Source organism: Urocitellus parryii, assembly GCF_045843805.1.
Source record: "Urocitellus parryii isolate mUroPar1 chromosome 13 unlocalized genomic scaffold, mUroPar1.hap1 SUPER_13_unloc_12, whole genome shotgun sequence".
NCBI lineage: Eukaryota > Metazoa > Chordata > Mammalia > Rodentia > Sciuridae > Urocitellus > Urocitellus parryii.
In genome coordinates this window covers 999,209-1,071,297 of record NW_027551764.1, presented here as the reverse complement: position 1 = coordinate 1,071,297, position 72,089 = coordinate 999,209, and the positions used below count along the sequence as shown (strand labels likewise).

At 39.0% G+C, this 72,089-nt stretch overlaps 2 pseudogenes; both read left to right on the top strand.

Moving 5' to 3' along the window:
* The first annotated feature begins 37,288 nt into the window (after window positions 1-37,288).
* Window positions 37,289-38,283, top strand: LOC144251363 (sorting nexin-21 pseudogene; annotated as a pseudogene).
* A 13,429-nt stretch (window positions 38,284-51,712) lies between these two features.
* Window positions 51,713-69,397, top strand: LOC144251356 (uncharacterized protein CXorf38 pseudogene; annotated as a pseudogene).
* Window positions 69,398-72,089: the final 2,692 nt, after the last annotated feature.

Below are 72,089 nucleotides of genomic sequence, written 5' to 3'. Positions count from 1 at the left end.
ATTGAGAAGTGAGTTTAATCAAATTGTTTGCATAGATACCTAATTAAACTCATCATTTTGTAAAATACATGCCAATGGGGGGGGCTCTCTCCAAGAGTTAAAAAAAATTTTCTCCAGAAAACACAAAAAGTAAAAAAAAAATAGTGCAAATAAAATTGAGGTAATTAAAGAGTTCCTGCTCCCCACTGTGGCTCCCTTAAATTAGGTGACCTTGAACCTGGTTGAGAAGCAGGACAAATCAGTTTGGGAAGAATGCTAGAGATTATGAAATGGAGGGCTGGACACATGCACTGAGGCATTTAGAAGGGCTCTGGTAGATGGTGTGGGGCATTGCAGTGTGAACCTGGGAAATAAGCTGATCAAACCATACATTATGCAAAAGTTTGTCTGCTTTAGCAATGCTTAGGATGTACTGGGATGAATTGATTACTGCAGAAGTCTAATTGAAAGGTAGAGGTGGGACACACAGTAGGAGTGCAAAGGAAGAAAGGGACTTGAAAATGAAGAATTTGAAGAAAAAAAAAGAAATAAAACAGGGAATCACAGGGAAATAAAAGGGAGACCAACAGAGTAAAGGAAAAGGATAGAGAAGGAGGAGAAGAGGGCATGAGAAAGTATTTGGTAACAAAGTCTACCAAATTATGATATATCCATGTATGAATATACCATGATGAATCTAGTTTATATATTTATTATAATGTACTACTACTGCTACTACTACTTCCACCACTACTAATGATGATGATAGAAAGAAAATCAGGGCAGTAGAGCAAGCAGATCAGGGGAAGAAGAAGGAGAGGGAAAGGGAAGGTATTGAGGAATGAGACTGATCAAATTATGTGCATATATGAATATTGCATAATAAATCCCATTATTATGTATAGTTATCATGTACCTATAAAAAGAATGTTTTTTTTTTTAAAAAAAGGATTTACAGGGAAGTGGATAAAGGAAAAACTAAATGGATGCAATCATTGAAAATCACCCGAAGAAGTCCCAAAATTGTAGAGACTAAGAAAAATACCAAAAATAAGCAAGGTGCATCAGTTGATTGCAGAGAAAAAAGATGAGCTCCAGGGCAAAACACATCTGCAGTGTTCTGTGGGTTTGCCACCACCAGAAAGCAAGGCCCCAGTAAGACCTATCATAGAGGTGACCTACCTTGGGTTTTCCTTCCCTGCTGGGGACAAAGTGTTCTCTTGTCATTCACACTTGAACAGTTGCAAGAGCCTTGGCACCAAGGCCCTCTTGGAGGGTGAGGGTGGGTATGGTGCAGAGAGGGTAACAGTTTGAGAGAATATTGTCTCTCCTGCAACTGTCACCCATGAAATCAGCACCTGGCAAGCACCCTTGCTCTGCTCTCCCTTGTCTTTAGAACCGTGTGGGCTCAGGCTGAGGCTCCTACAACACTTAGTCCTCAAATGGTCTATTTGATGTGCTGTTATTGCCCCCTGCTTTAGTCAGCTCAGGCTGCTGCAACAAATACCATATCCTGGGTAGCTGAAGCAACAGATATTTCAACATTTCTCACCTTTCTAGAGGATGGAAGTGTAGGATCACAGCACCAGCATGACTGGGTTCTGGTGAAGACTGTCATCTGGATTGTAGACCCAAGCTTTTCTCAAATAGTAGAGAGAAAGAGAGGGGAAGCAGATTCTTTCCTTCATGAGGACTAAGCTCATTCATGAGAGTTCTACCTCTGTGGCCAGATTACCTACACAGAGTCTCAAATTCCTAACGCTATGACTTTGGGAATTAGGCCTTCAACATATAAATGTTGGAGGGGAGATACAAGCATTTAATCCATGGCACCCCACCTACTGGAAATGGAAGTAGATTATCTCATAAACAAGGGGCTGATGAATGGATAACACTCAAAATTATGAAGGTTCATGTTTCAATTTGTACTTGGCTCAGTTTCTCCTGACCAGTGTCTTGGAAGCAAGAACACAAGTCAAGACTTGGACAATGACTGGAGTGACTGATGTACACTGCACACACCCAGCACCTAGCAGCAGGCTTTGGAGGGAAACTGTTTCACGCTCATAGAAAGCACCTTTCTCTCTAAAGGTGTGTCTGGGATGTGTTTCCAGGATCTTTCTGTGTGTTGCATTAGATGACTCCCAGTTTGTTCTTATAGCTATTGATTTTAATTCTAATATATTTAGCTACATTTTATTGAAATATTATTATTTAGTTAAATTTATCAGTTTTGAAAATGCCCTCAATATGTTGGAGTATTGGGGCTACTTTTTCATCTAGTATATGCAGGTTTTGTGGAGTAATCCAAGATCCATGATCCACTTTGAGTTGAGTTTTGACATAGGGGTTGTAATGATAATGGTTACCTAGGTTACTTTTCAGGCTTATGAAGGCTATTTTTGTTGAAAACAAGGATTGTTTCTCTGGGCCTGTGCAGATGTGCAATGGGGAGTGGGGTGGGGGCTATTGATGTCAGGAGGCCAAACCTCCATCCTCAGATCATGCTAATGCGGACATTTTCTGAACATGCATCTCAGGAAGAGCCATGACGATTGATTACACCAATGAAATCCAAGCATTACTTGGCCTTCACCCATGCCTTAAATACTCTGCTTCTTTATCCCATAAATATCTCCAAGCCTTATATCCTCCAGGAGGCAGATGTGAGACTTAGATTTCCCATCTTCATACTTGGCTACCTCATGGATAAACTCTTGCTCTTTTACAAAACTTGTTTCAGTGACTGGCACAATGCATGGGGGACAAAAAGACCCTGGCTTGGGAACACATGATGAGAGGTTACCACTAGCTGTCTAAAGTTTTGTGTGCAGCATCCCCAGGGACAATTTTCAGTGCCCTTTGGCATTTAACATTCACTTCTGTAGCTCTTCCTACATAAACAAAAATCCATTACTACAGTGTGTCGCTCTGTTTTGTTTTGTTTTGTTTTTTCATGTACACTCCTGAACAAGTTGTAAAAAAGAGAAGCCAGAGAGGCACAATGACATCTTGAAGATCTGTGTTGACCTGGTGTTTTCAGTTCTTAGTTATTGGAAGTTCCACATTCACAAATTGTAAGACCATTCTGCTAATTTCTCACATTAGAAATAAAATTAGAATTGCACAGCAAGCCTATGGACAATCCAAACTTACAGTAGTTCATTTATGAGTAAATAAGATGTGCCAAGGAGCTTTCTGATTTTGTCGTGTGAAGTCCTCACATTTATGATATGTTGTTCAGAGATATGATCACACTTAATGAAAGCATCATTGTGCATCTTCCAGAGTTCCCCTGAGTTACTTCAATAGATAAGGTTTCAGGTTGCCACCCAGGAGGTCAGAACAGCAGCTTCTCACTATGTATCTCTATGGCAATTAGGAATCTGCCCAGAAAGGCAGGAGGTACCTGATACCCACTTCTGAGAGATTTCTGTCACTGTTCCTAAGGAAGTTAGTAAATCACTATTTTTTCAGAAATTAAATGTAGTGTAGGATGATGGCAGGAAATTCAAGGGTGAGACCTTTGGAAATAATGCCAATAGAACTGAATTATCCAACTATTGGCTCAGTCAGCCAGTGATTCTGGGAAAGAAATTCCATTGATGAAAAAACATTTTCCTTACAGATACTATGACAGGTTACTTCATTGCAATTTGTAAGTGTGCTGTGAGAGCCTTGGGAGAGAAGAGACACATGTGGATTCCTGCCTTCAGGTTAAGTCCAGACAAACTCCCTCAGCACACAGCCAAGAGCCAAGGACCAACATGAGGAGCTGACACACCAGGACGTCTCCTCTTATCATACAGTTCCACCAAGGCAGGAGACTGTCCTGTGCATCCAAATACCATCTTGCAACGAAGAAGGAATAGCACTAAGAAATCTGAGCATTCCTAAAGTACAGCCATCCAAAAGAGGCAGCTGAGTCCAGCAGAGCCCAGATTCTGAGGGTAATTCTATAATTTGGCATAATTGGCGGGCAAAAATCACACCTAGGACTGCCACTCTGAAGGATGCTGACAACACTGAAAACAAACATGGCAGGTTCATTCTGTTTGTCTCATCTGGTAACTTAGGCTTTATGGAGAATATGGAGGCTCTGAAGCTAGAGAAGGAGATGGGAAGATCCTGAGCAGATAAGTATTTACCTTCTGTGTGCTGCTCCAGGACAGGTTCTGTCCAAATTTGTGGTTTCAGAGCTTTTCCTCCCAGGTACTGCTATCTAGCATTTCATAAAAACTGACTAAATAAAGCTATGTAGTTGCCAAGAAGGGCTCTGTGCACTAGCACATGGACATATTTAACACACATGCTTTTAGCTTTGGCCTGTCCATAGTACTTCACACCAACAGTGTATCTGCAGAGTTTAAAAAAAAAAATTTTTTTTTCCTCAGGAAAAAAAAATGGTAGCTTAAAAAGAGAACATCTCTTGCCCTCATAGGTCTAAAACTTTTAGGGAGAACTAATAAACAGAATTAAGAATCTGATGTGCAAAGGCAAAAATGTCCCTGTATTTCATTCACCTTTATAGAAAATTGGTTTGCCAGTAAGTTCGTTTATTAGGTGGGTCTCTTTACTGTGATTTGAATTGACCTACTCTATGGAACACAGGCCAATCCCATCAGGCTTCTGCCTATGCATAACAATGGGAATACAAAAAAAACCCCCTAAGTCTATGAAAAAAAATGTGAGGGACAGATTTGCATCAAATATTTATGATGTTATATGCTGATTTATAGAAGTTTAGATATTTTAAATTATTTATTTCAAGTTTTTAAAAACACTTCATGATTAAAAGTCGGTGAATTTAGCCAGGCATTGTGGAGCAGCTTGGGAAACTATGGCAGGAGGATCATGAGTTCAAAGTCAGCTTCAGCAAAAGTGAGGCACTAAGCAACTCAGTGAGACCCTGTCTATAAATAAAATACAAAATAGGGCTGGGGATGGGGCTCTGTGGTTGAGTGCAATTCTAGTGACAAAAAAAAAAAAGACAGTAAATGTTATATAATATACTATTTGGGAAATTTCAGAGTTCAAAAAGCCAGAGTCCCATGTTGTAAGAAGCCATGTGATAATTTAAGGACAAATTTAAACATTTTTCCCAATCTAATCACTTTTATTTATTTATCTTGATGATACCCATAATAAATTTTAAAAAAAATGAGTTGTAGATGGACAGAATGCCTTTATTTAATTAATTTATTTATTTTTATGTGGTGCTGAGGATCGAACCCAGTGCCTCATGCACACTAGGCAAGTGCTGTGCCACTGAGTTATAGCCCCAACCCCCATAATATAAATTTATACTACTAACTATGAAAGTGAGAAATAAGTATTTAAAAATATTTTTAGTTATAGATGGATGCAATGTATTTTGTTTATTTATTTTTATGTGGTGCTGAGGATTGAACCCAGTGCCTCACTTGTGCGAAGCAGGTGCTCTGCCACTGAGCCACAGTCCCAGCCCCAAGAAATAAGTATCTTTTTTAAAAATAATATTTATTTTTTAGTTGTAGTTGGACACAATACCTTTATTTTATTCATATATTACTATGTGGCACTGAGGACCGAACCCAGGGTCTCACAGGCTGGGAGGTGAGCACTCTACCGCTGAGCCACAACCCCAGCCTGAGAAATAAATATCTTAATGCTAAAAATAATTATGGTATTAGAAGTATTAGGCAAATTATTTCCTGGTTCCACCAACAGATGAGCACAGTCCATGATCTGAGGAACTGTGCTCAATATCTCAGTACTAGATAGGCTGAGAATTTTGAGGAAAGATTAAAAAAAAAACAATCCAATCAATTCCATTCATCTCTGTCTATATTATGTAATAAATGATACTGTATTCTAAATGCTGCTATTGATAACATTTGCAGTCAAAAGAGTTGACAGAGCTGGGTGCAGTGGCACTTGTCTGTAATCCCAGTGGCTCCGGAGGTTGAAGCAGGAGGATCCTGAGTTCAAAGCCAGCCCAGTGAGAACCTGTCTCTAAATAAAGTACAAAATAGGGTTGGGGATGTGGCCCAGTGGTCAAGTGCCCCTGAGTTCAATCACTGGTACCTACCCTTTACCCACCAAAAGTTAACAATTTCCACTGTCTCCAATGGTATTTCTCACACAGGTGAGCACTTTTGGCTTTAGAGCCCATGATTTTGGCATCTGAGTTAAGAAGAAAGCAGTCCCTGTCTGGAAATGTGTATTTATGCAATCATTTGGGGGGAGTCTGAAAGAAAAAACCTCAGTATGATTCTTCTAGTAAATTTCATCACCTCTGCCAAGCCCATGACTCTCTTCGCCAAGCCTGCACTCTTAGGCACCATGACTGATGGGATGAGAAGGTGGCACTGAGGGCTGGAAGGCAGCAGCACCAGGAATGCTTGAGCCAGCTTGATCCAGGGTCCCTAGAGCAACAATAACTGCAGAACAAAGTGCTCCCTGCACAAGCAAAATGTGGAATGAAAGGCTCACATGGTTACTTTTTGAAGATAGTTTTCTGGGTATTGGTTTTTTGACTTTTGTCTGGATAAATGTGGAGTACAAAGTTTCTTAAGGAGGGTTTTTTTTTCCTTTTTTTTTTTTTGTACCAGAGATTGAATGCAGAAGCACTTAACCAATCTGTCACATCCCCAGTCCATTACTGAATTTTTATTTTGAGACAGGGTCTTGTTAAATGGCTTAAGTCCTCACTAAGTTGCTGAGGCTGGCTTTGCACTCTTGATCCTTCTGCCTTGGCCTTCAGAGCCACAGGATCAGAGACAAGTGCCACCATGCCTAGCTTAAGGAGATTATTAAGAAGAAAATAATTGAAGACTAATATTATAGCATTTTCTTATTTAGAATGCACAGATTTTTAACAGTCTTCTTTTGTATAAGATTTATTTTTTAATTTTAGGAAATATCAATTTAATTTTGATGGAACCAAAGTGAACAGTCAAATCCAAGTTTTTAGAAAGTTACATTCATATATAATGACATCAATTTTCTTAAGTAGTGTAAGTTTTACTTCTTAAAAAATCTATCATTTTAAAAATTTTTAAAATTTTTCAAAGCCAGCCTCAGCAATGGTGAGGAGCTAAGCAACTCAATGAGACCCTGTCTCTAAATACAAAAATAGGACTGGGGATTTGGCTTAATGGTTGAGTGCCCCTGTGTTCAATCCCTGGTACCCCTCTCCCCCCAAAAAAAATTTTAGTTCAGCCATTTGTGTGTGTGTATGTGTGTGCAGAAGGTTGAACCCAGGGCCTCACACATACTACTCAAGCATTCTGCTACTGAGCTACAACCCAGCCATAGTTCATCCATCTTGAGATGCTGACTTTTCAAAATTTATGTTTCTTGGTATAAAAAGGTAAGGCATGTTGTATCAGAAGAATCATATTGACTTTTTTTCCTTTTCTACTCCCCGCAAAATGAAAATATTAACCCATTGCTCTCTCTACAATAACCAGCTCTTCCTTTAGGGAAATCATAAAATACACTGACAAAAATGTGGTGACAATATCACTGGTGTTGATGCTCAACCCCTTGGGAGCTGCCTCTCTGCCTTTGGTCCCTGAAAACACCCGAGCCCACCCAGATTTCTCTACTCAGCCCTCCCAGTACCCTTCATAAGACCCCTTTCCTTTTTTATCACAAATGTGTTGCTAAGAAATATTTAATTATATTTCAGAAATCAATAGAAGGAATACCTAAATAAAATATGAATACATATTTTATTTCACATTTGCAATATTTCATATTATGCAATATGAGTACATACATAAAATGCATGAGTAGAAACATAAAATTATACAAACAAAACAGAAAACACACATAGATAATCCTTCAGAAGAAATGTTTATAAGTTGAGCTCTGTAAATCACACTTCAGGAATGAGTATGTAGTCTGGTAGGAGTACCAAGGAATATTTATTGAAACCATATTACATGCAATCAGAGTGGCAACTATAAACACTAAACCTCATTAGCTGATTGCTACTCTCTTAGAAAAAATTAATTTAAATATTCAATAAAAGTAGTCTGAATATACAAGATGAATTTCATACCACCACTTCATAATGCCTGCTTACCACATTTTGAGCTATTAACTTTGAAAATTAAATATAATGGAAATAAGTGGATCCTAAACTTGGAAACCTTTTTCCTCTGTATATTTATAACCTTTGCAGTACCCACAGCAGTGGAGCCTGAATCATAATGGGCTTCTGTCTCTGCAGATCAGAAAAATAACATACAAGGCCCTTAGGCTTCTTAAAAATAATTAAATTGAGTCTTCATTAGTTATTATGATCTTTGCAACTCCTGGGAAGTTTAGATGTTAAACTGATATTGAGACATACCACCCATAGGAATCCAGGTAAATGGTTTGAGAAAAGGAAAAGAGACAGAAATCAAGGTTCTGACCCCAGCTGTTCATAGCCACAAGGACAGTTTCTTAACAGCCCCTAGACATGTGCCAACACTTATGCTAACAAAGTCTTAGAAATTATCTCCCCAGATTTGTTGAAGAAGGCAAAATAGAGAGGGTTGGTTGGCTGTTTCTGAACTCTATCATTCTACTAATCAACTATAGAGACAGATCAAGCTAACGAAAACCTCTAGACCACAGAAACCTCTTCCTCTTCAGGAGTACTGCTTTATTTCAATTACTCTAATAAATCTTGGTACTTTTCTCTCACCCTGGTGTTTGTGGAATTTATTCTTCAAATTTGTAAGACAAAGAACCCATTCATGCTCCCTGTTACAATATTAGAGTAATCACCAGGTCAAAAATGGCAATTTGATAATGTACATGTTGGCTGAAATCTGGCTTCAGTGAAAATATATTTTTACTGGGCATGCTAGAAATTATTGAAGGATACTTTAAACATAAATCCCAGGCCAAAAAAAAAAGCTACCTCATGGTAAAAACAGATGAGAGTGAATAATCAAGAGCATGCTCTCCAACCCTTTGTGTTGACTCTTTACTGCCAATCTACTTGATTACTTACTAAGTACCATGCTTGATTTACAAGGAATGAAGTAAAACCCAAGTTACACTTAAACCCAGATCTTTGGAATATTAAATAAAGGGAACAAATACTCAACTCCAAAGCTACATCACCAATATTTACAAGGATACATGTAGAGGGGGCAGAGTTAATTTTCAGCTATACTTCCTAAATGAATTAGCTTACCTGTTACAGTCTACCTCTTTAGAAGGTAGAGAAGAACACTTTATTTTTAACTGTATTCACTGATTTAATCCTCTGAACTACTATTTGTGCAACAGAAAAGGTAATTTACTCAATGACACGGAGTCTTGTGATGGAATGATACATCTCCAAAAAGCAAGCCTGCAGCTTCTTTCACACTGCATAGGAAGGAAATCCCTACTATCATCACAGCCTTCCCCTGGCCTTCTCCACATGATATATCTCAGGATGGTAGTCATTGCCCATCGGCCAGCCCTGAACTCTTTGCATCACAGAGACATTGTGTGGTAGCCTGCTAACTAACCCCAGGGGCTCTGACACTGGTTCATTTACTTATTTATATATTTCAATTTTTCATGATTTGCTCACTGGACTAGTAACCTTTCCATAGTCTGTTCTCAAACTAAAAAGAGATACTATAATTGGAAATAATGAATAGCTCCCAATAATTCCGTTCTAACTTAATTTCCTTTATGAGCATTACTATCAACAAATAAGGAAGAAAGCTATCAAAACAAAATCAAAATAAATTTATAATAAAAATAAAGCAAACAAATGATAACATGAAAAACCTAATTTCTTTAATTTCATTAAAATTCAAATAATTAATTTTTGAGCAATAGGAATGGAAAAGAACTAAGGATGAAAGCTCTTTCTAAGGAGAGAGCAGAGACAATAGCTGACTTACTATCATCTCTCTGGTTTAGGCTTGCCAACCCAGGGCTGTGGGTGCTGGACAGCTCTGAGGAGCTGCTGAAGGACACCCAAGGCAAGGCAGAGGCCAATGGAGCATCACAGATGTAAAAGCAACACCTGCAGGTTAATACACTGGGAGAAGATGTCCTTTCTCCTCTTCCTGACTTTTCTCCTTTCTTTTTTGGTTAACAGGCTAGAACTTGCACCAGTCTTGGTCATAAGCACTTTAGCCTATGTCTAATAATAGGATGACAAGGAAAATAAAAGCCTTGTTTCTAGCCTTTGTCATTGTCCATGGTGTAACTATTCCCAATAAGGCCAACTCAAAGCCCTCAGTGTGATGTTCCTGAACCCGGGGCTGGGAAGGCATGCAGACACACACCACATTGCATTTCCACCAGCCACAAAAGAAGACATACAAACAGCCTGAAGAGGAGGGGTCATAGCAAGATACCATGAAAGAAGAAGTAAAATGTGAGTTTTGATAATTGATTACCTGTGCTTTTGATATGATAGGCTCAGTTTTACATTTACATAATTAAATTTTAAATAATGTCTGTATTTTAACACTGGTTTGCAAAATTCATGAAAAGTTAACAGTTGGCTCTTGCTAGCTACTGAAAATTGGTATCAGCACATGACTCAATAGGGACATATTAGAAGGATTTTCTTTAAAATCGGGAAGAAGACTCACAGACATCACTGCTTCTGTTAACGCTGCATTGAGAGTCCTGTAAGTTTATAAGACTCTAAAATTTTAATATGAAGAGCATATAAACTGGAAAGAACAAAAAGCAACTGTTGGTCCTTCCAGCTAATGTGACTGCATAGGTAGAAAAATAAAAAAATAAATAAAAAGGTTGCTTAGCTATTAGTTCAATATTCAAAAACTAATGCTATATCTAAACAATAGCCATATTTACAAAATAAGAGAGAATATCAAATGGTAACAAAATATATTGGCATCTAAGAATGCAACCTACAAAATAATGCAAGGTGTTTATAGAGATCATTATAGAAACTCTGTTGAAAAATAAGAAAGGAAAACTACCTAAATGCAGTCTATAAGAACCACAAACAGGAAAACTCCATATTTTTAAGGTATCATTTTCTCTAGCTTGAGCTAAAGATTCATTAGAGGCCCAATCGAAAGCACAGGAGGTTGTTCATAAGACTCGAAGGAGTGCCTCATGAGGCTCACAAGTTCTTAACACAGGGGACAGACACCATTTAGGGGCTCTGCAAACATGAATAGAAACTGATTACATCTTTATTTTTACTAACCTTTAACTAAACTCAACATTTTCTTCAATCATGGAATTAGACATACTACACAGGTTCAGCATGCCCTGTGCATTTGTTACCTACATAAATTGCAGATATTTTAATAGCATTCATTCCCCAAAAGAAAGCATACACAGCTTAATCTAGGAAAAAAAATTAGAATAACTTTTGCATTGTAGTCTTTTCTTGGGAAGAACAATTTCGTATTTTTTAATTTGTTCTTTTTAATTATACATTACAGTAGAATGTATTTTGACATATTATACATACATGGAGTATAACTTATTCTAATTGGGATTCTTGTGATTGTACATGATGTGGAGTTACCCTGGTCATGTATTCAAATACAAGGCTAGGAAAGTTATGTCTGATTAATACTACTGTCTTTCCTATTCCCCTCCCCCTCCCTTCCCTTTCCTTTGGTCTAATCCAATGGACTTCCATTCTTCCCCTCCCCACCCTCCCTTGCTGTGAGTTAGCATCCATATATCAAACACAACATTTGGCCTTGGTGTTTTGGGATTAGCTTATTTCACTTAGCATAATAGTCTTCAGTTCCATCCATTTACTGGCAAATGTCATAATTTCTTTCTTCTTTACGGCCGAGTAATAAACCATTGTGTATATATACCCATTTTCTTTTTTTTATTAAATAATTTTTTTTAATTGTTGATGGACCTTTATTTTATTCATTTATTTATATGCAGTGCTGAGACTTGAACCCAGTGACTCATATATACGAGGCAAGCGCTCTACCACTGAGCCACAACCACAGCCCCCCACATTTTCTTTAACAATTCATCTGTTGAAGGACATCTAGTTTGGTTCCATAGTTTTGCTTTGTGAATTGAGCTACTATAAACATTGATTTAGCTACATCACTTTTGTATGCTGACTTTAGGTCCTTTGGGTATAGACCAACGAGTGGGATAATTAGATGAAATAAATAGTGGTTCTATTCCAAGTTTTCTGAGGAATCTCCATACTAATTTCCAGAGTGGGTGCACCAATTTACAGTCCCACCAGTAATGTGTGGATGTATCTTTTTCTCTACATCCTGGCCAATATTTATATTGTTACTTGTCTTCATTATTGCCTCTCTGAATGTAGTGAGATGTAATCTCAGTGTAGTTTTAATTTGTATTTCTTTAATTGCTAGATACGTTGAACATTTTTCCATATCTTTGTTGATCTTTTGTATTCTTCTTCTGTGAAGTGCCTGTTCAGTCCATTTATTGATGGATTATTTGTTTTTTGTTTTTTTGTGTGTATGTGTGTATTACTGGAATTTCATAAGTACTAGGATGAAATTGAATACGTATCTTTCACCCTGAACAAAACTTAACTCAAAGTGGATAAATGACCTAAAAATTAGACCAGAAACCTTGCACATAATAGAAAAAAGGTAGGCCCAACTTTCCAACATTATCAGCTCAGGGACTGACTTTCTTAATAAGACTCCTGAAACACAAAAAGTAAAACCAATAATCAACAAATGGGGTGACATCAAACTAAAAAGCTTTTATAAAGTAAAAGAAACAACCAAGAACAGGAAGAGAGTGCCTGCAGAATGAGAGAAAATCTGCCAACTGCACCTCAAATACAGCATTAATCTCCAGAATATATAAAGAACTCAAAAAACTTAGCATCAAAAATCCAAACAACTCAATTAATAAATGGGCAAAGGAACTGAACAGACACTTCTCAGAAGAAGAAATATGAGTGGTCAAAATATATATGAAAAAAATATTCAGCATCTCTAGCAAGTAAAGAAATGCAAATTAAAACTACACTGAGATTCCATTTCACTTTAGTCAGAATGGCAATTATCAAGAACACAAGTAACAATAAATGTTGGCAAGGTTGTGGGGGAAAAGGTACATTCATACCTTCCTAGTGGGACTGTAAATTGGTTCAACCAGTATGGAAAGCAGTATGGAGATTCCTCAGAAAACTTGGAATGGAATCACCATTTGACCCACTTATCCCACTCCTTGGTATATATTCAAAAGATTTAAAATCAGCATACTACAGTAACACAGCCATACCAATGTTTATAGCAGTTGAGATCACAATATCTAAGCTACAAAGCCAAAATAGTTGCCCTTCAACAAATTGATGGATAAAGAAAATGTGGTATAAACACACAATGGAGTATTAGTCAGCCATAAAGAAGAATGACTTAAAGATATTTGCAAGTAAATGGATGGATCTAGAAACTATTATGCTAAGTGAAATAAGCCAGTCCCCCCAAACCAAAATTTGAATGTTTACACTAATATGTGGAAGCCAGTCCACAATAAGTGCAGAGAGGGGAGGAATGATTATTAAGTAGATAGGACAAGGGGAATGAATGGAAGGGAGAGGGGATAGGAAAAGAGAAGACAGTGGGATGAATGCAAAATAATTTTCCTATGTTCTTATAAGAATATATCATAGTGAATCCCACCATCACATTACATACATAAGAATGGGGTACTAATTAGAATAAGATATATTCCATGCTTGTCTAGTTATATCAGAATGAATTCTACTTATGTATAACTAGAAGGAAGGGGAAAAAGCAATAAAGCATAAAAATAGAGAATTGGGCCATTATATATTGTATCATCTAGGACTTTAAGTAGGTTTAATGAAATGCTACAGTGTTGACTTCCACAAAAAGAGTTTGTTTTAATAATATAAATAACATTGCCAGGCAAACCAGAGCTTTTTAAATGGAGAGAAGCTGCATGCATCTTCATGGAGTGATGAGAAAGGCAACATCATGTAATCATCTCATCCTGCTATACACCAACCTTCTAAACTTGGACAGGAATTGTAAGCTTCATCTTTGTCTCAGACACATGCTGTCAGCCATCTCACAGCCTCTTTGTCTGCATTCTGCCATCCTCATGACTACCTCTACCCAGTTTCACTCCTGCACTCCAGATTGGAAGAAAAGAAATGCCGGGAAAGGAGGATTCTTATATCAGAAGTTATAAATATAACCTCTACATATACAAGGGAAACAGGAACTACAAAATTTTACCCAAGTATATTGCTGCTTTAACCAAAATTGGAGTATTTTGCTAAGGAGTAACAAAGGAATATTTATGAGTTGGGGTACTATCAGTGTTTATCAAACATCATGTCAAAACCAAATGTAGCCCAATTAGATTAAATTATCATAGTCTTATATGTACTTAATAACATTGCTAAGACATATATAAAGCAGCCGGGCACAGTGGTGCACACCTGTAATTCCAGTGGCTTGGAAGGCTGAACCAGGAGGATAGTGAATTCAAAGCTAGCCTTAGCAATTTAGCTACGTCCTGAGAAACTTTGCAAGAACATGTCTTGAAATAAAAAATTAAAAGGGCTAGGGGATGTGGGGCTGGGGTTGTGGCTCAGTGGTAGAGTGCTTGCCCAGCATGTGTGAGGCACTGGGTTTGAACTTCAGCACCACATAAAAATAAATAAATAAAATAAAGGTATTGTGTCCATCTACAATTAAAAAAATTATTTAAAAAAAAAAGGGCTAGGGATGTGGCTCAGCAGTTAAGCATCCCTGGGTTCAATCCTTGGTACCAAATATAAAAAGAAAAGAAAATTTAAATGGAGAGAAATTGCATGCATCTTCATGGGGGTGATGAGAGAAGCAACATCATGTAATCATCTCATCCTGCTATACACCAACCTTCTAACTTTTAAAAAATATATATATTTTTTTCAGTTTTAGTTGGACACAATACCTTTATTTTATTTATTCATTTTTATGTGGTGTTGAGGATCAAACCCAGTGTCTCATACGTGCTAGGTGAGTGCTCTACCACTGAGCTACAAATCTAGCCCCACCAACCTTCTAAACTTTGACAGGAATTATAACCTTCATCTTTGTCTGAACATTCCTAATATCCTCACATTTGAGGACTGTCTAAGTCCCACACATCCAATTAAAGTCACAGTAGTAGGAAGGCTTTGTTTGCATATCTGTAGGACCTAAAACCTTTTGGGAGAAACTTTATTGGAGAGTCATACAGTTATCATGTCACCAAGGACGTCTCATGACCTAGTGTGGTAGGGTTTGTTAAGCAAAAACTTCTAGTCCCTCTGCAGAACTGTACATTCCTGTTCTACTTACCCAAGTTTGAAGATCCATTTTTTTTCCCCTGGGTGTTTTGGATCTCTTTTTGATGAAGTCCCTTATGGTGGATCCAGTTCAAAAATGGCATAGGACACCCCCAGGGAGCAAGCACATTCATATCTACAAGGGAACCAATGGACCATCAATCCCTTCTGGAGATGAGAGAACTGTGGCCTTCTTTCCTTAACAGAGAGAATAATGTGTGTGTGTGTGTGTGTGTGTGTGTGTGTGTTTAGTTAAGATAATTTTATGTTAGACAATTTTGTGCTGTTTAACTATTTTATGATAAGTAGAATTTGAGAGGGCCATCTCTGTTCTGTGCCCCACTTATTACTTTGCATTAGTTTCCTGGGGCTGCCATAACAAAGTAGACAAAACTGAGCGCCTTAAACAATAGAGATTATTGTCTCACACATCTGGAGGCCAGAAATCAGAGATCAAGATATTGGCAGGACTGGCTTCCACTAAAGGCCATTGGAGGGATTTGTTCCTGGTACTAAGACTTCAACATCTTTTTGGGAAACACAATTCACTCCCTAACATATATCAAAAACCGTAGGGTGAATGTAAGGCTGCTCACTGTAGGTCTCAGGCTTCCAGTAGCTTTAATTAATGAAACCATAGTTTTCTACATATTTCAGAGATGTTTTAAAGAGAGCAGTTGTATGTCTAATCACTGCCCAATAAAACATGTGATTTTTAAAGTTTTTAAAATTTTTTTTTTTTGGTATAGTTGGAAACAATACCTTTATTTTATTTATTTATGTGGGGCTGAGGATCAAAGTCTAGCACCTCGAATGTGCTAGGCGAGCACTCTAGTGCTGAGCCACATCTCCATCCCCAAACATTCGATTTTTTATTGGGTTAGTTAGCTTTTCAACACTATAACAAGTACCTGAGATAATCAACCTATGAAGAGAAAAGGTGTTATTTTGGCTCACAATTTTGGAGTCCATGATCAGTTAGTCCCATTGCTTTGGGCCTATGGCAAGGAGCATATGGTGGAGCAAAAGCAATTATAACAGAGAAAGAGGAATAGGTCAGGTTGCCACAATCCATTTTGGGGACCCAAACTCAGTGACCTAAGAACCTTTGAAGGTACCACCACCTCCCAGTAATACCACCCTGGATTCTAAGTTTTAAAGCAAGGGCCTTTGGGGGACATTTCACATTTAAACTATAGCATTGATCCATAGGGGATACAGAGTTTTTGTTTATTTGTTTGTTTCTATTTTGTGGTACTGGTCTTTGAACCCAGGGTCTGGCACATGCTAGTCAAGTGTTCTATTACTACTCTACATTCCCAGTCTCTACTCACTTTTTTCAAAAAAAATCAGACAGTGTCTCAACTAAGTTGCTGAGGCTGACCTCGAACTTGTGATCCTCCTGTCTCGGCCTTCTGGGATTACTTACTGACAACATACCAGGCTATATTGCTTTTAAGACTGTAAAATAAATTATCTTAAAAAGGATTTTGAAAAATAATATAGGCATGAAACATCATTGAGTAAAAAACTCAGTGACATTAGTATTTTAACACAACAATCATGAAGTAGTAACAAATGGTGATAAAAATACATCCTGGTTTTATTGATTTTTTTCCCCAAAAAAAGTGAATTAATATTTTTAATTGACCCATCAGGAAAACATTCTGACCATATGTGTGCTATAATAGGAAATACATATTTGGTCTTTGTCACCAGATCTTGGCACAGAGCTCCTAAAACTCTTAGAATTTCCTGTGATGCGTGTCAGTTGTCATTTATACCAAATTGTTAGACTTTATCTGAATTTTTGCTCATGAGATAGCTGGTAGCTGTGGCCCCTAGATAGCTTCAGGTTAGGGGCTGGTCACCAGAAAGACCAAGCCTTGATTAGAGTTGGAGCTTTCAGCCCTATCCCTACTTTCTGGCATCATCAATGTGTAATGATGTAATCAATCATGACTACATAATGAAAACTCCATGTGATCCTTAGATGACAGGGTTCAGAGAGCTTCCAACTGGTGAACACGTCCAGATTCTGGGGCGATGGATGTGCCTGGAGAGGACATGGAAGCTTCATTCCCCTCAACCCCATTCCTCGCTCTATATATCTCTCCCATTTGGTGATCCCTGAGTTGCACCCTTTATGATTAACCTGTAATAGTAAGTGAAAATATTCTCCAGAGTTCTGCAAGTTGTTTTAGAGGAGGCGTTTGTCGAAACCCTTGCATTTGTAGCAAGTCAGACAGAATCCCAGTTAAGCACCCAGGAATCCGTACATGAAGTTGGTGTCTAAAGTCAGGGCAGTCTTGGGGTTCTGATCCCTTAAACCTGTGAAGTTTGAGGCTAACTCTGGGTGATTAGTGTCAGAATGGAATTAAATTGTGGGATACCTAGTTGATTTTCAGTCATACATTTGGTGTTGGCTAAGACAGCACAAATTTGATGTCAAGGGTGGAACATAAACCATGAGAGGTTTACTTTCCTCAGTGACTAAGGAGATTAATACTAGATTAATACTAGAGCTTGGGCCTCCCTAAGATCATCACCTGCCAGGTGGGAGTCAACTTCATACAAATGATGAACTGCAAAGGGAAAAACTATTTCCTGTCAGCTTCCTCCTGCAGCCTGAACATTGTGACAAAAAGATTAGAAGTTCAGATGGTTTCTTCATTTTTACACTCAGGCTTTGTGAACTTCTAACTTTTGTAGCTATTGGTGAAAACTGGAATCCTTGACTTATTGTTTCTGAATCTGGATTTTTTTTTTTTTTGGAGACAGGAAAGTTTAAATAGTTGTATGTAGAAATAAATGATTGAGATAAAATATACTTTACAAAAACACTGTGGTTTGGGATGAATATGTAATTTCAGGATGAGTTTATGAGTAGGTTCATGTAGTCCTTTAAGCAGGAAATATGGAAAATGCCAGTGTTATTTTATAGACTTGTACATTAGAGAGAGAGGCAGCAGCCTTGCTTTCTCCCTCTTTTCATTGTATGTACAAACATGCTGCTGGCACATCTCAAATACTGTTGGGGTACACCAACAGTACTTGACATCATCAAACCTGAGGAGGGAGTAGTTCAGAATAGAGTGCTGCAGAAAGGCTAAAGGAGAGAACAAAAATAGTCCTGGGGTTTAATAATCTTGGATCTCTATTGACTATGCCAAGCTGTTTGTGTAAGTTCAGGGGGTCAGACTTGCAAGAAGCATAGAGTGGGGAAATGGAGGCTTCTTATTCTGGTAAGTTTGACTGTTTATCTTCTTTGTAGAGTTTACCTCCAGGAGAGCAGAAGAGGATTTTCTTGACTGAAAACTAGTGAATGAGTAAAAATCCCACTGCACTAGTTTGCATTCATTTCCCACAAAAGAACCACCCTAGGGCTGGGGCTGGGGCTCAGCAAGTAGTGCGCTTGCAGGGCTCTGGGTTTGAGCCTCAGCACCACATTAAATAATAATAATAATAATAATAATAATAATAATAATAATTAAAGGTATTGTGTCCAACTACAACTAAAAAACTAAAAACAAAACAAAACAAAACAAAAAAACACACACTAAAGTCATTTACTTTCCACATCAGTGCACTGTACTTTGGTATGCCCAAATCCTCTGGAGTCTTACTGATTTTTTCCTTTTTGATCTTTTTAGCATGTATTAAGACTCTAAAAACACTGCCCGTGAAAGAAAAAAATGGACAAACTGGACTTCACCAGAATAAGAAACTGCTACTTTTGAAAATAATTTTATTTTATTTTTAAAATGAAAAGGCAAGTAAGAGATGGATCTGAAATGAGCTGGTATCCAGAACTTATAAAAGAACTCTTCTTGTTACTTTTTCTAGTACAAAGTATGCACCTTTTCTCTCCCTCTTGCTTGCTGCCTATCACAAGGATCCATGTGGTTGCCTCCCAGAAAGGTGATGTGGGATTCCAATGATTTCTAACTCCTGGTGTACATATTCCTGCTAGATCTCTTCTGTGTTGAAGAGGGCCCAGTCACATGACAATAGGGCATTGCAGAAATAATGCTGTTTCTAAGGCTAGGTTATAAAAGACACTGTACCTTCTGTGTGGCTCTCCTTTGAGGTAAGCAAGCTGCCATGAAGTGACCATGCTCAAGAGTCCCAATAGAGAGGTTCATGGGACTACATACCCAACACTCAGCACTCACCTGCCCAGCATGAAGCATCTGGATGACTTTGTGAGAACTGTCCAACCCATAAAGCCTCAGGTGACTGCAACTTTTGTTGACATCTGACTGCAACTTCCTGGGGGGATTCCAAAACATAGCACCTAGCTAAGCCTCTCCTGATTTCTTGGCCCACTGAAATTATGTGAAATGATGAATGTTTACAGATTGCAGCTGTTATATTTTGGGGCATTTTGTTAAGAAAAAACTGATAACTAATATAGGTGAAAAGGAATATGTAGCTTCAATTTAGCCTTGGATCTAAGCCATTTTTCTACTGTGCTTTGATCTCTTCAATTTTATTTATTGTATTTATTTTTTAGTTCTGATCCAACAGGTAGAGGAAGAAGAAGAGAGTGAGAAATAGGGAAAGCAGGATGGAATTATTGATAGGAAAACCGTGGGAAATGGCTAAAGGTGCAAGCATCTCCTTCTCCAAGGTTCACAGTCCCACAGAAATGTCAGTCTTGCTGAGTGACTTTTTCTTTTTTCTTTTTTTTTAAGAGCAGGGCTCAGAGGACCTTCTTTGCAGCATCTATCTGGTTTTCACTCCATCCAATATGGGGGGGGGGTCTGTAACTCAATGTTTCAAGACCAACTCTTAAAACTTTACTTACTTTAAAAGCATCTGTAAGAGCCCCCAAGAAAGATACAATGAGGAAAACCCCAAAGATAAATACCTGGCAGACTTCAAACAACACCCTGGAGAGCAGCTCCCAGTTCAGAGGCACCAGTGTGGGCAGAAGGAGGAGTTTGGGGTCCAGGAAGTTTGATAATGATTTTAACCCAGCCAAGAGCCGGCATCTTCTCCCATTTGTGCAGTGTAGGGAGCTACCGCGAGGTCCGACTGGATGCCCCCAAAGCCTCACCTTTGTGTCCACGCGTTCTGAGGCGCAAATCCGAGGGCTGGCGCAGAAGCCAATTGACGAGATACAGCGGCTGCCCGCCGCTTCCCCGCGCGCCTCGCCAGCTGCCCTTGGCAGGCAGGGGGCGCCGCCGGCCTCGTTCTACCCTTGGGGCGGGCAAGCAAGAGACTGCCTCCTGTGCCCCGGCCCCCAGCGGTGGGCCCAATACCCGTACCTGTGCTTTGGAGCCTCCGCAGCCAGCCCGCGCCACAGCGGCAGCTGAGCGTCTCATCCAGGCCGAGAGAGGAGGAGGAGGACGATGAGGTCCTCGAAGAAGACCTGATTGCAAAGCGCAGGGAGAAAGAGGAGCAGGCGCGCTGCGGCAAGGGGTGGTGGCGCCTGGCCCGAAGTCTGAAGGCCGAACGCGGCAGGCGGAGGGCTACCGGGTTTCTACCGCCAGCAGCATGGTCCGGGGCTTGTCGTTGCCGCCGCGGGCGATGCTGGGCAGCTGCCCCTGTCCTGTCGGTACCCGGCACCTCAGGTAAGACCCAGCGCGCCCCCTCGTGGCGCAGGCGGTAGGCTCGCGGCTCCCTCCTTCCTCCGCGGCTTTGGCCCTCACCTCCTGGTTAGCACCGGTCCCTCTGGAGCCAGGGACCCGGGGCAGGGCTATCCGCACCGCACAGGGTGCCAGCGTGGACCCTGTGCTCTGGCCCGCGCCCTAGTTCGCCCGGGGCTGGTTCCACGCTCTGGGAACCGCTTTTTTGCGGTTTTCAGAAGCGGGGGGCGGAGCTTGGCAGTGGCGGGGAGTCCCTCGCCAGGGTTTTCCGGGCGTTGTGAGCGAGCGAATGTGGGACTGAGCGCGAGTGCGCGGGCTGGAGGCCCAGACCCGCATCCGCGAAGTGCGGGTGGGTCTCAGGACCCGACTCGGTTCTTCCTCCCCGAAGTTACCCATGCAGGGCACAGGAACCCCGGTAGCCCCGTCGGTTCCCGAGGCCCCTATCGCCAGGGTAGGCTGATGCCCTGGGAGCGATTGGGTTGGAGGAAGCCCAGGGAAGCTACTTTCCGGGCGGCGGAGCTGTGGGAGCCCGAAGCTCTGGAGTCCCGAGCCCAGGCTTTCTCCAGCCTCTTGATTGAAGTGCCCGGCTTCCCTTTTAAGTCTTCTCCCTCACCGTCTGGTGTGGCCGGCCGACGTGGCGCTTCTTGTGCTTAGGGTTGGGGGCCCCAGCAGCATCCCCGACCCCTAGTCCTGGGAGGAGGCGACCGCTTGGAACAACGGGGCTCGCCCCCGCGGTGGCATTTTCTCTTGGGGCAACCCTGTCTCCTAGGGGCCTTGTGTGGGCTAGACTGTGGACCCAGAAGGCGGCGCTGGAGACCTGCCTGGGGTGCCCCAGGAAGCGGTTTGGTCCTCCTGGAGCAGACAAGGGTTCCTATGGTCTGAGCGCCCTTGGCACTCACATTCCAGGCAACCTGCATGTTTGGGGGATGATGAGTGGGGCGCCGGAGGACTGGAGGCCAAGAAGGTTCGCTTTAAAACCTTAAAAAAAAAAAAAAAGTGAGAGGCTCCACATGCTTAAAGCGGTTTCTGTATACAATTTCCTTCCACATTCCTGCAGGCAGGTGAGAAGGGACAGTTGAAGGCAAGGGGCGCTCAGCTTTTCCCATGTCCTGTTGTTAAAAGCCCGCTCTGCAGCTCTGGCTGGCCCAATGGACCAGAGGCAGCATGTTGAGCGGCTTTTCCTGGTGGGGGGTAGTGCTTGAGTTAGGCAGATACTGATTACATCAACGTTCTTGGATGCCTTTATCTGGAAGGAGAATTACATTTAAATCGCTCTCCATTAAAGCATAAACCTCCCAGAGTACACAATGAAATAAGTAAGCCTCTTTCTTTCTTTCTTTCTTTCTTCCTTCCTTCCTTCCTTCCTTCCTTCCTTCCTTCCTTCCTTCCTTCCTTCCTTCCTTCCTTTCTCTCTTTCTCTCTTTCTCTCTTTCTTTCACAGTGGAATGCATTACAATTCTTATTACACATATAGAGCACAATTTTTCATATCTCTAGTTGTGTACACAGTATATTCACACCAATTCGAGTCTTCATACCTGTACTTTGGATAATAATGATCATCACATTCTACCATCGTTAATAACCCCATGCCCGCTCCCCTACAACTCCTCTGTCCTATCTAGAATTCATTTATTCCTCCCATGCTCCCACTCCCTATCCCACTATGAATCAGCTCCCTTATATCAAAGAAAACATTTGGCATTTGTTTTTTTGGGATTGGCTAACTTCACTTAGCATTATCTTCTCTAACTCCTTTGTTCCTGCAAATGTCATGATTTTATTCTCTTTTATTGCTGAGTAATGTTCCATTGTGTATATTTGCCACTTTTTAAAAATCCATTCATCTATATCTTTACTCCTCACACATCAGATAGAGCACTAATCTCTAGGTATATAAAGAACTCAAAAAGCTAAACACCAAAAAAATAAAGAACCCAATCAATAAATGGGCCAGGAACCTGAAGAGATACTTCTCAGTAGATGATTACAATCAATCAACAAATACATGAAAAAATGTTCATCATCACTAGCAATTAGAGAAATGTAAATCAAAACCACACTAAGATTTCATCTCACCCCAGTCAGAATGGCAGCTATTATGGAGACAAACAACAGTAAGTGTTGGTGAGGATGTGGGGAAAAAGGTACACTCATACACTGCCCGTGGGACTGCAAATTGGTGCAGCCATATGGAAAGCAATATGGAGATTTCTTGGAAAATTGAGAATGGAACCACCATTTGACCCAGCTATCCCTCTCCTGGGTCTATACCCAAACGACTTAAAAACAACATACTATGGGGACACAGCCACATCAATGTTTATAGCAGCACAATTCACAATAAACTTGGAAGTAAACCACTTTCTAAGTGTCTTTCTCTAATAACCTTTGCCAATTTCTGGATCCCACTTCCAGTACCTCCCCTGTAAGACTCCTCCTCCTCTTTTATTCTCAAGTGATCCTTTGAATATGTTGCCTTGATGTGCAGTGGCACAACCTTTGCTGGTGGCCATGTGGTGATTAATTGCCCAGCAAAACTCTGCCTTGGAAACTGTGTGGCTTGGGGGGAGGTTTTGATGCATCTAGGGGTTGTTGCTGTAGTGGGAGATTTGAGATGGATGATGAGGAAGGAAGATGCGTCCATTGCTTAACATTGTAACTAGGAGAGGAAAGTTGCTTGTATTTCGGGTGGAGTAAACACCTCCATATTCAAGTCCAAAGTAAGGACTAATGAACAAAGCAACTAAGGACATTTCTGTAATTTTTGAATCCTTTTTCTAGTGATATAATAATACTCCATAGGGGAAGGAGTAGGATATAATTCTTTTCTTTCTGGACTTCTAGGATAACTGAAAGTCCAAAGAATATGGTAATTTCATATTTAAAATGTGAGTAAAGTTATCTGATTACAGGAAATTTTAGGTGTGTCCTTTTCTAATTTGAGTGTATTTTGTCCACAAAGTGATACTATGTAGAAACATCAAAAGCTTCTAAAATGATATCTAAGTTCTTACTACATTTTTTTAGGAAGGCTATTTCCTAAGGAGAAAAATACCTGACGTAGGACACTGTTTCCTCCTTTAGGGCCCGCCTTCTTTTCATGGGGCAGTGTAGTGTTTACTTCTGGCCCGGATTCCAGGAATGATGATCATAATAAATGATGATAGTGACCCATATAGAAGAAAATAAATGAAGACATATTGTATAAGAAGACTTTGTGGAAACAGTAAGTTTTTTTTAATGTATAGTAAGGAAACATGTTTTTCTTTTTATGGCTGTGTGCCAAGCAAAGGACTACACATTTGAAACTTTTCAGTGTTTAATAATGCAATCAAGTTGAGTCTTGGTGTCCATTTGAGAAGACTGTCACCCTGATAATCCAAATCCCTGTGGGGGACCCTGTAACTAAGGGCATTCTCATCAAAGGGACTGCACTTTGACAGTATGCTGTCATTAGAAAGCTGACAAGAATTCTGCTTAATATTTTGTGTGCAAAAAAGCAACATGGGTTTTAAGATGCTCTTTTTCCAGGAACAGTGTTTGGTGACAGTGGTCTGCAGATTTATGACGCAAGGTGTATTGCCATTCCTATTTGTGTTGTTAAGCATTGTTCCTATTATTTATTTGAGGTGCAGCTGTAATTGGTGTTTGCATGTTTCTCTCTATTGTGGTGTAACTTGTGGTGAGTAACTAGTTGCCCCCAAATGTTTAGCCTAGACTTAACCTGAGGAACTTTTTAAGCTGGGGAGAGCCTGAATTTACTGGGCTCTTGTGGAATCTCTGTTTCTGAAGGCAGTGGAATTAGATAGGCAAGAGTAAGGAGCAACTTCTCTGACAGGTAGGGAAAATTAATTCTCTTTTAGTAAGATTTCATCCAGAGAACTGGCACTCCTTTAAAATGAACAGGAGGCTAGTATGGGAAGAGTTACCATTATCATTGAAATGAGAACTGGGTGTGAAATGTTTGGCTCCCTGATAGTGTGACCTGGCTAGTCTGACCAAGTCTTGGAAATTTGTGTTCTCCTTATTAGTCTTTTTTTCTTGGAGAGTTCTCCTGGAATTATGTAATTCCAGGTTGTATTTCAGGGACAAGAAAGTGCACTACAGTTGTCCCTGCCCAAGGTTTATAACCAACCTCTTAAGATGAGGTAGGCCTTCTGGTGTTTATTTGGTCCATCCCCTGGAAACCTGGAGCGGGAACTGTAGTGGATACCTTCTCTGCCACCCATGTGGTAGAAAGGCTAGGTTATTCACCTTTGGGTTCACTTTGACCAGGGGCTCTCCAGGACTGGCTCTTCCTTGTACTTGTCCATTGGGATGTTTCCTTCTTCCAGAACCCTGAGGTGACCTCCAAGTGGACCCCAGGAACACCATGCAAGCAAAGGAACCCTGGGGCTTTGTTTTGCGGAGAAGGCTTTGCCAGTTAGGTCTGCATTTTAACTAGTTGTCCCCCAGCTGCATGGCCAATAGTTAATTTGCAAAAGGACTTTTGGTCCAAAAGGACTAGTTAGGAATACATTGCTTTGGGCTCTTTGGTTTTGTTATTGGAAAAGCAATCTTTTCCAATATGGATGCTATGTATTGTTTCACTCCTCCACTGGAATTGGAAAGTTAGTTTAGTGGGTAGAAGGGGCTTCTGGAGTTTTGGAGTAAAAATCCAAGGAACAAGAGGAGCTGCAGCCCATCATTTATGGCTGAAACCCATTGGAGTTTTTGTACCCACTTCCTTTTTCTAGCATGTATTTATTCAGTTTTATGGAGGAGCTTACTAAGTTAGAAACAAGAGCAGGATAGTTCTGCTTGCATGTGCAGTTATCTTTTTTTTAAATATTTATTTTTTAATTGTAGTTGGACACAATGCCTTTATTTTACTTATTTATTTATTTATTTATTTTTATGTGGTGCTGAGGATTGAACCCAGGGTCTTGCCCGTGCGAGGTGAGCGCTCTACCACTGAGCCACAACCTCAGCCACTGTGCAGTTATCTTAAAAACCCTCGGGGATGTAATGTTTAAAATCATATTAACATAGTGGCCAAAGAATAATTGAATACCTTGGGAATTTTCATAAAGCTTTTCAAAAATAGAGAATTGTGTTGGTGTGGTTCACACCATTTATGGGATTTCTTGGGGGTGTTTTCTTTTAAGTCCTAACTCTGAAAGAACAACAACGACAAAAATCAAAAGCCATAGGAAGGAAATAATTACAGAAAGATTTAGCTTCATTCGACTAAGTAGCTTGTTCTTTAGAAGGTTTTAGGTTCCAGTGAGAAGTGGGTATGTATGTCTTATTTATTGCATTGGAATGAGCTTCAGTAATTCTTCAAGGGAAGTCCAGAGTCCTCCATGAGTTGGCAAAGGTTTCCTGAAATCCCCTGTGCTCCCAGACTAATGGTTTCCACACCCTCTTGTACAATAAAGTTAAATTACAGAAACATTTTGGCCTGAACATATTGAAGACTTTTGTTGTGGAATATGGTAGCTGCTAGACACATGTAGCTATTTAAAATTAATTGAAATTAAAAGAAATAAAACATTTAATTCCTTTACCTTACTGGCCTCATTTCCATTGTAAGTGTTAAGTGTTCTAGTCTGAAGGCACAGAATGTCTTTTTATCATTTATATCTTCTTTATTTTTTTTTTTGCTTCCATGATTAAATCCATTCCTGAGTGTTTTATTCTTTTTGCTGCAGTTATAATTAAGGTGTTTTCTTAATTTCTTTTTTGGATTGTTTGTTTGTAGATATGCAACTGATTTTTGCATGTTGATTTTGTGTTCTACAAGTTTGCTCAGTTTGTGCAGTGTTTTTGAGGATCTTATTTTATATATAAAATAATGATATCTATAAACAGACAACTTGACTTCTTCTTTTCCAATATGGATGCTTTATATTGTTGTATTCTCTTGCCTAGTTGCTTAGTCTAGAATTTCCAGTATTGTATTGAATAGAAGTGTTGAAAGTGGGCACCCTAGTTTTGTTCCTGATCTTTGAGAAGTTTTCAGTCATTCACCATTGTGAATGACTGGCTTTATCTATATGGTCTTTATTATGTCCAGTTAGTTTCCTTGGATTCTTAGTTTATTCTCCTGTCTTATTTGTATTTTTTACTTTTGAAATATGTTGATGTCTTATGGATTCAAAAAGAAATTAAGTCACAACAGATAGCAGGGAAACTAAAACTGAGTGCTAGCAAATCATAAACATTACCATATTATAAATGGACAACAGGACCACATTTGATGGGGTGGGGTGAATGAAGGAAGAAACTGAGATCAAGTAAACCTTAAGTCTTGTTACTTTATAGCCTCAGTTTATAGGGAAAAATCAACTGCCACCTTAAAGCAAATCTTGCACTTATCTGAGTAGTTTTGATTTTTTTAATCTTTATTTTATTTATTTATTTTTATGTGGTACTGAGAATTGAACCCAGCTCCTTGCACATACTAGGTGAGCCACAGCCCCAGCGCCAGTAGTTTTGATTTTTATAGTGGTGTGGATACAGCAATTCTGAATGTATCATGTATGAATTATAGGACTGGGAGATAAGAAGTGTGTTGATAGTGTTGGAACCAGGGTTCTTATTGTAGAAGGATTGGATTGGAATTGGAGGCATTAGTATAACTCATGATTTTCATATATTCATATATGTGTGTATATGTACATATTATAATGCTAAAATTACAAACCCATAGTATGTAAAACATTTAATTCTATACATACCAGTTATTTCCTGCACCTTCATAACATTGAGCCTTTCTGGTTCACAGATCTTGGTTTCTAAACACTGTTCTACATTAAAGGAGCTAGTGTGTCTTGGAGAAATAACTACTTATGTGACTGCCACAGGGGAAAATGCAAGATGAGCCTGGAAGAAAGCAAGTAAGTGATCATAAATGATGAAGGCATGTCAGGTGTACACAGGGCTGACTTGAAGGAGCTCCAGTGGCCCTATGAGGGACCATTAGAGCATCACAGTGAAAATAAGAATGGATTGTATATGGAACAAGAAAGGAATTCATAATTCAAAGTAGATATTAAGTAAGTAAATATGCATATGAGTTTCTTAGGACTTCCTTAACAAAGTACTCCAAATGGATAATTTGATCATAAATTTATTCTCCTACAGTTCTGGAGGCTGGTCATCCAAACTCCATGTGTTGGAAGGACCATGGTCTCTAGGAAGACTCCAGGGGAGAATTACATTTTGCTTCTTCTAGTTTCTAGAGGCTCCTGGTGTCTTTGTCTTGTGATCACATCTGTCTGATCTCTGCTTCTGCCTTATATGACCTTCTTCCCTGTGTGTGAATGACACGGGTCATTAACTTAGGGTTCACCCTGATTTCAAGGTGATTTTATCCTATATTCCTTAACTCATTAGTACTACAAAGACTATTTCCAAATAAGGTCACATCTGAGGTTCTGAGTGGATATGCATTTGCAGGGACAACTATTTAACTCACTCAAAATATAAGTAAATGGAGACATGGGGAGGGAAGGGCACTTCCGTAGAGCAAAATGTCCACTAATAATGGGAGACAAGTTGGGAAAATTACATTTTGCAATAATAGTTGTATGGATTGGTTTGGACAAGAGTCATTAATGAGTGCTGATTCTAAGTAATGGGGGAGCATGTTTGATGTGGGTAAGCAGGAGGTGTGCATAGTCTCAAAGGACTTCCCTACTGAATCTTATTTGCAAGGGGACTGTGACTAAATCTATTCTGGTAAGAGCTGTTCTGTGCTTCCGAAATAGCACCTTAGTTGGCACTTTAGTTGGGTGATCCAGGTTAACATCACATGTTCAAGCAGATGGACACTGGTTTGTCAAAGAAACACATGTTATTTAGGTTGTATTCCAGCTGGAGACAAGTGCCCAAATGTGATTTTGAGCAAAAATTGGCAAGACCAAAAGGAGGGGCATTTTTAGAAACAAGTGGCCTATAATACAAATTGTCAATGTCATTAAAGGATGAAATAGCTCAGGGTGGGTCCAACTGAAGGGGGAAGCAGCCCAATGCAGCCGTGCTGATGGGAAAGAATGAGCTGCTGTGGATGTTATTGGAACTGTTGATGAAACTGAAAAGTGGGTGAAAATTATTTGAAAGTGTCATCCAGGTTAGTTTTCCTGAATTTCTTAGTTGTGCAGGTAAGTTGTATAAGTAAGAGAATGTCCTTACCATTAAGAATTACGTACTGAAGTGTTGAGGGATCAAGGGGCATCCAATTCTCAGAGAATTCAGAAACTAAAATGTGTGCGTGTGCATGTGGAAAGAGCTTGATGAGGCCTTTGGGGTGAGATGCGAATATGTAGTAAATCTGAGTAAGGAGTTTGGAGGAGTTTCATGCAGGATTCTTGCAACTTCTCTGTCAATTTGAAATTGTTTGAAAATGAATTAAAAATAGTAAATTGAGGGCTGGGGTTGTGGCTTAGTGGTAGAGCACTTGTCTAGCACGTGTGAGACACTGGGCTTGATCCTCAGCACCACATAAAAATAAATAAAATAAAGGTTAAAAAATGCTTTAAAACTTTTTTTTTAAAAAAGTGGTAAATGATACAAATGTACAGCTATAACCAGTGCAATGAAATAAATCATGGCACATTCCTTTAGAAGATGCAGATTATTAGATTTTATCAAAAGTGATCTCACAGAGATTCAGGGAGGGGCAGGATCCAGGTGTCTTTGAGGCCAGATAATATTTCATTGAAGGGATTGAAAATCTCAAAGTCTTAGTCTGTTGTCTGGATTGCCAGAACTTTACTTTTTCCCCCTTATATTTTTTTACAGAAAACTTCCATATATTTAAAATTAGAGTATTACAGTGACCCTGCTGTGGGGCATCTCTGGATATAGGTTGTTTTGATGTAGACTGAAGTAGCCATCTTTGTATAGTTCCAGAACCTCAGAGTTTACTACATGGATTTGAAATAGTTTTACCTTGTGTAAGTGGTCACAAAAATCTGAATCATCTTGATATTCTGACACTAAAGCAAAATACAGGAAATCTAAAAGAATGTGGAAACAGGATTAGAGGTGTCTTTTGAAATGCAGTATCCAGTTTTTAGGGCTATTAAGATGGAGTCACATTTTGACTTTTTCATAAAGAGAATATTAGAGTGTTATGTGTTGAATTGAGGCCTTCCTGAGGCAGGGGTGGGGAGATATGTTGAAGTGCCAACTCCCAGTACTTTAGCTTGTGATCTTATTTGGAGAAAGAGTTCAGAGGTGATAAATTAAGATGAGGTCATTAGGGTGGGCTTTGATACAATAGAACTGTGTCTTGTAAAAGGAGAAGTGGACACAGACACACTCATGTGGAGGGAGGTGATATGGAAGAAGGTAATGAAGGTGACACAAGGGGACAGGGCTGTCTAAGTTAACAAGAGTGTGGCCTGACACTGTCTCTCTAAGTGCCCTCTGAAGGAGGCAACGCTGTTAATTCCTTGATCTGAGACTTGTGGTCTGCAGAACTGTGAGACAGCAGGTTACTGTTGTTAAAGCCTCCTGGTCCACGGTACTGGTTATGGCAGCTTTGGTAGCCCTTTTCTGATGCTATGTCAATACTGTAGCTCAGTGGGAGAGCTGGTACCTGGCATGTGTAAGGCCCTTGCTTCCATCCCCTATATCTGTTCCCCACCTATAAAAGAGGATAAAGGATTATTTGGCTTATGTTTCTGGGGGTTGGAAAGTCTAAGAACGTGGTGCCTGCATCTGATGAGGGCCCTCTTGCTGCATCATAAAACAGCACACACATCACTTGCTGGGACAGAGCAAGTGTGCCAGCTCAGGTCTCCTTTCTTCTTCTTGGAAAACCACCAACACTCTCCTGGGGACCACACCCTCAAGACCACATTTAATCCTACCAAAAGCTCTCGTACAAATGTCATCAGTATATGACTTTGGGGATTAAATTTTCAGTGCTTGAACTTCTGGGGGACACACTTAAAACACAGTGAACTTACGTGCATGCACATACACATAATGTGAGTGCTTGCTCAGCAGATACTGCTTGCTGTGGGTTTTACTTTTAGAATTTCTGCACAAGAATTTACTTGATCAGAAGGTTCCACTGAAGTGTCACTTTGTTGAGTGCTTGGGCTCTGGGGAGGTGAGCTGACTGAGTCTGGCCCTCAGCATTGGTCTTCCCAATGAGGGCCAGCCTAGCTGGAGGAGGCATATGCCATATGGGGCAGCTGGGGTTGTGGGCAAGGACTTCAATATACCCCAACCTGACATGGACATCACTTGGCATTAGAGGGCACCTCTGTTTTCCTGGAGAGCATGTTATCCTGTGCTCACCATGGCATACACTGGGCACCCCTGCTTTCAAGGCCTGTTCTCCGGATGTCATTGATTAATTGCCCATCTTCTCCTGAACCCTCCTCTGGCTTTTATCTCAGGAGAGATTGGCCTTGATTAGGTTTTGGGACTTTGATTGAGGTGTGTGATTCCACAGTGGGGTCTCCCAGATATCAGAGCTGGACAGGAGTCTCCCCAGAGATCATGCTGGTGGGAAGACAGCCTCATGGCGCCTCCATGGCCTCCCAAGGCCTAGCTCCCTGATGTCAGTACCTCTGCCTGACTTTTGGCTTTTGCTTCTTTTATAGGGACCTGGGCAAAAGCAAAGACAAAAGCCAATAAAAGCAAAGATCCTTACCAGGATGGGATTATGGGATTGTCAGCCTGTGTGATTTGGGGGCTGTTAGCCTGTGTGATTTATGCAGGACCTGGAAACCTTTGAAGTAGAAGCTTATATAGATAACTCAAAAAACTGATACATTTTCAAAATGACCATTTTCTCTAAACCCTAATTTTGAGAAATTAGAATCTTCCATTTTGATTTGACTCCCCCAATCAGCTGAAAATGCTTGCGTTCAAAACAAGGTGCCTATTTACTGTAAGGCCCTGGGACAGGAGCATCTCTGTGGGGACAGTGCTGTTCCTACACTACCAGCTCTTCTAAGTTACATCCACATAAGATGAAGAGTCAGATGCCCTTGGAAATCTCCACTCACTGCTGTCTCCAATGTGAAATATTGCTGTTGTATATTAAGATTGCTGAAGCAAAAATTAGTAGGACCAGGTGTAATTTTCTTCTCTGGCATCATTGTAAAATATTCAGTAGTCATTGAATTAATTATCATTAATAATTTGATAAACAATACTTCTTTTTTATACATTTTATTTATTTGTTTGTTTATTTATTTTTATGTGGTCCTGAGGATCGAACCCAGGTCCTCGCCCGTGCTAGGTGAGCGCTCTATCGCTGAGCCACAGATCCAGGCCCAAATAAATAATACTTCTATAAAAAAACTTTATGAATTCTGAAATGCTTCCAAACTACATGAATTATTCACAGATATTAGTTTTTAACACGTGAGAGCACAATTGTAAACACCATCCACTTCATCACTTAGGGAAGAAAAAAACCAAGATTGGTGCAAATAAGCATATAAGAACATCTGAATATCAGAATCACAGTTAGGCTAAAGTAATTTTTATACAGTGATTCTATGAAAAAAGAACTCTCAGTTTTAGTGTGCACAGGTGCAAATGTACTTAAGGTTAGGTTTTTGAAACATTAACATGTTTTCTGAAGGAAAATCTCTGATTAGCTGTAATGTACTTTATTTTTTTTATTTTTATTTTATTTTTTTTAAAGAGAGAGTGAGAGAGGAGAGAGAGAGAGAGAGAGAGAGAGAGAGAGAGAGAGAGAGAGAGAGAATTTTTTGATATTTATTTTTAAGTTCTCGGCGGACACAACATCTTTGTTGGTATGTGGTGCTGAGGATCGAACCCGGGCCGCACGCATGCCAGGCGAGCGCGCTACCGCTTGAGCCACATCCCCAGCCCCTGTAATGTACTTTAGAGAGGAAAAAAAAGCATAATTATTTTTCATCACTTAAACTGATTTCAGATCAGACTGTTAGGAATATTCTTGCAGGTATTTTTATGCATCAAATTCATTTTTTATGAAAACCTTAAACCTTGTCTCAGTATTTGCATATATTGTAAGGCCATTTTCATCAATAGCCTGTTGCTTATCCTGACATAAAAGAGTTTTACAATATTCAGCTTCTGATTTTTTAAAAAAGTTTTTATCTACCTATCTACCGACCTGCCTGCCTACCTACCTACAAATATTTATTTTTCCCAGGTGAAATCTTAGAAATTTGGAACTTCCTGCAGCTGAGAAAAATATATTTGGCTTGATCCTCCCAATCTAAGTAAGACAGTAAGAGAGTTTTCCAGGCCCCTGACCCCTTTTAGAATTACTTAATCTGCCTATCCCCTCAAATGAAAAACAATTCTGGACAGACTTCCTTGGTTGACTACAGTCCCTCAGTAATACATTTGTTCTTACTTTCATCAGTACTTTGAAATTCTGTGCATACAAAATTGCATATAAATAGTATCTTTCCTGCATGCATTATTTTCTGAACTAGATTTAAAAATTTTTCAGAATATGCATGTATTTCATTCCTCAACACATCAAAATGGAACCTATTCTCTGGATTGAAAAAGAGAATGTATATACCCTCCCACCCCCGAACTTTGACTTTTCTTGCTCCTTTCACAATGACAGTTTGAATGCCATCCCGGTGCCTGTTCTCAAGGCTCACTCATAGAGTGGCTCTCTCAGTGTGTGGACCAGGAAGAATATCTGGATTCAGGAGGAATTTTGCATACTTAAGGATCATTTCTGTATTAGTAGGAAAGAGTTTGGGGACTAGTTTGTAATTCTAATATCTGTCATTCCTGATGGCTGGTGACATATGGAGGTCTCTGAGAACTTGTGAACACGAAGTGTGCTCACCCCACTTAACTGGCTTTCCATCCATAATCAAGCAGATTCCCAGTGTCCTAACTACTTTGGACTCCAGTTCTGAACCAAAGGAACTAAAGCACTGGCATATTTCCAATGTTCTAACATATACAATAGAGAGGATGTGGAATCCCTATTACAGCACATTCCAAATTCATAAGCTTGGCACACAGAATCCATGTTATGCAGAATCCAGCCCCACTGCATCCCCGTCCACCTGTGCCCTTACTTGCCTCTAAAAGTACATGCTGTGCAAGAATCTCACATTGTCCCTGTATGCAGCCATCCTATGTGGGTAGGCTTTGCACCATTTAGCATGACTAAAGCTTAAACCACTTTGCCAGATTAAACTGTTTAATTCCATAACTCTCAAACCCCAGTCCAATATACAATGGAGAAGAACAAGGGTGATTTCTGAGATCTTGTATGTTTCAATTCACCATGGATTGGAGTGATATACTATGGTTATATTTTGCCATAACAAGGTCCAAAGGGGCACATGACTCTTGGTTCTAGGCTAGTATATTTATTTCATACACATAGGGGACTTATGCCAAGTTCAAATGAAAGCACTTTTGTTTTCACATCTAGAGCTCCTTTCCTATTTTAACATTGTATTCAAGAATTACTTTATACATCCAGCTTCTGACCATTGCCTTAACTCAGATATATCATGCATTTATCTGGATTCTAATGTTGCCTGTAAAATTATTTCTCAATGCTTAAGAATTCACTTTTAATTATAAATAATGTGGTAACACTACAAGAGCAGTTTCCATTTAAGTGTTGCAGGATAGCAAATTAGTGCCCATCAATTGAAACTCTTATTAAATTGCATTTGGTATGAACTTAAAAACAATAATTGATTTTATAATTAATGCTGTCTCAAGTTCCCTTCAGTGGAGTAGATTCACACAGTAGTGTTTCCTTTTTAAGATCACAGCATTTGTGAACTGCCTTACATATTTTTGAGAAAAAAAATATAGTATCTGAAGTCCAAATGACTGAAAACATTTAGCTGAATACATACTTGTTTGTTTATTAAAAAAAAAAAAACCTTCTTGTGAAGTATCTGGATTTGAACTTCCAGAAAACCTGGAACAAACATAAAACCTGTTTTTAAAGATTTATTTAAGATTTTATTCCAAATTCTATGAATTCAGTTAGAAATAAAAGTTAAAGCACTGGGGCTGGGGTTGTGGCTCAGCCATAGAGCGCTCAACTAGCACATGCAAGTTTCTGGGTTTGATCCTCAGCACCACATAAAAATAAATAAATAAAGGTATTGTGTCCAATCTCAACTAAAAAATAAATAAATATTTTTAAAAAAGCACTGTGGATATAGCTCAGTGATAGAGCACTTGCCTAGCATGCTGAAGGCCCTGAGTTCCATTTCCAGTACCATGCACAATAAAAAAAAAAAAGGAAAAAAAAAAGTACAAGCAAAAGAAAAAGGCTACGATTTAAAAGAGTGTACTGGGGAAGAACTCAAAATTTTAACCAACTGAAGTTTTTTTTGTTTGTTTGTTTGTCTTTCCAGTTACATGTCTAAGAGCCTATTTGGCCTGGCAACAGAAAGAATCAAGTATATTGCTTCCTGGTTTTAAAATAATGCAAAATCTTGTTATTCCACAGAACCTCTAGAAAATCAAAATTCTGGAGGAAGAATTGTTGCTGTCTTTTCACTGACTGTCCTGTTCAGCGCCTTATGAAGAAAAGGTTTCCAGCCTGCTTGAAAGGCAAATTTTAATCATCCCAATTCTTATTCTCACCTGGCCACTGAAAACTTCTATTCAGGAAAAGTGTTATTACATGTAACTACTACCACTAAGAGGAAGAAGCTAGGCTCCAATGTTTGTGGATTCTCCCCAGTTTGATCAAACTGCATAAAACCCATTTTTCTTTTTTTCATCTTTTTTTTTTTGCCTATTTGTTATGCAGGCAAGTAGATGAATCCAGCCAGCCAACATTCAGGCAAGGTTCATGGTTCAGGCTGCCAGAAGGAAGATTCCAAATGAGCAGTATGGTTCTAAAATTATAATGAATATCCCTTAAATGAATCGCCAGGTACATTTTACAGGATCAGCATATTTTTGTAAAGAACCAGTATATAACTTTATTTCTTGGCTTTTATCATATTTCTTGGCACACAGTAGGTATTTAATAAATTCTTCCTTCCTGGATTAAACTGACCAGGACTTCAGTTGGAGAGTATTTTGTACAAATCTTAAAATTTCCGTATCTAAGTTATGTCAACTGTGACATATATTGAATTCAAAACATTTAAAAAACTGAATTCATTGTAAGAAGAGAACAAAGGGGTCTTAATTTTCCAGGTGGGTGTGTGAGGATAAGTGATAAGTGGAGGCAGAAAAACAGACTGAGAAAAGGGTTTCTCTCCAACTACCAGGAGAGGCTCCCCCTTTTAGAATTCATTACTGAAGACATTCCTATCCCTGCTTAAATAAGCATGTTAGTAAAATTCAACAAGCCACCACATTCAGAAATGTGAATCCTCAGAAAGAATCCACAAATTAGAAGTTGAGGACATATCTGAGTTAGAAGAAAATAATGTCTGTAGATTTGTCAAAATTGTACAATTCTGTGCAGTAAAATTCAAAGAAACAGGCACAACAATGGTTTCTCTGATGCACACAGCCAGGAAAGTCTTTTCTACATGCTGAAACATTTGCCCATATAGGAGTCAGAATTCAAAAAACCTCTGTCTAAAGGGCTGAAGGGTAGTGAGACTGTACCTGGTTAGCCAACCCCAGGACCCCAGCAGGAACCTGGGAACCCTGAAGGTAAAGCAATAGTCCTCAAACTTGGAAATGAATGTAAGTCACCTGGGACATTTTAAAAACTAACAATTCCTCACCTCCTCAACTGAAATTTTGACTTGCTAACTGAAGCTTACTCTGAGCCCCACCAAACCAGGGCACTTAGGGTTCAGTGGAGGCTATTTTTGTACTAAGTACTCAAGGAAGTCAGACCATGAACTCCAAAGATGGAATTGCACAGATTTGGGTCCTCAATCCCCACATCTCTGCAGTGATGGACTCTTGGACTAGGCAGGGGAGCAGCTCCCTGCAACATATGACTTGGCACAAGGTTAGTCTTGGTATCTACAGTGTGCTCTGTGGTTGAGGTTGGCACTACTACTGGACAGAGTGGGGCAGTGAGAAGACACAATGCGAAACCCCAAATCCCAGTCAAGGGAGTTTTTGGGAGTCACAACTGGGACTATTGGCTGTTGACTCTTTATTAGTAATGATTTTGCCCTTAATACTCAGTTTTAAAGATTTTTAACTATCCGTAGCTCACCAGCTGGAGAATTATCCTGATTGCATAAATTTGATATAGCAATTTCAAAGGGCACAATCTGTTAGTCTAAATGCAAAAGTTACTGGATTCCATAAAACTCTCAAATTCCATATTCAAAATGTTAAAAGGCAATCAAGCATGAAATTGAAAAAAGTTTTTGTTCACAAACTTGTTCACATGAATAACCAAAATTTTGTAACTGTCAAAAATTCTGTTGGCAGGGGTCCTCCTCCTGCCCCAGCCCTGGACCTAGTGTAGTCCACTCCCCCCAGGATGCCATGGCCTCCTGGCTCGGCGGGGGGCCCAGAGGCTGAGCAGTTCCCAGGGACCTCCTAGCTGAAGGATGCCGCTGCCGAGGAACTGTCCTCCTGTCTCAGCTGCACCCTCAGCTTCACCAGCGCTGAGCACCACAAGGAGGCCCGCCTGGACTCCCAGGGACAGACACCGCGAGAAGACAGAACAGACTCCCCCACCTGATGGGCAGCGAGGCAGTCAATTCCTAGCCTCAGAGCTATAGGATTTCTGGAAGAAATCCCAATACACTCTGGTATCCCGGCAGCTGCTCTTTGAGGTGACCAGCACCAGTGTTGTCAAGGACCCTCCCTCCTACTCTATACCCTCGCCATGATGTGTCCAGGGCCACCAGATCGCCAGCCCGCCCAGATCTCTTGCAGCTACTCAGACTTTAAGCAGCTGCACAGAAACTTGCAGCTGAAGTTCTGGGGCCAATGGATGCCGTCTCCTTCCCCCGTGAGCGCCCGCGCCAGAATTTTACCGTGGAGACGATTGCCCGCCTTAGCAGAGCCTTTGGACAGTTTTTTTGGGCCACCTACAAGCCGTGCCTGAGCTACGCCATGCCCCAGACTTGCAGGATTTCTTCGTGCTGCCAGAGCTGCAGCAGGCACAGAGCCTCACCTGTACCGGCTTCTATCATGAGGCCCTGGCACTCTGGGCCAATGCCTGACAGCTGCAGACCCAGCTGGATGCCCTCCTGGGGCCCAGACCATTCTCTGCTGACCCTAGCTGGGCTGGCTGTGTGCCACCAGGAGCTGGAGGACCCTGTGGAGGCCTGGGCCTGCTGTGAGAAGGCCCTGCAGCTGTTGGGAGAAAAGAGCCCCCATTCTTTCCTGGCACCCTTCCTGGAGGCCCATGTCCGGCTCCCCTGGGGCCTAGGTCTGGACAAATGCCACTCAGAGTCCCTGCTCCAGGCCCCTGTGCCATCCCCCAGTCTCAAAGAATTGCTGCTCATCAAGGAGGTGCTGGGCTAACCCTCACCTAGCCTTAAAGCCACTGTGGGGAGAAGGGCTGCCCCAGGATTTGGGGAGCAGGGGACTGAAGAGGAGGACATGGAAAGCAGCTAGAAGGCCGCAGGGTTACTGAGAGCCCCCAGAAGTTCCACAGAGAATTTGCAGTGGACAGAAGAAATTTTGTTTTGACTTGGGCTGAGGACAAGCTTTGGCTGGGGATTGGTACCCAGGGAATGGTACAAGGAGGAAGTCTGACACAGCCCCTCTAGCTTATTCACAGCCAGGGGCCATTGCCCAGGTCAGGATTAATGTGTTCTTTTCCATGGGCCTCTAAGCCATCAAGTCAGCCTGACTGAAGTCTTGCAGTTGAGAGCCAGAGGAAGGGCTGTAGTTCTGGCCCAAGGAAATTAAAGATCAGCCACTCAGGGAAAAAAAAAGAATTCTGTTAATTATGGTACAATAGAAACCCAAACACATTTCAAAGGTGCATATGTATATTTGTGTGTGTGTGTGTGTGTGTGTGTGTGTATATGTATATACATATATATGTGTGTATCTAGTAAATGCTAAATTAACTTAATTATGATTGTAATCATGTTGATTTAATCATTCCACATTAAAAATATTGTACCCTATAAATGTATACAATTATTATTTGTCAATTAAAAATAATATAATTTTAGGTTTTTTTTTGTCACTGTGACCAAAGTACCTGACAACAACTACTTAGAGAAGTAAACATTTATTTTGGCTCATAGTTTTAGAGGTTCAGTCCATGATTAGCCAATTCCATAGCTCTGGGCCCAAGGTGAGGCAGAGCATCATGGTGGTGGAAGGCATAGCAGAGGAAAGCAGCTCAAGACTTGACAGCAGGTAGGAGAGGGAGAGAAAGCATATTTCTCTTCCCAGGGATAAAATATAAACCCCATAGTCATGGCCCCAGTAACTTACTTCCTTCAGCCACACCCTAACTGCTGCCTGCAGTTACCACCCAATTAATCCATATCAGTGGATTAATCCACTTATTAGATTACAATCCTCATACTGTAATCATTTCACCTGTAAACATCCTTGCATTGCCTCACACATGCACTTTTGGGAGTCATCTCAGATCTAAACCATAACAAATATTAATTTTAAAAACCATAGTTTTATTCTATAAATGTTGCTCCAAATGCTACCTCATAGAGCAACATATTTATTGTGTGAATAAATAATCTATTTTGAATAAACTTTAGACAAAAATTTTACCCTGCAATACCTCAGTTTTCTCCAGTGAAAATAGAAGGAAAATTATTTAATTCCCTTTCTCTTATATTATTGTAGAAATATTGGGAAATTGCTACACAAAGTTTTTAAAATGTAGAAAAGACCTGAAAGAGTTCAGGTGGTCATTTATGTAGAGGGACATTTTTCTAAGTGACCATATGACTTTAAATACAAAAATTTAACAACTGTACTATCATATTTGGTCCATAAATTTATAACAACTTGAATTTTCAGGACAAGACAAAGGCTGCATGAGAATTTGTTTTCATTTTTATTATCTTAGAATGAACGTTTGGTAATTTGAGCATTTTGATTGAGGAGAATTAAAGCAATATAAAAAAAACATTCCAAAGCTAGACTTCCTATTAAGCTAGAGACTCCCTACTTTATACTAAAATAGGGAAAAAATGTCATTGCCAAGATATAGGTATTTGGTGTTTCAAATAATCAACTAGAACGTTCTAAAACTGCCCATATAAATTTTCTTGCATTGTTTTGTGATATAGATGTACTTCTGTCTGTTGCCTCCTTCCTTCCACTTTGAGAAAACCAGGAACAATTCCCTGCTAAATGTGGGCATGTTCCTGGAGAACAGACTCCTGTGAGGCGCTCCATCTGGGAAGGCTCTTGTTTCTAATGAAGCATATGATTTTCCTCAGGGCTGTGTCTTGTGGTCACAGTCTCTTCATGGAAGGAAAAACTGGATTTGGGAACTTTGATATGGTTTTATGTCAGCTGCTCAGAGCAAGTGCAATCAATCCATTCCTAGCAAGAATATTTATAAATGAATCCGTCATAAAATATCATTTCCTTTTCTTTTTTTTTTTAATGAGTAAGTAGACATTAGACATTTTTTTTTTATATTTATTTTTTAGTTCTCGGCGGACACAACATCTTTGTTGGTATGTGGTGCTGAGGATCGAACCGGGCCGCACGCATGCCAGGCGAGCGCGCTACCGCTTGAGCCACATCCCCAGCCCCTCATTTCCTTTTCAACCAAAACAGGACAGTAATTTCTTTGATGTATTCAAGAAATGCATAAAAATTACATAAAGAAAAAAGGAAGAATTTTACTTTATTTTTAGAATTTGGATTCATATGATACTGAAATTTTTAATGTAACTAATTTATGGGAAATTATTTCTAGTTTAATACACTGGGTTGTTGTCAAAACAACCTTAGTTTTCTGACTCTTCTACCATCTAGCCAACAGGCAGAGTGGGAGGATTCAGGGTATTTCACCAACCGGCCACAGAATTCTCTGTCTCTGATTTTCCCTAGAATGCTTCTGCTCCTGGTATGTAGTACCCCTCCAGACATCAGACTCTCATTATAGCTCCTCTATTTAATGCAATGTTTACCTGAAATTATTTAAATAGTAATAGAAAACTTAAGTGTCTGCCTAAAAAAATTAGTTGCATATGGACACAATACCTTTATTTTATTTATTTACTTTTATGTGGTGCTGAGAATCAAACCCAGTGCCTCACATGTGCTATGCAAGCACTCCACCACTAAGCCCCAATCTCAGCCTCATCTTTTTTAGTTTTTGTCCAAACTCATGAAAAAAATAAATAAATTGCAATGGTAATATTGAGTCACTTAATTTGTTAATGTTTTTTAAGGAAACTTAATTGACCAAATTGTAATCCCACAGGTCAATTAATTGTACCACAGAGTAAGTAGAAAGGGAAAGACTGTCTGAATTTTTATCCATACCTGTTGCATCTGTGTGTGCAGGTGCTCAGGAATTATGAAGGAGTTTACACTGTATGTAAGACATGGCCCCAGGTGCTGGGGAGACATAACTATGAATGTGGATGATGACAGAAACTGGGCTTGTCAGAGGTGCCTGAGCTGTAAGAAGACATACTGGAAAACCTACCAAGGTGGAACAGCAACTCAGAACCATAGAGGAGGGAATAGAGATCCCACAGAAGGAACACACTCCAAACCATAGGAAGGCAAGATGTTCCAAGAGTCCACTGGGAGTGGGATGGGTACAGTCTTGTGAAGGGATGCCAACGTGGCTGGGTGGTTGTGGTTGAGGCCAGGCTGGGAGCAGTGGTAAAGAGAAGGGGCCTTTCAGGGAATGTGAGGGTGTTTCATGTGATGTGAATGAACATGTGAGTCCTGCCCAGGAAAGTAAGGTCATCAGGTAAGTAACCTTTAGCAAGATTTCAGTAGCAACAGGACAGCAAATGGATTAAGAGATGAGTTGGAGACAGGGAAACAAAGAAGTAAGTACCAGAGATATGGAGAGACTGAACAAGCCTGTGACAGGATGATTGAAGAAAACCAGAGCAAATTCAGGAGATGGAACTCTACCACATCCTTCATCATCAGTCAGTGTTGTTCTCTCTAGGGACCCACACCAATGTCTCCTTGCACATTCAAGTGAAGATGGCATCCCTGTAACAGAGATACATTCACCTAGAGGCTAACACTCACTAACCTATCAGGAATGTTGCAGGATCCATGTTGGTGGCCAGACATCATATGTTGTACAAGACTTGGAAAAAAAAAAAACATTCAGATAACAAGCAGCACATGTACCCAGGGTTTATTATCCTGACACAGACACTTAGACAATGTCCTGGAGAGTTCCTTCCAGCTCATAAAAAATATGTGAAGTTGAAAGAAGATTTAAGCTGCTTATGACAAGTTGATTCAAACAGCTAAAATCTGAGGGATTTTATTATTTACAGAGATGATATTCTAGAAAACCAAAATAGAGCAATATGCTATAGTAAGACTTTCTGACTTTGTACAGACTTCTTTTTAACATCCCTATTTTGTAATATTGTCATAATAGCATAGTACTAGTGAAAATATTTCTGATAATGTAAATACCTAGTGCCAATACTTTGCCCTAAGATATTGTTTATTATTCTACACAAGGTTATGGACTATGTTTCTGATTTTATTCTTTAAGTCAATAGGAGCTAAATTAGCTAAAATTCATTGAGAACTTACTTCTAGGTTCCAGGCACAAGATTATATATACACACACACACACACACACACACACACACACACACACACACATATATATATATATATATATATATATATATATATATATATATATACATACATACATACATATCTCCTTTATACTAATTCTATTAGGTAGGTATTACCTATATTTTCAGAGATGAGGAAACAGACACAGAGAGGAAAAGTAAGTTACCTGAGATTACACAGATGGTGTGAACCTGTGGAACCAGGCATCTGCTTACACCCACACCATTCCTATCAGAAAGTGTGATTCATCATGTTAGCACATCATGAAATTGCTGCTGGAATCATCTCTATAGCCTCCATTATACCCCATCTATGGAATTCTGAAAATTAAATTAGAAAGCATCTTCATTTCAAAATAGAAATACTCTCTAAGCAATATCATCAGCATGTTATGGTGTCAGTAATGGTTTTGTTGAAAATGACCAGCCAGGAACAGACTCATAATCCCCCAGCACAGACCAGCAGTGTAGAGTCTACATAATGGGAACTTCCTTTTGCTCTGACTGGTTAATGGAAAGTCTGTGGTTTTCAATCCCAGAGGCAATTATAGCCCAAGTAAATTTAGCCTCCTGGGTATCAAGGAGTGAAATGGATACACTGACCATGCTGAAATGTAATAACCCTCATCCACCTTCACATCCTCTGCCCTGCATTTTCCTTTCTGGTCCCCAGCCCCACCCTGGTTTTTCTCAGGCTTGTACATCTTGTATTAGATGCTGCTTTGAGTACCAATTAGACAATGCAAACCAGGATTCTGGATAACTATGGTTACACACTGCTCCCAGGCACCCTTGCCACACTGAGTAGAATCTAGCCTGGCTTAGATCCAATTTGGAGTCTCAGGTGCCTGGATACAATATTTTTGCCTAATACTATCCTAAGTCCTTCTCTTTCTGCTCTTTGGTGTTGGGGTGGTTTGCTTGACACTGTTCTTTCTCAGCTCCACTTCAGGTTCTCCTTCACCATTAGTAACATGTGCCATGATTCTTACGAATGCTTTGGACTAGAAATTATGCCATGCATTTCACTACTAAAAAGGAAATGAATCACTCAAAATTAGCCATCTGACCAATGTGTCAACAGTTGAATGTTCAACTACAAAATATTTCAACTACAAAATATTTATGAAATTCACATGGGAATTCTGCATTTTGCACACATTTTCAAATAGCATATTTAAATACATAGTCATATGTTGCTTTATGATGGGCACACATTCTAGGAGGTGAATCCTTAGGTGATTTTTTATCATTGTGCCAACAACATGAAAGGTGTATTTACACAAACCTAGATGGTATAATAGGCTACCATACTCATAGGCCATATGGTATAGGCCACTGAGCCTTGGACACAAAGCTGTACAGCATGTTACTGTACTGAATACTGTAGGCAGTTGAAGCACAATTGTATCTGTATATTTCAACATTTAAAAAGGCATGATAAAAATGCAAGACCATAAGAATTTTTTAGTTCCATCATAATCTATGGGACTACTCTCATATATGCAGCTGTCATTGATGGAAATGTCATTATGGGGTGCACGACTCTATTAGTTTCTTCGGGTATTGGGTAATTACTTACTGAGTACCATTAGTGGGCCACCACTGAGACAAAGACATGTGGTTCTGTTTCAGAAAGTTTAGAATCTGAGAAGCAGACACATAACCAAACATCTTTCACATAATCAGATAATCTGAAAACAAATGCTTTTCATAACATATTGAATTATCTAGTGAGTTGGTGCACTGTGATTTATTGTTAAGGTGATATAGATGAAACGCCTGGTCAAGGATCAGGTCACAATAAGTTCCTGGTTCTACCACTAGTCAGTTGGAAGGACATAACTCCTGTCAAGATTGTTGATTCTGAGGCCTGGCTGGGGTTGTAGCTCAGTGGTAGAAGCATGTGTGAAGCACTGGGTTCAATATTCAGCACCACATAAAAAAACAAATAAATAAAATAAAGGTATAGTGTCCATCTACAACTAAAAAAATACTTAAAAAAATACTGAACATCTCATATATGGGGAAAAAAAAAGATCGTTAGGTCTGTCCAGATCATTAGGTAAGACCAGTCTTGCAACATGAGTGAAAAAAATGAAAATGGTATTTGGGGATTTTACTCTGCAAATACATATTGAAAACTCACTATCTCCCAGATATTCTTTGGGGACAAACAAAACAAACATTAAGTCTGATTTCTTGGGACTTGATATGAGGGAATAAACAAATTAGTGCTTTGTGTTTCAAATGGCAATAAGGGCCAAAGTCTAAAATAAAGCATTTTCTCAGTCAATGTGGTTGGGCAGTTTGACCTTGATCTTGGAGATGCCAAACAGTATTTTGCCTGAGGTCCAGTCAAAGTAGTAAAGACAGAGCTGAAAAGAGGTTGACCCTGATGGCAAAATTTCATCACTTGGACCCAACTTTGAAATAAGTGTTGTGATTTGTAAAAATAATTTGAGTCAAAGATTTCTCTTGTTTGCTTAAGTCCATCTGGTTGTGTTTCCTATCTCTTATAACTGGGAAAATGCTTGCTACTATGGTTAGAATACAGTTTGTAACTGAAAGGTACTTGTTGCTGCACTTTGAGTGAGTCAACCCCTGGAAAATCCATGTTGAAATCTGATTGCCACTGTGTTGGGAGCAGGGCCTTGAAGAAGCTGAAGTTGTTAAGTCATTAAGATTGGGGACCGTCTTCCCCTCAGAAGTAGGTTTTCTCCTGAGGAGATTATTAAGAAGCAAAGCTGACCTCATATTTGGTCTCTTCTCCAGGAATACACTTGCCCTTCTACTTTTCTGCTATGTTATGATACAGCACAAGGCCCTCACCAGATGTGGACACCCAATCTTGGACTTTTAGGCCCAGAACTGTGATTTAATAGACTTCATTCTTTATCACTTACCTGGTATTGGGTATTCTTTCACAGTAACAGAAGGACTAAGACACTAGCCGTATCCCTGCTCTTAACATCTATATTTCTTGCTATTCTCTATATACCCATTTAGTCTTGAAAAGATTAAGATGAAGTAGTCACCATCTTACAACTCCAGATCACTGAAACTTGTAAATGGGATCACAGAGGAAAACCTCAAAGGGAGAAGATCTTAGGGGAAGCAGTGGGAGGAAGGGTACCTCTTTGGCTAGTCATATCCATGCAGTTCAAGCCAGATAATCCATGGTGTTACATTCGGTCATCCTCCATCTGAGAACATGGTGGAGGAGGATGCCCATGAATGTTCCCTATAGTATCTCTGAGGCAGGGGGAGCCTGTTTAATTCTTTCCTAGAGAATGGGATTCTGGTTATTGGTGTGTGTGTGTGCATGTGTATGTGTTTTTCATGTTGAGATGCATGCTATCTGACAGCTGTGCTTTCCCACTTTTTCCTGCTTCACTCATGGTGATGGTCACAAGAAAAATCCAGGAACTTAAAAGAAAAATCAATGAAATCAATTATCAATAGTGACATCAATCTCTCAAAGATTGGGTTTTCAGATTTACAAATCTGCAATTCACCATGACAAAATATAATAAATTACTGTGATCAGAAGTTTATCCTTATGATACAGAAAAATCAAGCCTTATACTACAGTTCAATAAAGATCATTTCACTTTATCCAAATGGTGTTTGACTCTGAAATCTGTTGACTGTATTGTCTTCTATAGCTGACATTTTATTTCCCATCTTTTCCCTTATATTTTAAGAAAGGAAATAGTAATTTGTGGTTTGTTCTCTTAAACTTTCTTAAATAAACCTTAAACTCTAGTCAATGTGTCACCTTCTATCCCCAAATTTTGGGCTTCTTAGTCATCACTGTACATCTTACAGCATAAAAACATGTTCTGAACTGTCAAAGTTCACAAACTGTTCTTATCAGAATATCCATGAACCAAAACAACACTGCAAAGATGCATAAAATCCCAGACACAGAGTACCTCCCTAGATTTATGACATTACACCACTATTTGTTTTTATTTTAATTTAGTACTACATTAAGTGCAGCAATTTTCTTATACTCAAGTTTTAGAACATAGAGAGTTTAGCAAATATAAAGCCATACAACAAATGCTCAACTCTGATACTCTCCAAACATCTGAAGGAAGGTCTACAGATACATACTATTTTTCTTAAGCCAGCCAACTCTGAGACAACAAGAGCCAATAGCTATCAAAATATTTTCTTCCACAAGATATTTGATTTAAAAGATTTTCTTTGAACTGAATCTAATTATTGATTTGTTTTTGCTAATTGCATTCTCATAATTGCTTTATCTCTTGTTCTATAACCTGTAGCCCACCAGGCATTCCCTGGGGTAGTGCTGTGTTCACCAGAATCAGGAGGAGCACTGTGTTGGACACTTGTACACTAATGTGCCAGGATACAGAGAAGGCACCTCAGGCAAGTGAAGGCCACATTTCAACTGGTTGGGGGCAGATGGTGGATCTTTATTGCTCATGGACTCAGAAACCCAGAATAGAGAATGTCCCTTTTGCATGGTAGCAAGTAAGAAACAACTACATTCCATATAAGTGGATTCTGCTCCAATCACCTTTGCCTTTCTTGTCCCTGTGGACTACAGCAATTTACTCCACAGAGCTCTCTACCCATCACCTCTTCAGGACACACAGACAGACACAGAGGTGCACAAGTGCACAGATGCACAGCAGAATCCCCAAAAAGGATCCCACTGGCAACTGGACCTGAACTCAGAACCCATTTACTGACTGTGGGGTGGCACACTGGGCTTGTGAGTTCCTGGAAGAGCCACAGCTAAACTTGGTTTGCATATCATTGTACCAACTGTGAAAATAAGTGGTCCCAGAAGTTCTCAGTTTTTGTTTTGTTTTGTTTTCTGCCTAGACCAACCAATAAACTAGAAGCTACAAATCTCCCCTTTTATCTTGAATTCTTCCTTATCTTGAATTCTCCTGTTGACATCAGTGATGCTTTTACTACTTTGCCCATTAGTTCGCCACTCCTAGAAATGCTGTATTCAGTTTAACTTTACCAAGCTCTTAGGCCACTCAAGGATTTATTGATGCTAACAAAACAAATGAGTTCCTTAAAAGTCTTGAGTCCTGCAGGCAGCACCCAATTTAACAACATCAGGAAGCAGGTCGCCCTGCACGACTCCAACCAGTGGATCTACTACTTGCTTACATGTTAGAGAAATTCTCTCTTAGGTCTTGAACACCCCAAGAAATGAGAGTTACAAAGGAGCATGTGGGGACCTTAAACCTCAGCCAGAATTCCAGGGACCACACAGGGCTATGAAATCATGACAGAAGATCCCAAACAAGGTCCACCAGCCCCAGGAATCAAGATATTACAAATTCCTTCTTCAGAGAAGATAACCAATAAGTCAGGTGATGGAACCACAAACCAAACAGTTTCTGAAAGCCACATCCTAAAAAAAAAAGTTTCATGAATTTAAATATCTGACATTCATAGTATTCTCCCAAAAGAAATAAAAAAATATTATATTTGTTAGTCAAATACCAAACTTTTTCCAGGTTTCTCTTCAAGAGTTAAATATAACTAACAGTCCTTCTGTGTACTTAATTCTGAAGTATGACCAAATAAAAAATTTTTAAAAGTCATAGCTCAGATAAGATATATATTATACTTCTTTAAAAGTTGTGGCTTTCACACCAATGTTTACAGCAGCCCAATTCACAATAGCTAAACTGTGGAGCCAACCTAATATCCTTCAGTGGATGAATGGATTAAAAAATGTGGCATATATACACAATGGAACTTTACTCAGCATTAAGAAAGAACAAAATCATGGCATTTGCAGGTAAATGGATGGCGTTGGAGAAGATAATGCTAAGTGAAGTTAGCCAATCCCCCAAAAACAAATGCTGAATGTTTTCTCTGATATAAGGAGGTTGACTCATGGTGGGGTAGGGAGGGAGAGCATGGGAGGATTAGATTAATTCTAGATAGGGAAGAGGGGTGGGAGGGAAAGGGAGGGGGCAGGGGATTAGCAAGGATGGTGGAATGTGATGGACATCATTATCCAAAGTACATGTATGAAGACTTGAATTGGGTGTCAACATACTTTATATACAAACAGAGATATGAAAAATTGGTATATATGTGTATTAAAAATTGTAATGCAAAAAAACAAAGTACATGTATAAAGGCATAAATTGGAGTGAACATACTTTATATACAGAGATACGAAAAATTGTGCTCTATATGTGTAATAAGAATTGTAGGGCTGGGGATGTGGCTTAAGCGGTATCATGCTCGCCTGGCATGCGCGCGGCCTTGGGTTCGATCCTCAGCACCACGTACAAATAAAGATGTTGTATCTGCCGAAGAGTAAAAAATAAATATTAAAAAATTCTCTCTCTCTCTCTCTCAAAAAAAAAAAAAAAAAGAATTGTAATGCATTCCACTGCTGTCGTGTATTTAAAAAAATAATAATAAAATAAAAAAGTTGTGGCTTATAGCTTTGGAGGAAATGTGAATGTGGTTTTTAAACAACTGGTCTAATAATATAATAATTACTTAGTTTCTAATTCAAAGTACTTAAAAATGACTACTGTTTTATGCTTCAGTTATTTTAGTACATTGAAAATACTCGTTTTCAGGAATCTAAGGAAAATATTTTTACCTCCTATGGCAAACTGGCTGTTTTATTATTGAAAACTAATTTTTTTTTTCATTAACAAGAAAGGAAACACAGTAGAAAGCAACAATTTAAGACCACTTATCATTACACAATGCCTGTGTACACCTGCCAGGTATATACAATACTTACATCAAATCACTGTTCGTAAGCTTTATAGTTTGTCAAATATTCTTCTTCCAAACTCCAAACTCAAATGCCAACCAAAACACTGATCCCTGATCTGAGGTCATTTCCCCAACATGTTTGCTTGTGTCAAGAACAGCTTCCCATTTACTTGTTATGTGGGCACCAGCTCTCACAAGTAGCCTTCCTACACCAAGTTGATTTAACTTGGAACATGGAACTCTCCAGGCAAACATCAAGCATGCTACTGAGACAAGAAGAGCCTGACTCAGTTACAACATCAGCAAGCTTAGTTGCTATTAGCCAAGGTGAACACTGTTCTTTAGAGTGACAATCAATCTATGAGCACCAGATGAACAATTCACCCTCTTCTTCCTCTAAAATTCCCTGAAATTATTAAAGAAATGGTAGATTCACAGGGAAAATGATGAAATAGAGAGCTACCTCCTTCCTCCACCTGTGCCTCCCATTAGGAAGTAAAGGAAATGATAACTGCTTATAAAGAAAACGGAACTCTAACTCAGAATCCTGTGTTCAGATATCCTCTGGAGTTCCTTTGAGAGAACAGCTGCACATAAAACACTTTCATTTTGACTATGAACAGAGAATTTGAGAAAGCACCCCAGATAATTGTTCACATTTTAAAAAATATCAGATTCTATGTTATATTTTGTAGGTTGTAGATCATTCAACTTAAACTAAAAAACAAAACACCACACAAGCACATGCTACTGGCTGTGAGAAACAATTTTCACCCTGTGCAGAATAGCAGAATAATTATTTTGACTTATTGCCTATATTTTAAACCATCTTGTTAAAATATGCATAATCCCTAAGAGGACACATACTTTAAGCAAGTCCTGTTCTACGAGAGCTTGTCTTAAGACCAGTATTGGCTCTATGGGGAAGATCATTTATACATTTTTAAAATTTACATGCAATTCTCATTACTTTCATGTTGATGCTTAAGAACATTTCAGTTTAGTCATAAAGCTTACAGGAAAGGATTATTTGAGTTCTTAAAGCACTTCTTAGGAAAACGAAGGTTAGCTATCAAAAGGGTTGAACAACACTGAGGTCCATGGCTTCTTACTGAAACCTGGAATCCTAACCTGTCTGAAAACTCTTCTTTGAAATTTCTCACACTCAGGAGGCTGAGGCAGGAGGATTGCAAGTTCGAAGCCAGCCTCTACAAATCAGCCAGACACTAAACAACTTAGGAAGACTCTGTCTCAAAAATTAAAAAGGCCTGGGGATGTGGATCAGTGGTAAAGTGACCTAGGGTTCAATCCCCAGCACTGTAAAATAAATAAATAAATAAATAAATAAATAATATATCTTACAGAATGGGACAGAAACTAGAATACCTTTCTACATGACTAATAACCAATTTCAAGTACAAGTTTAAAGTGCCTTAGTTGTACATATACACATATACAATTTCTTCCCAAACAGGAAACAAATATTAACTTACCTAATTAGCTTATCTAATGAGATTAATAACATTTATTCACCATTATTTCTACCTCCACAAGTCAGACTATCAGAAAGGGAGCGCTGAGAAATTATCAAATGTACTTTTTCTAGTCTCTGTGGACCTTTAAAGCCACAAGCCATTTAAATATAATCTTGACATTTGAAGAACCATCAATAGCCATCTCTTCTCTGTGGGGATTGACCTTATTATCTAAAATGGTCATGGCATGTAAATTTATTTTTTAACATTTAGTTTGAGTATTTAAATATACCTAAGTAAAAAGAGGGCAATACATGAAAGCTAGCACTGATATTTACAGAGTCAGCCAGAGAGCCACAGGGAGCTGAGCTTAGAAACACATTCACTGCAGGCAGGTGTACTGCCCCTCCCCACAGAGCACCTGCACTGTGATTCCTTAGCAAGAATGCTCAGGGTCAGAGCGGGCACTCCCTTGTGTTCCAGGGAATGCAATAGCAATGAAAAACAAAGAGTAAAACTGCTTACAACATCAACATCATGCAATTAAAACTAAGGAAAAAGGCAGCAAAGGTTTCTGAAGCCGTATTTTCTCCAAGTAATAGTGACCTCCAGTGACTTACTTTATAAACTGCAGTTTAAATTCTTTTCTACAAGCAAATTTTTAATTTCTTAGCAAAATGACAAGTGCTTTCTTTCAGTACCTGAGAATTAGGTTTTATGTAAATGCCCTATTTTAATTTATTCCTGGTGGTGGTCACTTAATGCTAAGTTAATATTGTATCTGAACCACCAGTTAGCATTTGCAGTGACTGCACACAGATTACTGCCTTAAATGAGTGAATACTAAATTATCAATCTATGGGGCATGAATAAATGTGAGTGGAAAGGATAAGTTTGTAATACTATTCCTTCAGATTAACTTTCCTGATGATGTTTGAGCTGGACTCCTGTCCCCCAAATGTAAATCTGGATAACCAGCAGCAAGGTCAGTTTCCTAACATGCCTACCAGCACTTTCTTGAAAGGCTTACTAGTTTGTCTTCCTGTCCACATGGGAAAAGAAGAGAGACAGAGGGGACTTTCTGAAGAAAAGCCTCAAGGAAAGCCCTGTGAAAGAGATTTTGATCTGAATGAAACTTTTAAAATTTTTGTTAATAACTGTCAGATTAAAATATCTTAAAGTCTGCTGAATAAGCTTAGCTAGCATCTCATAGCTTAACCCAGAACTGAGAAATTTATGTGGCTGAACTGAACCTACAAAATTTGTAAGCAGAACTTTTAATCACAAAACTCAACCATATAAACTTTTAAACGAAATCATGCTACGTCCATATATGAAAATACAAGACCAATTTTTACATATAATTATAATGCACTGATTTAAAAAAAAAATAGAAAGGAGAGCAGTAGGGAAGAGGAAGGGAGCCAGGGGGAGGAAGAACGGGAGGGAAAGGGCAGGTACTGGGGAATGAGGTTGATCAAATTATGTTATTGTATATGCATGAATATGTCACAGTTAATACCACTGTTATGTATAATTATAATGCACTAGTAAATACCATAAAAATAAATGAATCTGAATGGCAGACTATTTTTCCTTTAAGCAAAAGCCATTTCCTGGGGAGCGGTGGATACTTCTCTGAATATGCCAGAAAGATACAGTGCAGGGCTGGGATTGTGGCCAGAGGTAGAGCACTCGCCTAGCACAGGCGGGACCCGGGTTCAGCACCACGTATTGTGTTGTGTCCATCTACACCTAAAAAGCTTGCTAGGAGGGTGCATTTGGTAATTAGAAAAATGCTACAGGAGATAGATCTAGTGCAGTACCTGAATTCTTTGTTTTCTGGTCTGTCCCTTTGTGCAGAGCACCAACTGCATTCATCTAGGCTATAAAGGAGAGAGCTGGTTCTGTTGTTTCTTTTTCTCAAATAGTTCTTATGAAGTGCATTTATAATAAGATGGTATTAAGTGACCACAGTGGCATGCTCTTCTCACTACTTCATGAAGTTCACTCACCTTATCTCTCAGTATTCTTATGCTAATTTTAGGTTTTACTAGAACTTTAACTTTCTCAAAGAATTGGCAAACCAGCAGCTTAAGTTTGTGCTCACAAAAGTCAAAAGCATGACTTATACATGTTAGATATGACAAGAGGAAAAACTATTGTAAAACTGCAATTGCATACAGTGAACCAAAATGCATTCTGCTGTCATATATATATATATATATATATGGAAGTACAACCTACAGCCGAACTCACTCACCCAGCCACCCAGCGCTCCTTGACCCTGACACCGGCATATCCCGCGTTCCAGTCTGCTCTGGGCCGGCCCTCCTCGGGTGCCTCTAGAGCCCCTGGTGGTAATCCAGAGAAGTACAGGAAGGGACACCATACTTAACCTGAGGAAATTTTGCAATTAAAATAATAACAATAGTGATAAAACAGGAATAGATAATTTTCATAGTTTGCTAAGACCAGAGTTAACACTAGAAGTACTAGTATTTTAGCTGAAACATGTAACTTCTGACTAACTTTTCATCTATCTTTACTCCTTCTTAGGGCTTCAGGGAATCAGGAAAGCTCACCACCTAGCAATCAGCAGTGATGAGGAAAACACTGACAAGAAGCTTGCTAGGAGGGTGCATTTGGTAATTAGAAAAATGCTACAGGAGATAGAATGATCTTCATTCATTCATCAGATGCTTTTCTGGTGCCTGCTGTATGTTCTGGGATCTGAATCTTTTATTTCTAATCTTAAAGCAAACATAAATTAATGATTTATGTTAAAGGTCCAACATTAAAAAAAAACTATAAACAAAGCATTGTAGGTGTGTGTGTATTTGCATTCATGCAGCCCAGTATACACCAAATAGGGGAAAGAACTTGAAATTGGCATGAGCCTCCAATAAGAGAAACAGCTGATTCACAGAACCAACTGTCACTAATAAGGAGAACTGTAGATACAGACTGCCTAAATGAAACTGAACATGTGACATTTCTTGACCAATGCCTTCAGTCCTCTTCACACAACTGGACAAGCCCAGGGCACTGGGAAGCTTGAGGACCTGCCCCTGAGAGGAAGAAGGATCGGGTTGGCCAGCTGCTGTGAAGCCCTGTCTCAAGATTCTCCACAGATTAAACACAACTCCACTTATTTCCCTTCTTCATTAGCTATGTTCTTCCTATAAATTCTTATTTCTACATGTCTTATTTAAATCTGAGAATGTATTTAATTTAACTTTCACACTGGGAGCCAATTTGCTATTAAAATCTTCTGAATATGAAAATACTGTGAATAAAATATAGTATTATTTCTATTAAAAGTAATTTTCCCCATAAGCCCTCAAGCAACAAATCCTGGAGAACCAACAGACTTCAGAGAGAATAAATATCACCTTTGTGATATAAACTACATAGCTCAGCATCTATTTGGGTTCTCTCTGATAAGCTGTGTTTTCTATAATTAGTTCTTGGAAGCTAGGGCTTTAACAACCCACAGATGATGCATCTGATTACATACATCTCAACTCAAGAAGAATATTATCATAGACTGCATGTTTATGTTTTTCCCCGATGCACATTCTAGATCTTTGAAACTTTGTTTTCATTCCAGCCTGCCCAGCCAAGGTGTACCTTCTGTAGCTAACACTGGTGTCTCAGACAAGTAGGCTTAACCTCTCAGAACTTCAAGTATACAAACAATACTGCATGGATATTTTGAAAAGTGCTTACAGGAACATTTTGTCTGACTATGTGGAGACAGACTCTCAGACATGTTCCTGGTGTTCTTCAGGAATAGAATTAGAGATGCTTAGGATTAAAATGGATCTCAGAGTCAGCAGGCCAACAATCCACTCCACTCAAACACTGCCATGTCCTCAGTGTGGTCCTTGATGGTGTCCACTTGTGAGAGCCACTGGCATTTCCGGAGTGCTCAGGCAGGTCCACCAGGGAAGGAGGGAGACAGAACCTCCTTCAATCACAGCACGAAGACTGTCACTCACTGACACAACCATAGGGGATTCCAGGGGAAAGATTCTAGTGTATGAAAGACATAAAAGGTGAGTCTGATTTTTTTTTCACTCCTTTGGTAGTAGAGAGAAGGGAACAGAACTGAGTTTATACTTGAAAGTATTTTTTTAATTAAAAATGAAATTAAAAATCTAATCTTGATGTATAAAGAATAATGAGTCATGAGGAGGCAAAGTTTCTAAACATAATTTTGTAAATGAAGAATGTAAACTGCACATCTTTCAATATAGAAAGTTTAAAAAAGAATAACATCAATAAGTTTGGATTGAAGATCTCATTTACTAAATGGAGCAATTAGTATGAAAACAGAATGCCAGTTGACAAAAAGCTAAGAAATTTTTCTGCAAAATGTATATATTTAAATTCTTGTTGACCTTCTCAAATGAGTTCAGAAAATATAGTGTGAAGGCAGTATATATTTACACTGAGACAGGTAATTTTATATTATATTTTATATATATATATAATTTAAGTATATATACTTAAATATATATATATAAAATTTGGTGAGGGGGCTACCAGGGATTGAATTCAGGGGTGTTGGGAGTTTCCCTGAGAACTACTCGGGCCTTTTAGATAAGAAGCCCCTAATGCAATATGGCGGTGGGCAAATTGCCAGTGGGCGGATAACAAGTTGTATTGAAAATTCACTAATTGGTCCTCCCATCTTCTGAACTCGTGAACAGTTGGTGATCTCCATGAATCTTATGCAGGGCGGACGTGCGTGCACCTTAGGTGATGACCTGACCTTTACTATGATTGGCCCCAGAAGCTTCCTGGTCTAAGATAACTGACTTTCACTTCCTATATAAACTAGCAGCAGTTTGCAATAAAGCGCTTCATCTTTGTCACTGCTATCTGTGTGTGTCCACACACACATTTTAATCTCCGATGACGAGCCTTAGCCTTTCAAGGGGCACTCGACCACTGAGCCACATTCACAGCCCTATTTTGAATTTTATTTAGAGACGGTCTCACTGAGTGCTCAGTGCCCTGCAGTTGCTGAGGCTGGCTTGGAACTCAGGATCCTCCTGCCTCAACCTCCTGAGCTGCTGGGATTACAGGCACGTGCCTCCACATCTGGCAAAAGGGATATTTAAAAAAACTTGGCTGAGAGAATTGAGTTTAGATTCCATCTACCTGGAGATACTGCATTATTCACACTAACCAAATATATAAATATGTGATGGGCTGTAATTACTAAGTACAGTTTTTTTCTTCAAAAAACTGGAAGAAAAGAGTTGATATGTTTTTTTTTCTCCTTTGAAGTTAATAGATGAATATTATCATAGGCTGCATATTTGTGTTTTCCCCCAATGCGCATTCTAGGTCTTGACCTAGAATGTGATTGTGTTACAAGGTGGGGCCTTCCCAAGGTGAGATTGACATATTGGTGCTACCCTCATGAATGAGATTAGTGCCCTTATTAAAGAGATTACAATGAACTCCCGTTTGGTTTTGCCATATGAGGGCACTTTAAGAAGATGCCATTTACAAAGTAGGAAGTAGGTCCATATAATGTAATATTATTCAGCCTTAGAAAGGAAGAGAATTCTGACATCACCACATGTATGAATCTGGAAATAGTAAGTGAAATAGTCAGACACAAAAAGAAAAATAAAATATATTTTTTTGTGGTACTGGGGATTGAAAAAATAAAATATTGAATGAGTACACTTATATGAGATATACTGAAAACCAAGTCTACTAAAGTCTCTTATGGAAAATGGTAAAGTATTTGCATATAACCTAACATATTATCCAGTATGCTTTAAATAATTTCTAGATTGCTTATAATACTTAGTACAATATAAATGCTATGTAAATAGTTGTTATATTGTACTATTTAGGAAATAATATCAAGAAAAAATCTACACATTCAGTACACATGCAATTTTATTTTCAAAAAAAAATATATGTATATGTTTGAAAAAGCAAATTTCCAAAGGCAAATTTAAGGAGCTATATCCAAAAAATCTTCCAATCTTCAGCCCAATATTTGCTACCAGAAGTGCCTTCAAGTTAATTAAGGAAGTTATTGGTTAACTTTAATGTGGATAACTGTAGTTCTGGGAGAATAAGGACATTCTCTGACTAGGAAAAAGAAAAGCTGAATTCACAAATCCAGCTTTGTAATGTTCCAATTGGTAGCTGGAAGTAAGCACTCAGCTAGAACGTAGGATTTTATTCATAGAGTAATCAACACATGCCTGAAGGCATGGGCTGACTCCACTTGAGTGGCTGGATTACAGGAGACAGGTCTGGGGAGCAAAGTAATCCTAGTCATTTGATGTGTGGCAGCTGGCAAAAAAAAAAAAAAAAAAAAAAAAGACAAAGTTCACACAGCAACTCAAGTTTTCAGACCATGATCTGCAAGTAACAGGTACAGAAAAGGTAATTTGTGTGTTCATTTAATTTTCAGATTATAAAGAATCAAAAAGAAAGGCTTTAATGTGTCATGACTGACAGTGCATTCAGCTTCCAGAACTCTATAGCTTGGCTCCTGATGATTGACAGTGTGGGGATGATTACAGATTATTATTTCTACCAATACTGTGGATAAAAATCAATGCTAGAAATCAAAACACATGAACGGGTACTGCCTAACAATATGTGGTAAATAACCCTGCATACTAATTCTTCATGTCACAACTCAAAGAAGCTAGATAGGAGCCAGGCACAGTGGTGCATGTTTGTAATCCCAGTGGCTCTGGAGGTTGAGGTAGGAGGATCATGAGTTCAAAGACAGCCTCAGCAAAAGTGAGGCACTAAAGAACTCAGTGAGACCCTGTCTCTAAATAAAATACAAAATACTGGTCTAGTGCCCCTGAATTCAGTTCCTGGTACAAAAAAAAAAAAAAAAAAAAAAGAAAGAAAGAAAAAACTAGAATAGCTAAAACTGGAGGCATCAGGAAACCCAATTTCAAATTATACTACAGAGCGATGGTATAGCATAAAAACAGACACATAAACCAATGTGAATATAATATAAAACACAACTACAGTTATCTGATTCTTGAAAAATGTGCCAAAAACATACACTTAAGACAGACCCTTTAGTAAAAAGGTAAACTAGGAAGTCATATATTAAAGAATAAAGCTAATTCCTATCTCTCACCCTATATAAAAGTCAACTCAAAATGGAAAAAGACCTAAACCTTAGACCAGAAACTTTGCAAACTGCTGGAAGAAAACATACGAATAGCACTCCAACATTTAGGTACAGGCAATGACTTCTTCAATAGGACTCCTAAAACTCAGAAAGTAATACCAAGAAATTGATAAATGGAATGACACAAAATTTAAAAGCTTATGTGCAACAAAGGAAACAATGGAATGAAGAGAGAGTCTATAGAATGGGAGACAATCTTTGCCAGCTACTCTTCCAACATAGTATTAACATGTAAATTATATAAAGAACTCAGTCTCAATCCCTGCCCCCCACACAACCAACCAAATAAACCATTCAGGAAATGGGCAAATCAACAGAACAGACACTTCTTGAAAGAAGTACAAATGGCCAACAATTACAGAAAGAAAAAAATATCATCTTTAGCTACCAGGAACAGGCAAATCAAAACTACACCGAGATTCCATCTAGTTCTAATTAGGATTGGCAATCACCTAGAACACAAATAACAATAAGTGTTGATGAGGATGTACAGAAAAAGAGTTCTTATACACTGCTAGTGGGAATATAAATTAGTACAACCTTTATGAAAATCATTATGGAGGGTCCTCAGAAAACCAAAGACAGAGTTACCATATTATCCAGGTATATCACTACTCAGAATTTATCCAAAGAATTAAAGTTAGCATACTTGATATATATACATGCATAACCATATTTATTTCAGCACAATTCAAAACAGTAAAGTGATGGAATCAGCCTAGGAATCCATAAACAGATGACTAGATAAAGGAAATGTTATATATATATAGATATATCTATCTATCTATCTATCTATATACACACACACACACACATATACACAAAATAGTGGGGGCTGGGGATGTGGCTGAAGCGGTTAGCGAGCTTGCCTGGCATGCATGCGGCCCTGGTTCCATCCTCAGCACCACATACAAACAAAGATGTTGTGTCCGCCAAAAACTAAAAAACAAATATTAAAAAAATTCTCTCTCTCTCTCTCTTTAAAAAAATAAATAAATAAATACAAAATAGTGGTCTAGTGCCTCTAGACCACACACACACACACACACACACACACACACACACACACACACAATGGAGTTTTACTCAGTCATGATTAAGAATAAAATTATGTCATTTGTAGGAAAATGGATGGAACTGGAAATGATCATGTTAAGTAAAATAGGCCAGACTTAGACAAATATTGGATGTTTTCTCTCTTCATGTAGTATATAGGAAGAAAAGAAGACAATATGAAAGCAGTAGGGAGACTACCAGGGAAAGGGAAAGAGACAAGGGGCAGGTTAAGTAGGAGGGGAGTAGATACAATCAATCAAGCATGTTGAATGTATGTATGGAAATTTCACATTGAAACTGATTATTTTGTGCTATAATAAATGTTTTGAAGTAGTTTTGGTTTAAAGCACAGTAAAGCAAAACCCTTAAAACCGGTCTTGAAAGAAGTTGTTGATGAGTGAGCCATTTGCCAGGTGCATAAGCCATTGCCTTGAGAGGTTAGCTGCTTTCCAGAGGAGCAAACTCTTTCCTGGTCATTGCTTCCATTGTTTTCAAGATTTACCTTTGGGATGATAAATCCCTAGAACAAAGAGTGACTCCTGTTGATAGGACACAGTCAGCTCTGCTGCTGGAGGTGATCTCATGTGAAAATTTCATTTTTTACGAAATTTTACATTTCTTATTCTTGTTTTTCATTTGAAACATACTCCACTTTAAACATGTCCTATGTAAACAGATTTCCCTTACATTCTTCCCTTAAAAGTATTTATTAAGCTGAGTGTTGATTAATTTGAGAATTATAAACTCCTGGGGGTTCAGTCTGAGGAGGACCCTAAGATTTTTATGGCCTTTACCTCTTGAAGGCCTGCAGAGTTCTTAAAAGTGAAACTCATGTTTTTGACAAAGGGAAGGGAAAAGTAACATTTTGAAATAAGCCAAAAGCATTCTACACAGAAAAGGATTATCCTGGAAGGTAAATTACTTCACCAAAGCCTTATTCAATTTGGGAAAAGGGAAATTACCCAACTCTAGCACTCCATATCCATCCTGCCTCACCTAAGAGGGACAGTAAAGCTAAGAAGCACAACTGAATGGCACAGCTCAGAGGCCCAGGGCTACTAAAATTCTGAGACTCAAAGGATTCCAGATGCACCTTCTCTTTCCAAACAACATGAATAAGGTTGCTGTATAATAATGGTGGATTACACATGGAAGAACTGCAAGATTTGGATTTCATCTATGAGGTGATTTCTAGTGACACAAAAAACAACAGAGGAGATACAAAGACACTAGAGGAAATTCTATCCTCTCACATACACATTTAATGCAAACAGCAAGCACAACCTAACTGCTAGCTAGATAAACATAACATCTCACAACAATAGCTTATCTAGTCATCCTCCCTTACCCACAGAGATACTCTCAAGATCTACAGTGGATGGCAGAAACCACAAGAAGCACTAAATCCTACATATGTATGCTATGTTTTTGCTCTACATATTTACCTATGATAAATTTAGTTTATAAATTAAGCACAGTAAAAGCTTAATAGTAATAATAAAATAGAATAATTAAAACTATACTGCAAAAACTATACTTAAATATAAAACTATACTTAAAAGTTAAGGTAGTTTATCTGAAAATATCTTAAAGTCCTCCTCCTCTCCTCCTCCTCCTCCTCTCCTCCTCCTCCTCCTTCTCCTCCTCCTCCTCCTCCTCCTCCTCCTCTTCTTCTTCTTCTTTTTCTTCTTCTTCTTCTTCTTCTTCTTCTTCTTCTTCTTCTTCTTCTTCTTCTTCTTCTTCTTCTTCTTCTTCTTCTTCTTCTTCTTCTTCTTCTTCTTCTATGATGTGAGGTGATGCCAGGTATATGTGATAAGATGCTATGAGTGAATGATGTTGGCATAGTGAGGCAGCATTAGGCTACTAATGACCTGACAATACATCAGAAGGAGCATCATGGTGTTGAGTATGAAGAATATATGGTGTAGATATGCTTGACACAGGGATAATTTACATCCTAGGAAGGGCAGAGAAGAATGGCATGAGATTTCATCACACTTCTCAGAACAGTGCCCAATTCAAATTTTAAGAATTACTTAGAATTTTCCATTTAGAATTTTCAGACCATACTTGGCCACAGGTAAATAAAACTGTATAAAGTGAAATCATGGACAAAGGGCAACCCCTATACCTCATTTCAGAGCCTTATATATTATGTCTGACTCTCAAAGAAAACTGACAAGAATGCTTAAATACAAGAAAAAACACAATTTGGAGAGACCCAAAGCGAGCATGAAAATCAGAATCAAATAAGGTAGAGTTGTAGGAATTATGAGACAAGGAATTTAAAATAACTATGGTTACTATGACAAAAGTCTACTAGAAAATAGTGGGCAAGATGCAACAATAGAGGGGTAATGCAAGCAGAAAGTGGATAATCTAATAAAGACTGAAAAAATTGCTAAAAATCAAAATACTACAGGAAAACAATGACTGTCTTTGATTAGTTCATCAGTAAATTGGACCCAGTCAAGGAAAGGCTCAAAAACCTTGAAAATAGGAGAACAAAAACATTTCAATCTAAAATGCAAAGAGGAAAAAAAATTGGAAAAAAAACCTGAAGAATTTCCAAGATCTTTGTGACAAGGGCAAAAGGTGTAATATGCATAATGGGTATTCTAGAAATTAAAAAATGATAAAAAGGAACAGAAATTTTAAAGCAATATCGATGGAAGAGTTTTCTAACATTAATGACAGACACCAAACCACAAATTCATGAAGATCTGAAAAATACTACAAACAACAATCTACACATAGGCAAATCATATCCAAACTGCAGAAAATCATAGAAAAAAATGTTCAAAGCCAGAGAAGGGGAACAAAACTTTAAATATGAACCAGTTTGAGACTTTTATCAAATTTGTCAGAAACTATGCAATCAAAAAGGAGAAGTGAAATATCTAAAGTGTTATAAATACCGATCAATATTTATGAATCAAGGCCTCAGGCAGCCATGGCATCCAGCTGATTCTAAAGCCCCACTTCCACCCTGACAGGCCAGCGGCCTGGCCCCAGAGTTCAATCAGCCAGTGGGGAAGATTGGCAGGAGCAAGGCTGGGCAAACAAAAGTGCACCAACCACATGGTGCCCTGAGTCTAGACCCATTGGGCCCATAGTGAGGTGTGGTATCACACCAAAGTCCGAGCTTGCAGGGGCTTCAGCCTGGAAGATTTGAAGGTGGCAGGCATCCACAAGAAAGTGGCCCAGACCATCAGCATCTTTGTGGACCCCAGAGGCGGAACAAATGCACACTGTCGCTACAGGCCAACGTGCAACTGCTGAAGGAGTACTGCTCCAAGCTCATCCTCTTCCCCAGAAAGCCCTCCACTCCCAGAAGGGAGACAATTCTGCTGAAGAACTCCAACTGGCCACCCAGCTGACAGGCCCAGTAATGCCTATCCAGAACATGTACAGAAAGAGAAAGTCAGAGCTAGGCATTTGCCAGTCTCCTCATGGATCCGGCCAATGGCCTCCACTTTGGCATCTGGGCAAAAAGGGCCAAGGAAGCTGCAGAACAGGAAGTCACTGTGGGGCCTTATAATAAGTGCTCTCTGTGAAGCTAAAAAAAAAAAAAAAAAAAAGAAGAAGAAGAAGAAAAAAAAAGTTAAGAATAAAGACTCACTGAAATATAAATGGAGGAAATTTGTTAATAGCTCTACCTTACAAAAAATTTTAAAGGAGATTTTCTGAAAAAAGAAAAATTAATAAGTAAGAAAGCTGGATCTACATAAAGAAGGGAGGAACATTAAAGAATGAAGGTAAAATAAAATCCTCACTTTTTATTCTATCTAATCAAATAGAAAAATAATAACTGGATTGTATTGGGCAATAATAATACAAGGGTAGGCAAAAATGAATGACAGCAATGTTATGTTATATGAGAAAGAAACTGGGAATACTCTGTTACAATGTAACAGTACTAACCCTGAAGCTATATAGTATTATTTGAGAGTGGATTTTGAATAGGTGTGTGTGTGTGTGTGTGTGTGTGTATGCCCCATACTAACACTAATCTATAATTATGCATCTAAAAGCAAGGAATCAAACTATGTAAGGAAATATTGAAAAAATTGCAAGCAGAAATAGGTGAGTTAATTTTTTTACTTGGAGAACTCAATGTCCTTCAACAAATAATCCACAGAACTAGCATTGAACCAAATAGTTCCATATCATTATGGTTTACAAATGATGTGTCATCCTGAAGCTCATGTACGAGACAATGCAAGAATTTTCAGAGGTGAATTGATTAGATTGTGAGAACTTTAAATTAATTGGAGATTAATCCACTGATAAAGATTCACTGGGTGGTAACTGGAGGAAGAAGGTCACTGAAGGCATGATTTGGGGGTTTATATTGTATTACATTCTGACAGAGGATTTGTCTTCATTTTACCTAAGTCTTGAGACTTTCTGTGAGGCTGAGTTTAGAGGTGAGAGGCTAATTAATCTGGTGGAGAAAATTTTAAGGCAGCATAGCATTCAGGCAGAGGCTTATATATTGCTGGTGGGTTTTAGCCAAGTTTACTATGATAATCAGGAGCAGAAAACAGAGAAGAAAGATTTAAAAAACTTGCAGTGTAGCCATAAAAGTGAGAATAAAACTAGGGATAAGGGAGATATGGTTTTTAAAGACACAGCCACTAAAGGGAAGCTAGAAACAATAAGAAAGATGGCTTGAGGACATATCAGGACTGGCATCTCAGGCTCAAGGGTATAAAAGTAAAATTCCTCCAAGAAGAAGCCATGGGAGCATGCTGCTTAAACGGGGCAGGGATGGGGGGCTTAAAAGTCATCTCACTAAGCTAAGCTACCCAGGCACTCAGAAGCTGCTGTAGCCATGGTCCCAGGAGCTTTGACTAGTGCTTGAGATTACGGCTCACCTTGGTGTCAACCACATGGTGTTGATTCTGCAGGTTTGCAGGATACTGGAGTTAGGGGCTCATGAAGCTTCCACTGAGATGTCAAAGGAAGGTCTGATAGGCCAGGCAAAGTGTAGCAGGGTTGAAATCCTCACAGGCAGCCTGAGAGGGTGATGCATGAAGATGTGAGAAGGAAGCCAGAGCTGCAATTGAGACTCCAAGACTAAGAGATGCCAGTAATTTGAAATGTCTGCAAAAGAAAGCTGCGGGAATCAAGGAAACTGCAATCAGCAATTCCACAGGAATAGAGCTACACAAGCTCTTTGGATGGAACATTAGGATGCCATGTGCTCCAGATGCTGGACATGGAGCTACAGGACTCATTTGCCCACCTGGATTTCAGTCTTGCTTTCTTTGGTCCCATTTCTTCTTTCTATGCTTATTTCTCTCTGTGGAATGGAAATGTTTAATCTGTGCCACTCTCACAGCTAAGAGCTTGTCTTGAGTCTCAGATGAGATTTTGAACTTGGACTTTTGGGCAATCCTGGAAATGTTAAAACTAAGGAGACTTCTGGAAATTGACTAATTGGGGAGCTGGTGGTAGAATGTTATGGTTTAGCTATAAGGTGTCCTCCAAAAGCTCATGTGTGAAACAATGCAAAAATTTTCAGAGGTCAAATAATTAGATTATAAGAAGTATAACCTAATCAGTGGATTCATTCACTGATAAAGACTGATTGGATGGTAACTGTAGTCAGGGAGCTTGTGGCTGGAGAAAGCAGATCACTAGGGGTATGACTTTGGGATTTGTATTTTGTCCTTGGTGAGTGGAGCTCTTTCTCTGCTTCCTGGTTGCCATGTGCTCTGCTGCTTCCCTCCACCATATCCTTCTGCCATGATGTTCTGCCTCACCTTAGGCCCAGAGAAATGAAATCAACCAGCCATGAACGGAACCTCTAAAACCTCAAATAAACTTTCCTCCTTTAAGTCCTTCTTGTTCTGCCCTTTTAGTCACAGCAATGCAAAAGCTGACTAAAACACAATTATTAACTGGAAATAATTGACATCTATAGACTACTCCATCCAACAACAGCGGGATTCACATCCTTCTCAAGATCATGTAGAACTCTAACCAAGATAGATCACATGCTAGGATATAAAATGTAACTGAACAAATTAAAAGAATAATGATCATATAAAACATGCCCTAGACAACAATGGAGCAAAGTAGAAAATATAGTAGAATAATACAACAAAATTCCCCAAATATTGAAGATTGAACAACATACTTCTAGACAGTACATGAGCCAAATAGTTCAAGAATTCAATTCTGAATTCAAGAGAAATTCAGAATTATTTTGAAAATTAAGACACTTGGCCAAAATTTGAGGAATGTAGAGAAAACAGTACTTAAAAGGAAGATTTTAGCACTGGATGCCTATATTAAAGAGAAGAAAGATAAATCATTGATAATTTAAGCATTCATCTTAGGAAAATAGAGAAAGAGCTTAAATAAAGCAGAAAAAAAGAGAGACAAAAGTTAGAACAAAAATCAGTGAAATATTTAAAAAGGAAATCAATATCAAAAAGTTCACAAAATTCAAAGCTAATTTTTTTTGAAAAGATCAACAAAATTGATAGAAACCCATGCCAGGATAATTGGGAGAGAAGGGGAAACAGCAAAGAGAGAAGAAGGAGGAGGCAGGAAGAAGAGGAAGGAGAAGAGGAAACAGACATAAAAGATTTTAAAACTACTAATATCAGAAATAAAAAGAAGTTCATGGCCACTGATGTCAAGGACCTTAAAAGGTTCACAAAAGAATATCATGCAAATTATATATATTTATAAATTTGAAAATTCTGATTACATGACACAAACTACCAACTCAGGATCTTCATATATTCATGATGCTATAACAGAATACCACAAACCAGGTGGATTGATATTCTTTTGAATTGACACAGAAATTTATTTTTCATCTTACTGGAGGCTGAGTGGGTTCAAAATCAATTCAAGCCATCAGCAGTTCATTGTCTAATGAGGATCCACTTCCTGGAATATAGAAGGATGTGTTCTCACATAGCAGAAGGGGTGAGGACCCTTGTGGCCTCTTTTATCAAAGCACTAATCCCATTCCTTAACTTTGCAAAGTCCCCTCCTCCTAATACCATCACATAGGAGACAAGGTTTCAACTAATACATTTTAAAGGGATACAAACTCAGTCTATAGCATTCACAAAAGCAGAAAAAATCTTGTATGGTTCTATATCTGGAATGGAAACAGGTGAATAATAAACAGCCTTCCAAGGAAGAAAGCACACCAGGCACAAAAATTTCACTGTGAATTCTACCAAAAATTTAAGGAAGATATGATAACAATTATTTACCATCTCTCCCAGAAAAATGGAAGAATAGGGAACATTTCCCAAATCATTCCATGGGGCTATATGCCAAAACAAGATGAAGGCATAAATAGAAAAAATATGTGCTGACCAATATCTTTCATGAACATAGATTTTTTTAAAAAAAATCCTCAACAAAGTATTAGCAAACAGAATCTAGCAATACAGAATAGCAATTCTACAGCAAGACCAAGAGATATTTACTCCAGGTGTGCGAGGCTGGCTCAACATTCAAAATATAGTTAAAGTGATTAATTCATCAATCAGACTAAAGAAGAAAAATCATTTGATCATATAAACAGATCCAGAAAATGCATTTGGCAGACTCCAATGTTCATTCATAACTAAGACTTTCATGAAACTAGGAATGTAATGGAAATTCATCAACTTGACTAAAAATCTATCAAAAACAAAGCAAAAAACCCAACAGCCAATCTTATACATACTGTGAAAAACTGGATGTTTGCTCCTAAGATCAAAAGGACAGCATGTATGCCTCCTCTTGCTGTTCCTGTATTCTTAGCTAATGCAGAAAGACAATAAAATAAAATGAAAGGTACACAGATTTGGAAAAAAGAAATTAAATGCTCTTTATTCACAGATGACTTGACTTTCTACGTTGGAAATCTCAAAGATTCAACCAGAAAAACTTCTACAATTAATAAGTTACTACATAATGTTACATGATATGAAGTTACTATACAAATTCAACTACTTTCCTATATATATCCTCAATAAACAATTGCAATATGAAATTAAAAACCCAATATAATTTGCACTAGTATCAAGAAAAAAATACTTGGAACATAATGTGGTAAGTGTGGTCAAGGAGGTCTGGGGTTGTGGCTCAGTGGTAGAGTGCTAGCCTGGCATTTGTGAAGCATTGGGTTCTATCCTCAACACCAAATAAAAATAAATAAATAAAATAAAAGTATTGTGTCAATCTACAACTAAAAAATATTTTTAAAAAATGTGGTGGGTAAATGAGGAAAGTTTTAAACCTCTGATGAAAAGAATAAATGAAGAATTAAATGAATGAAGCGCCATACCATGCTCATAGATAAGAAAAATCAATGTTGTCAAGAGGTCACTTCTCTCCAACTTGATCTACACATTCAACACAATTCCAGTGAAGGCACCAACAACTTATTTTGTGGAAGTTGGTGAACTTATTCTAAAATTTACATAGAAAGGCAGAAGACCCATAATAGTCAACAATACCGGAGAAGAAGAAAAATGTTGTTGAACTTGAAAACTGACCTGTGGAACAGAATAGAGAGTCCAGAAATAAAAGCACATAAATGTGGTTAACTGTTCTTTTGTAAAAAAGCAAAGGTGATTCAACACAGGAAAGATAGTCTTTCCAAATTGAATGAAGTCATTGTATGTTTATACATAGGAGGAAGGAGAAAAAGGATAAATGAAGAAGCAGCAGCAGCAAAAGAAAAGGAATTTAGATATTATCTGTGTTATTCAGTTTTTCATTGCTGTTACTAAAGTATCCAGCACAAATCACTTAGAGAAGGAAAGATTAATTTTGGCTCACAGTTTCAGAGGTTTGAGTCCTTGGTTAGCTGGCTCCATTTCCTGAACTTGAGGTGAAACAGAATGTCATGGTGGAAGGCTTAGTGAAGAAAAGCTGTTCAGTTCAGGGCAACCAGGAAGCAGAGAAAGAGAGGGAGAGAATGTGGCTGAGGAGAAGATAAAACTCCAGGTCAACTTCTAAGTGACCTACTTGCTCCAAATAGGTCTCACCTCCCAGACGTCCATTCGGCTATCACTGGATTAATCCCCTGATGAGTTCAGAGCACTTATGATCCAGTCATTGCCTAAAAGCCCCACCTCTGCACCTTGATGCTTTGGGGACCATGCTTTCAGCACATGAGTCCTTTGGGAGACATTCCAGATTCAAACCATAATATGAACACAACCCTTGTTCCTTTCAATAAATCAATAAATATTAACTCAACCTGTGTCTTAGATCTAATTTTTATTAACATCATTTTGAATTGAGAAGAAATAACTGTGTATACTAATGGGGTGCCATATGATTTTATACACACATGCACACACACCACACACAATGTGGAATTCTTAAAAAGTCAAGCTCCTTAATATGTCTATTTAGTCCTTTGCTGATCTATTATATTTTTGTGGGGAAACATTTTAAACTCACTTTTAGTTATTTTGAAATTTATAATAAGGGAATTTCTCAGAGTACAAGAACTGGGTGAAAGCAGGATACTCCCTGCTGCTGCTGCACAGCTGCCTGCAAGGCTCAATCCACTGTGAGATGCTGTCCTTTCATTGAAGCCTGCTCACCCTGGCCCCTGGCCTGGGCCCCAGCACCACCTGTTGCAGGTGGTGCCCATCAGTTTCAGCCACAGTGTCAGGTGTTTGCGGAGTGGAAACAGGAGATTTTGAGACACCACAACAGAAATGGATACATGCACTGGGGAAACTGCTGGCTGGGCCTCTGGCCCATGGATGCTTGGGAGGTAGCCAAGGCCTACATGCCCCAACAACTAACAGACAAATGAGGACTTAAGGAATAAGATGCAGCTGCTCTTTTAAATTTCATCAACTCCTGTGATCACTTTTTGGTTCATTGAAAGAAAGTCACAGAGGTGATTAAGTGTCGCAATGAGATCATGCACTTTTCAGAGATGAAAGTATCATCTATATGACTCCAAGATAAAGATCCAAAATTTTCTGAATGAATTCAAGAATATCACAAAGATTGTGGCATGACAGTATATTGACATCTGACTGGGCTATTCACATCCCTAGGATCAGCAAGATGGGTATAAATGTGAAACCGGAAGTTACCTGAGTGCAAGCCAAGTAAATGAAGTCAAAATAGAATTACTGAAGGAAGAACTTGAAGAGATGTATCTTCAAGCAGAAGAACAAGAGGTGTTGCCTGAAGAGATCTCAAATTGACTGGAAGTGGTGAAGGAAGTTCTAAGAAACAATGAAGATCTTAGAAATGGTCTTAGAGAAGACATGCAGAAGCTTGACAGCCTCCATGCACCGGATCAAAAAAGAGATTCAAAGGAACCTGGGAGACAGACACCTGAGAGAAAGGACTGAGGTTGAACTTCAACAAAAATCAGGCAGGTCCTGTGAAAGTCAGCATGGCTTCCAGCTCAGGCATCCTTTCTGTGAAAAAGAAATATATATATAAATATATATATATATTTTTCCACAAATTTGGGGTTATATAATAGATACCAATCTAAAAATATTAGATACTCTTCTGCCATTGCTGCTAGCATCCAGGTTTTTTTTTGTTTTGTTTTGTTTCTTTCTATTTCAAAGATTAGATTCTTTTCTGGTCCTGACCTCTAGCTGCTTATCATGGTAAATGCCAGGCTTGTGTCAAGGGCTCCTACAGAGTGCTCAGTCCCCTGCTAGATGTGACATATCCCCCTGCTTGCTGCCTGACAGCGTCATTCATGCAGATGGCCAGAGGTGGGCTGGAACACAAATGTTGAGATAGAAACTCTCCTATTTTGGAAGAAGGCAAGAGGAAAAACTGCCTGAAAGGCTATTTTCTAGCCAACTTAATACAGAACTGAACTGTTACTAATAGGTTTGAATAGACTGAGATTATAGGCCAGGGGACAGCCATGGTGGTCAGTGCACGACTGGATAAGAGTGAATGACTTGACTGACCAATGGTAGGGGGAGGGACCAGGACCATTTCATCTCAAGGTCATCAAGAGGAAGGCTTAGTTGGCAGCTTGTTTATGATGTACTTATGGGAAGTAAACTCTGTGGCTGCCATGGCTATTTTTGTGCAGTTATATATCTAATGGTGGGTGCAGGGCCTGACCCTCATTGCCCAGTGGGTGGGTATTAATCTAGCTGAATATTCATCTGTTGGCCTTTGAGTATTTATAGGTATAAATGACATACTGTTAATTAAGCCTAGTCCATCGTTATGAAATGTAAGAATGAAATTTCTTTTTTTTTTTTTTTATTGGTCATTCATAACATTACATAGTTCTTAATACATCATATTACACGGTTTGATTCAAGTGGATTATGAACTCCCCCTTTTACCCCGTATACAAATTGCTGTATCACATCAGTTACCCTTCCATTGATTGACATATTGCCTTTCTAGTGTCTGATGTATTCTTCTGTCTGTCCTATTCTCTACTATCCCCCCTCCCCTCCCCTTCCCTCCCCTCCCCCCCTCCCCTTTTCTCTCTCTACCCCTTTTACTGTAAATCATTTCTTCCATTTGTATTATCTTGTCTTACCCCTCCATTCCTCTTATATGACATTTTGTATAACCCTGAGGATCGCCTTCCATTTCCATGCACTTTCCCTTCTCACTCCCTTTCCCTCCCACCTCTCATCCCTGTTTAATGTAAATATTCTTCTCAAGCTCTTCGTCCCTACCCTGTCCTTGTTAACTCCCCTTATATCAAAGGAGTCATTTGGTATTTGTTTTTTAAAGATTGACTAGCTTCACTTAGCATAATCTGCTCTAATGCCATCCATTTCCCTCCAAATTCTATGATTTTGTCATTTTTTAATGCAGAATAATACTCCATTGTATATAAATGCCACATTTTTTTTATCCATTCATCTATTGAAGGGCATCTAGGCTGGTTCCACAGTCTTGCTATCGTGAATTGAGCTGCTATGAACATCGATGTAGCAGTGTCCCTGTAGCATGCTCTTGTTAGGGCTTTAGGGAATAGACCGAGAAGGGGAATAGCTGGGTCAAATGGTGGTTCCATTCCCAGCTTTCCGAGAAATCTCCATACTGCTTTCCAAATTGGCTGCACCAATTTGCAGTCCCACCAGCAATGAACAAGAGTGCCCTTTTCCCCGCATCCTCTCCAGCACTTATTGTTGTTTGACTTCCTAATGGCTGCCAGACTTACTGGAGTGAGATGGTATCTTAGGGTAGTTTTGATTTGCATTTCTCTGACTGCTAGCGATGGTGAGCATTTTTTCATGTACTTGTTGATTGATTGTATGTCCTCCTCTGAGAAGTGTCTGTTCAGGTCCTTGGCCCATTTATTGATTGGGTTATTTGTTATCTTATTGTCTAATTTTTTGAGTTCTTTGTATATTCTGGTTATTAGGGCTCTATCTGAAGTGTGTGGAGTAAAGATTTGTTCCCAGGATGTAGGCTCCCTGTTTATCTCTCTTATTGTTTCTTTTGCTGAGAAAAAACTTTTTAGTTTGAGTAAGTCCCATTTGTTGATTCTATTTGTTAACTCTAGCGCTATGGGTGTCCTATTGAGGAATTTGGAGCCCGATCCCACAGCGTGTAGATCATAACCAACTTTTTCTTCTATCAGATGCCGTGTCTCTGATTTAATATCAAGCTCCTTGATCCATTTTGAGTTAACTTTTGTGCACGGCGAGAGATAGGGATTCAGATTCATTTTGGTGCAAATGGATTTCCAGTTTTCCCAGCACCATTTGTTGAAGATGCTATCCTTCCTCCATTGCATGCTTTTAGCCCCTTTATCAAATATAAGATAGTTGTAGTTTTGTGGATTGGTTACTGTGTCCTCTATTCTGTACCATTGGTCCACCCGCCTGTTTTGGTACCAGTACCATGCTGTTTTTGTTACTATTGCTCTGTAGTATAGTTTGAAGTCTGGTATCGCTATACCGCCTGATTCACACTTCCTGCTTAGTATTGTTTTTGCTATTCTGGGTCTTTTATTATTCCATATGAATTTCATGATTCTTTTATCTATTTCTACAAGATATGCTGTTGGGATTTTGATTGGCATTGCATTGAACTTAT